Here is a 72,089-nt window from a genome sequence, read left to right as displayed (position 1 = left end):
GCATCAGGTGGCCAGACTAAACCAGGAGCGAAATATCACTTCCCTCAGTGTTCATTGTGAGTCATTTACCTCATCATAAACATTTTGGATAATTCAGCATCCGTCATGATAAGATAATGATTGAAAATGCTCTCAATACATTTGAAAAGAGAGCACCACATGTTTTATCATTGGTGTTAACATTATATTTGAAATTTGAATTTAAACAAATCTTTGGGAACCTCTAATTTTCTTTGAATAATAGGTTTCCTTGCTGCTTCGTACAGAGTTTTGCATAAGATCCATTATCCATTATACAGATCCATTATTCACTAAATATAAGATTTTAAAAATTAAAGATTTGTATTTTTTTCAACTTGGACAGTTTATGTTTAATTTCAACACAAATGTACTTCCCTGTATATTCAATTCAATGTTTACAAGGAACCAATTTTTCCATAATTATCCCACCAGACAATCTTCTGAGTTTCATCTACCCCTTCTGAGAACATTATTGGCTCAGAATACATTTATATACACAGGCCCTAGATTCTGGAATTCATTAAGTTGTGAAATAAAAAAAAAATCTCCTTCTTTGTATTCCTTTAAGCGTAAGTTGAAATCCTTTCTGTTAAACTCTCTCTGATGTTCGTTTTTATTAACCAAGTCCCAACAACCACATGGTTCATCATCCAACCATCAATCAATTAATCTCTGAACTCATTAATTCATGAAATAGCCATCATATTCTTTACACGGCTGTATGCAACCACCGGCTGTTCAAAGCATCTCTTTAATTCCCTCTTCAATTCCCTCTTTCGTTTCTTTGATCAGCGTGTAGGCATTCTCTTTCTTCCTTCCTTCCTTCCATTTTCCACCTTTCTGTCTAGTCGTGTCATATTTTTGTGCGTCTCCTGTTTTGTTTCCGTCTTGTTTGAATTATACTTGTGTTAAGCATATACAAATAAGTATTTCGTTAGAGTTTCTTGAGTGGTTCACAATCTACAAGCTTGCTTTTTAGTGGACCTCTCAGTTCTCCTTTTTTTTTCAACTGAAACATAGACTTGTATTATTTTGCGTATACATGCATATATATGTAACTTTATTATTGTATCATTTGATATCATTTCCAAGTTGTGTGTATTCGATTGTGATAATAACCTAATTCATACTGTGTTGTGTTCTGTTGGAAAAAGGAGAATGAAATAAAATGAAATGAAATGAAATGAAATGAAATAAGAAATAAAACAATTATCGTCAGTTTCAAATCGGCTCCTTATCACTTAATCTTGTACAGCAGGACATCCATGTATTTCCGACATCTTGTAATACTCGGAGAATATGCACCTTGTGCGATCGTTATACTTTAAGAAATTGCAAAATAAAATTTATCTCATAATTATGGAAAAACTAGGACTTATGAGTAATAAAGAAATATTCAATATTGGTTCCAAATGTTTGAACGGTTAAACTTGCAGCGAATTTAACGTCGCATGGATGATGAAACATTGAATATTTGTTTTACACAACACACGGTATGGGCCTGGTCTAGACCAAAATAGATCTAACGTTAAGGCTATATATGAAGAGGACTGACAGTTAGGCCTTGATCTGGATTTGCTCTAGGTCTTGTCTGTAGCGTAATCGAGTGCGCGTATAACCCTAACGATACACGAGTTCCGTGTGACCCGCATTTATCCAATTAAATGGCAATCATCTATACGTGTTGTAAAAAGATGGAACGACTAATTTATAGACAGCTAATCCCTTTTGCATGCAAATTTTTGAAGAAAAAAAATGAGAACACTTAGGTATAGAGGAAAAAAAAACTATTTGGAAACCTTGTCATTTTTGAACTCAAGAGGGTCTTTTTTGTTTAGTTGAATTGACAGTAAAGATTTGAATAATTTTTTCGTACTACGAAAAAAAAAAAATCTAAACTATACTAGTCTAGTTTTACAAACCTGCGTGATGAACTTAGTTGGACATATAGCTCATGTAAGTGGTGTGTGCTGTTATGTGCCATCGATAACAATGTAAGAGAAGCTAGTGAATTCTTCTTTTCTGACAGCTTTAACATGAATATATCATGTTCAAAATATAAGTATCATATTGTCACGACAGGGGATTAATGTATGCAGCTGTGCCTAGTACACGGAATACGTTACGGCGAGCGTTTGGTGCTTTATTTAAATTTCAACGGCTAACAACCTTGAAAGATCACAAAAAATATTAAAGCTTTGTGATATTCTTGTCACTCTGGTGGAATACATCATGTTCTGTGCTATTTGGGAAGGAGTGCAAAAGGGATAGACCATCTTTAATGTTTCTGTCTGTTGTTTCTTTGCAGTTCCTCCAAAGCAAAAGCCAGTAATCATTACAATTGACTTCTCAGAAGATAGTTCCGCCATGACCATTACGGTGAACTGCTCAATCGAGAATGCCGATCAACCAAACCCAAATATTGACACCTACTACATCTTTGAAAACAACACCGGAATCCCGCTACTGGTTTCATCATCATCAACCTTTGTCGGAGAAAGACCGGCTGTTGAAACGGAATACATCTGTGTTGCCGGAAACTACCTGGGGAACACTACTTCTGAAATAATCTTTGTTCCAGGTTGTTATATTAGATCATTCTTATGTGTATGTGTGTGCGTGGGAGGGGGGGGGGGGAGTAGAGGATAACCTGTAACATGGTACATACACACAAACACACACACTTCCCCTTCACACACACACACACACACACACACACACACACACACAACACACAAATCTATATCAAAACCCTGTTGAGCATTTTCTTTTCTCCTCAAAGGACAGTACAGACCCTATTTTTTGTTGGGGTAGGGGGACAAGTAATGAATAAACCCTTGTGTCTGACACATACCTCTTAATATTCTTTTTTCTGCGTGTGCGTCTTCACTGTGTAACTGCGTGGTATACTGTCTCACGCCGGGCCCCGTACTAATCAGTTTTATGAATCCATCATGAAATTATATTTCTGTTCTTGTTTAGTCGTCCATGATGCCTGTGACATAATAATCAAATTACCACAGTGACATTTGCAGTCTTGAATTTTGCATTATATGAATATTACATTGTTTTATTATATGATACATGATACTTGATAATAACATAATTGGTAAAGAGAAAATAAAACAGTACTCTCTGAAAACAACAATCCTGAAAATTCCATGAATGTTCATCGTTTATCTAATTTCCTTTTAATTTCAATCAATGAATTGCTAAGTTGCTACCATCACAACCTCATCAAACCGAGCAGAAGAAACCACAGCTGAAGTACAATCTACATCGCCAACAAGTAAATGCCAGTTTGCCTTTAATATATTATCTAGTGTAAATTATTCATGTAAAAGTTCACATCACCATACTTTAGATTTCATCCAAAACAACATAACTTTTTTGTGCCTTATTTCAAAATGTTATATTACAGCGGACTAAAAAGTATATTTGTAAACAAATATTTCTTTATTTTTCATAGCCATAAGAACCCCCTGTCCTTTAAGCAAGGCTCAATATGTTTGCTGTCTCGGTGGCCCGGTGCCATCAGGAATAGAGAATTATTTCAGAATCGATATATTTTGGGAACCCGATTGGGCCACCAAAACGTTTTGAGTGCCTACACTGCTTATTAAGGGAAGAAAAACCCATGTGCCAGAAACTGCATGCGTTTTAGCTATAGACGTAGAAAAAAAGGGGGGTTCCCTGGCTTACGGTCAAAGTCACAGTATTTCACTGCCAAATGCTGTCAACCTGTGAAGTGTTTTCTCACTACCAACGTCTACAACAAAATTGTATTACCAGAAGATATGCACATTTCTAGTAATCATGATTCCAATTCAATACCATCCTAGAAAAAAGAAAACAGTGTTGTGCCTCAATTTAATGCAATAATGTTAGTGTTTGAACTCACTTAGAGTACGTACAGTATTTGAAGCCCTTTTATATGTCTGTCAATTGTAGCAAAATTATATTATTTTATTTGTTTAATGCTTTCTGAAATCATTTATTCTAATATAATCTTCTTTCTAAAATCAGAGTCACAGTTAGTTACATCGGAGCCCTTTATTACGCATTTTTTTTTCAATGTAATATATTTTTTTAGTATCGTATTTTTTTTTAACCAGATTGAATGTTTCATAACTTATTTCGGTTATCTAATTCCATAACTTATTTCGGTTATCTAATTCCATTGTTCCCTCTAGAAAGAAAAAGTGTAACTGTCGAGCTTCATTTTAGGTATCAAAATACTACTATGCACGTATGTTAATTTCCAGATACTACAATTGCACCAACTTCTGCCACGGAAACCCCGGCTACAATTCTATCATCATCATCATCATCATCATCATCATCATCATTATCACATACAGGTATTTTGTTTCGACGTTGTTGTTTTTTTTTCCTATAGTATTACGTTATCTTAGAGGTCCGTGAACAATTTATATATGTTGCGTAGACTGTACACTATCATATAACGATATGATAAGACACTTGACATATTCATTTTCATGCCATAAGAGGCAAAATCTAAAGTGAGAGCGTAAAAATGTTGTCAAACGCACAAAGAAACTAACTCGTGCATTTTTCCCATGAATTAAGTGAATTAAAACATTTACTTGACAACCATGTATGTTTGTATGTGTGTGTGTTATTCTAATATCATAAATTAGTGTCCTTTTCTTCAACCATTACGATTCTTCAATCGATTGTTTCTTCCAGATATCACAACTGCCCAAATATCGGCCAAGGAAACTTCTGCTCCTATATTATCCTCATCATCAACAGGTATTTTTATATGTATTTCTGCTTTTTGACAAAGTTTTGGTTTCTTCTAAAGGCCGTTTTTGACGTGATGTTGAGGAAGATCGTTCTCATCACTCTGTTGAAGCTAATATGTCTCGAAAATCATTTGTAGTGTATAAACCACTTTATATTGACATTTGACATTTTATTTCATTACACATAAGATATAGAGCAATGTTGTGAAGGTGTGGCCAAGTTCACAAGAAATCTTTACCTGTGTCTTTGTTTTTAGAAAGTTTTATTAGTAAATTAACATGGTATGCCTATTAAACAATCGCAAGAGTGGGTGTGTGTGTTCGCCTTTGTCTGTGCATATAAGGGAATTACCCACCTTTACTTTTGAAATTACGTCACTTCGATCGTACATTTGCAGATTATACAACATCGAACGTGGAAATATCTGCTTCAATTTCCTCTGCATCGTCACCCCCAGCAACAACATCACTAGAAGGTATCTGTGTTTTTGTTCGTTTTCATATAGCGCTAGCGCCGGATTATGAGATGTTAAGATGCATTCTGTGGCAGAGCGTGAAAATCACACAGGCCATTGTTGGAGAAAAATAAACATTGTATATCCATCGGCTGTTAAAGCTGACCTGTATGCATTGTGTTATAATAGTTAATACTAGTTGTTACAAGAAAGACAGTTCACACTTTTGACCCTTAATAGTTCAAAAACTATATGAGCAATATGGCTGAACAAAAGTTATCTTGTAATTATGAAAAACTAGAAATTATGAATAAGATACGAATGTTTAATGTTACGCAAAAATGAGTTGGATAGAACAGTTAAACTTGCGCCGACTGTTTTATTCGAACCGTCGCACGTAATTATAAAACACTAAATATTATTTTGTTTTTCAGTTCATTTTCTTCTACTTTTCTTTTGAACATCCTAGCCACAGTAAGCTGTACCAGAGTCCATAAAGAAGCATTTTTTTTTTCATCATAATTATAACAACAATTATTTGTATTTGGTTTAGAATCTTATGTTATTGTTTCAGACTGAATGTTTCATAATTCATTCGGGTTATCATGTTTCAATGTCCGGCTACAAAGACAAGGTTTTGTTTGGAGCCTCGCTTCAGGTATAAAAATACTAGTACGCTGTTTGTTTATTTGCAGATACTACAACTGCGCCATCTTCTGCTTATGAAACCTCGGCCACTGTATCATTATCATCATCATTATCATTATCACGTACAGGTATTTCGTTTGTGAGGCTTTTCATATAATCACGCCATTTTACAGGTCTTTTTCGTTTTAAATCTGCATGTAATATGTGTGATATATATGCAGAAATTGTTTATAAGGTTGAAATTTGACATTTCATTGCGTAACAAGGAAAAGTTAAGGTAAGAGCGTAAAGATGTCGTGAAGCGCAGAAAAAAAGCTTACCTTTGCCTTTGTTTTCAGAGTAGTATCAAGTAAACTAACTGAAACCTGATAACCGAATGTATTTCTACATGTGTGTTTGCTTTTTTTTTGGTATTGTTTTCATAAATCACCCTCCTTTCCTTCAATCTTCACGTGTCATCAATCTTTTGTGTTGGGTTTCTTTTCTTCCAGACGTTTCAACCGCGCAAAATTCGGCCAAAGGAACCTCTGCTACTATATCATCATTATCATCACGAACAGGTATTTCCGCGTATTTCTGATTTTTTATGTAGTTGCAGAAGAAAACATGCATCACGCTGTTGAAGCTAATATGTCTCGAAACTCTTGACCTTTGACATTTCATTGGATTATAAGATAAGATATAGAGTAATAAATATGTCGTCAGGATCACAAAGAAATGTTCCCTCTGCTTTTGTTCCAGAATATTTTGCTAGTAAACTAAAACCTTCTACGTATTAAACAACGGATAATGTGTGTGTGTGTGCGTGTGTACGTGTGTGCGTGCGTGCTTGTCTGTGCCTATGTATTTTAGTGAATCGCCCACCTCTCCTTTAAAAATTAATGTTACTTTGATCGTATATTAATGTATGTTTACTTGCAGACAATACAATTGCACCAACGTCAAACATGAAAACATCGGCTTCCATTTCATCTTCATTACCACTAGCAACAACATCACGAGAAGGTATTTGTGTTTTTGCTTCTTTTCACAAAAGAATTACGTACTTGTTGAAGCCGATATCGAGATGAAAAATAGCAGAGCGTGCACATCACACATGCCTTGCTTTGGTGGAGAAAAATAACAGTTGTATTTCGATCAACATAGGCACCAACTACCACTGGAAGGAAAAGCAGTTTCCCTTTCCTTACATTCAACATCGTACTCTCCATAGCTGACAATTAGAAATTGTAGCCCTCCAGAGTTGGATTACTTTTCTCGTTTTTTTTTTTTTGGATACGCTCTGTATTTCATTTGACATTTCATTTGCCTATTAGGCGTGCTTATAACAGTGTGAAGATGTCTTTACTGCACCAGAGAATTTAACCAGTGCTGGGTCTTTTCCAAAGTGTTAATTGTAAACTCACACTGTACCTTACAACTTGTAGGTATGTGCATGCATGTGTGTGTGTATATGTATAATGTATGTGTTGGTTTCGTGAATTGTTCACTTCTCCTTCAGAATTATTACGATGCTTTAATCTTACGTTCTAATAGCTGGAGATAACACAATCGCGCCAAAATATGAAACGTCAGCAACAATGCCATCAACATCAAAAACAGGTAATCCCTTGTTTCAGCTTTCCATGCAGTTCTTATTTTTTTTTTCATCTGTCATTGAATGTCTTGAAAGAGCGTAGATATTAAACAAGAAGGTCTTTTGTGCTGAGGAAAATAGCACTATTTACAATGTACCGTTAGGAAGGTAATATTTCTCGAGGGTTGAATCAGTATCAGAAGTATGTGATGCAGTTAGTTCGTATTGAATGTTATCATCTTTTGTGTTTTCTTTTCCAGGGACCTTTTGATTTCATTTAAATTTCTCAACTAATATATTGTTCTGTGCATGTTTGCGATAGAGTGCGAAAGAAGTTCCTTGTCGGTAAAAAGGCTGTTTTTATTTTTCTTCCCGTAGTAGAGACCCCAACCTCCGTTCCTTCGATCATCTATTTGATTGTTATTGCTTTGAAAATGAGATGCAGAATCAAATTAAATGGGAACTTGAATCACCATTCACTAGGTTTACGCCAAATAATATTGTAGATATGAATATACGAATATTTATATATTATGTTATATTATATATTTGTGTATACCTGTAATTATAGAGTTCCTTATCTTATGGGTTATATATTCGTAAAAAAAAAACATTTAAAGCTTGCGAAATGAAAAGGCGGGTTCTTCTCCATCCCATTAAAGTGGATTTAACGTCTTTGAAAAGAACTCCTCGTATGTGTGTTTGTGCGAGGGGGTAGGTGTATGTGTGTGTGTTTATGTGTATGTATATTAATTACAGGGGGTTCGGATTTTTTTTTTTCAAGTCATGGGAGAATGGTACCCCATCCCCATTCCATCTCCTACAGTGCCCCCTGTATTTTCCTTATGATAATGAATTTCTCAGCGACTGTCACGCTGTTAATACTCAATGTGATGATGATCAGAACTCTCAGCAAGTACACTGCCAGGTTTATTTCAGGAGAGGTCGATAAAGGTTTATGGTAACCATGATGTCTTAGAAACATTCCCTTTATAAATATATGATCCCGAGTGTTTCTTTAGGATATCATTATCTAGTTCACGCTCTGTCAATTTCATTCAATATTTGCCAAGAACGAGAACAATGAATCTGAGGAGTTACCACCTATAAATAGAAAACAAAGAAATAGGAAACAAAGGCTCTATCGTCATTTTACATCTTGACGCCATAATTGTATTCATTGGTAGTCTTCACTGGCTGATCACAACCCCCCGTGGAGGTTTCCATAACAACCGATCGCTGAGACTACGAATATCCGTAATCTGTATCATCTCGACCCTTTAAAGAATCAGAAGCAGTACCAAACCCTACTCACAACCTTTATCAAAACTATTTAAATGTTATCTTTCTATGCAGCACAATACATTTCTGATTATATCTTGACTCAGCTTTTACAGGCTAGTCAACTACTGTGGTGTCATACTCAAACTTGAAAGTCGCATACTTTAGTGGACAATTTTCGTCAGGAACAGGTCAAATTTCGATGTACTTATTTTTAAGAATATAGTTAGGTATAGACTAAAACGTATTATAAACTTAAAACCTCCGATTAATCCACGAACATGCACAATCTTATATCACTTCGTCTTTTGTTTGAAGTGCAGTGAATGTAAACAAGATATGTATGGATAAATTAACAAATAAATCTATATTTTTTTATTATGAATGGTTAAATAAATAAATAAATGAATGAATGAATTCATAGATTAACAAATAACGAATATATTATTTGTGGTTATCCCTACAATGCCGATCTTTCCTTTATGATTAATCCACTACTATACACGCATGTTTTATAGGTGCTGATACCACAACCTTCCCTATGTCTACAAGGGATACCTCTGCAAGAACATCATCAATATTGCCAACAGGTATTTCTATGTTTCCTGTTTTCTGCACGTTACTACGTACCTTTGAATCTTTTTTTTAAAGGAAATTATATGTGACACTGCACCTCAAAGCAAACAAAAAGTTGACAGACATGAATTTTTACTTAAGACCATATTCTGAAAGAACAGACTTTAAGCTTTAAAATGATGTATAACTCAAATCAAATGGACTCTCCTAACCTATCTAAATATTGGAAAAAAAGCACAAACTCAGGAAAAGTGTGAACGGGGAAAAGAGGTTTTGAAGTACAGTGTCTATTCAAGCGCTTAATCTTTACCAAACCATGCTGGCTGTGCGATGAATGGGACAAAAAACAGGAAGTAAACCACCAGAGTGACAACAATGAAGGGATTATTAAATTAAACTGAAATTAAGCATGCCTCATTAACACATTCTGTCCACAATTAATGCCAACTTTCAAAGCAGTAGCAGTATCCTTTCAAAAGTTATTAGAGTTGAAAGTGAAGAGTGTGGATAAGGTTTTTCAGAAATGAAAAAGGGATTCTAAAGAAACACCTAGTCACACTATTCTACCAAAAATGCTCGAGATAAACTGCTAAAAAACACACTTTCCTGCCCGTTTTATGATACCAAATTTTACCATAATGTAGAAGAAGACCCGCTCTTTCAGAAAATATGAAAAAGTCAAGTTCGGCTAGGTTGACCCATTTCACTTATTTTCAGTCCTCACGCAAAATCAGTGTGTGCGACTTTATGTTCGTTTTGAGGTGCACGGTCACATATGTCTTGGAAGATCGATAGGTGTAAGTGGCGTTTCATTTGGTTTATGACGTTTATAAGGTAAATAATGATTGTCAAAGCCAAGCATGCCTCGAATCAGGGCGCACATTGCCCTCGGTGTGAGTTATTAGTGTCTGAATATCTGTAGATGAATGGCAATAACGCAACATCACCTTTTACCCTTTGTGTAAACTGAGAACCAAATTTCACATGTTACACCAAAGGGATCAAAAACTACTTGTATCTTGACTAGATTACTCTTTACTAATCTTACTTGTTAGTAATTTATCGTAGCATTCTGTTTAATAATCGTGTTTACAAATATGAGAATTTTAAGGAAAAAATTAAAATGCAAAATGGGCAAAGAAGAGCGACAAATAACCAGCATTTTAAGCTGATCTTTATTTGGATGCGTGTTCGAGTAAAATTTTGGAGCTTCATTACGAATTACAGGATAATAGATTCAGGAACACTTTATTCATCCTTTTGCTTTATTACTTTATGTTAAGTTGTTGCAGTATTTATTGTATTTTATCTCGTTGACAGGAATCCTGACACTGTGAACATAGCATGATCAAAAAACACACTTTCACACTCAAGTGATTTCTTACCGATGGTTCCATATATGAAACATATGGAACTAACAATGTCAGATGACATTACTAAAAAAAAAGATAAATAAATAGAATGGTAATTCTCCATCTCCAACCTACAATGAGTCGACTCTTCAATCTATACAAATACACTACTTCCAAAAGTATAGTCACATTCCCATTTTCAATTGTCCACTGTCATGATTGTGCTATGTTCAGGAATCCATGGTATTCATTCAGGTATGAATGTTTAAACTGCCACACATTCTCTTGCACATTACCACTACCATAGCATCTGCTGCCACATGGTCCATTTGAACTGCATGTTAAGTATACCGCTATGTCAACGGTCAAATGATATATTGTAAATCTGGTGAATGACTCAGTGAATATCTTATCTGGTTAAGGTTTGAAACACAGTGAATGATACTATTGAAATATACTTTATCAACAAATTGTGGAATCATTCCACCTGTACACTATTTTCAGTAGAAAAAAGGGTAACCACAATCGTGCTTTATAATGATCAACAGGAAATGTCGGTCTTAACGTAGGTAATGACAACATAGGGAATTGCTCTTGTATCATAAAGCAATCCGTTTCCGATATACCAATTTTTATTAAAAGTTCGGACGGGTCATTTTTGAAAGTACAGATTTAAGCCAAAAGTTAGAGTAAGGGCATACCATGAGCATTGGTACTTATCACTTACTGGGTTTTTTTTTTTGACCCGTTGAGGACGATTTGATTTTGCTACAACGCGCATTTCCCATAGTATATATTCGGGACTCGTCCAACATCTCGGCTATATTAAACTTTCATCTTGAGATCCATGTTCACTGGGAGTTTGTGCCAACGGGGCGACTTGCATATCTGAGCGACATTCAATGATATTTACTTGTGTGTGTGTGTGTGTTTCAGGATATACAGGAGAATTTTGTACGACAGGTGGGCGCAATATCCCGAAACATTACATTGTTTCCTTTTTTTTCTATTTATCCCTACGATAAACCAGATGGTTTTAACTTCTTATAAGTCCTGCTTACTCGAGTGGAATTTCAATTATTGTATTCAGTTCTCGCCATACCCATTATGTATTCGCCAGTAGCGAGAATAATGTAAGTTGTAACCACCTATCAAAAGAAAGAGGAAAATAATATCCAGGGTAAGAACATTATTGTTATAATTGTTCATGTAGTATCTACGCAGCTGTTCAAACACATCCCTCGCGTAGTTTACCGTGGGAGTCAATGTCGTAAACTCCATTCAGTAGGTGGATTATGTAGGGTAAAGGTTAAGTGAGGTTCCGTAGCTATAGTCCCGATATCATCAAGCTCTATCAGCTTGAATATCCGAGCTATATTAATAGTTCATATTTAGAAATGTCACGTTTCCGCTTGTGTGAGTGTGGGTTTGAGAATGTTCTCTTTTTTGTGGCCTATTCTTTTCTACTGCATCCTTTACTTATATATTTGTGTTTCTTCTTTTTTTAATGGTTTTTATGTAGGCGGGTATGGGCGAGGGATTTTATATCGATGTGTATGTGTGTCTTTTATTTCAGTAATCATGTGGGTGATAAATGTAACATTGTCGGATTACAGAAAAAAGAACACTTCAGGAAATCATTCTGTTTTTACTAAGCCATATTTTATTTATTTCAGAATCGTTAATGATAGAAATGCATTCCTGCAGAGTTGTAGAGAATATCCAAAGCTTTACTGTGATCTTTATTTTATGACATAGCTGCTGTCATTTTTCCTTGTAAATAGCCAGTACTAAAAACATGACCCCAAACAAACTGCCAATATTCGTGATAATTATCAAGCACCCATTCATAAGACTCATTCGAAATAAGCCCTACAAACGGGAAAAGGTGATATCTAAACATTGATTACATTCCAACATTTTGCCATTCAAGCATTACATTCGATCATTGCAAAATTTACACTTTAAAACTGTTAGAGTTGAACAATGTTGACAGCAGTGTGCTATGAGATATAACAGCCACGCTGTGTTCTTGTTAATGATGACGACAGCTATAACTTGTTACTATCACGTGTATCACTATTTAGTCATTGTCCTGCCGCTATTCATTCATTCTAGGTACGATGTATACCTCCACTGGCGTTATGGCAGCCGTGTCAGTCCTTGTCCTACTACTCGTTGTCTCCGTAATCATCAATATATTACAGTTCTGCAAACGAACGTCTAATAAAGGTTGGTTTTGCCAAAATGCTTGGATTTTTGTCGTTTCCCCCGACTCTGTAATCTTATCTAGAGCTCCACATCCAATGCGTTAATTTTTCTATGAAAAAGTACTGTCGAAAACAATTTCTTTTCACCCTAAAATCTCAATATTGATGCGAGACCAACATGACAGCGTAAACATAAATGTTCGCAAAAGTGCACCAAAAGGAATTAACTCAACAAGCACTCGGGCCTAGTCGATCGACCTAGATATGATATACACTGTGACAGAATAAAGTTTATTGAAATAGTATCATTTGATTATTCAACGAAAAGAAAATTTGACGCAGCATTCCGCCCAAATGTTCTTACATAGAATAAGTCATGAATACTCCAATATTTTCGGAATAATTGTGCCATCGGCATAACCCTTATTTTTCCTCTTTCCTGCTAGTATTCCAAGAAGCTGAGAATGTCAGGTAAGACATGGGAAAATGTTATTTTGTGCACATCGGTCTTTCCAAGTTGATTACTTGCTTGGTTGTTGTTGTTGTTGCTTTTTTCTCTTTTTTTTTCTACCATTTTTTCTGGCAAAATTTATGTGCGCCTGACGTAGTGTGCATGTATGTGACTGGAACAATGTTGTGAGCCTGAAGCATATATTTCTTGGAAGTATTAAGATTATTTATCTTCTCCTTATACTTCTTACCTCTGCCAAGGGAGGAGGTTATGTTTTCGTTACCATGGTAACCGTTGGTTCGTTGGTTCGTTCGTTCGTTCGTTCGTTTGTCCGTGTGCAAAATAACCCAAAAAAGTAGTTAACGGATTGAGATGAAACCTGCAGGAAAGGCTGAGAATGACACAAGTAACAAACGATAAATTTTTGGTAGTGATCCGAGAATTTGGGGGGAATTTATGAAGGATTTTGACATTTTGGCAGGAAGGGTCAATGAACTTGGGGGTTCAAGCTGCGCGTATTTGAGGTTTGCTTGCGCACTAAAGTGCGTGATCTAGTTTCTGCCAGGGCGAGGCGCGCCGTGCAGCTGAGGGTTTATGACGTAACAATGGCTTCTATATTGGGAAATCGGGCGACTTTCAGCACACAATAGCCGGGTTCACACGTACACCAATTAGCGGGATACAAATCTCGAGATTTGCATCGCGATCGTCATCCCGAGTTTTTTGCACGTGTGGACAGAAAAAACCCGAAAATTAGCGGGATAAGCATCGCGATGCTAATCCCAAGAAATCTTGCGCTGGTTCGCCAATTAGCGGGATAATTGGCCCCACGCTGGTACGTGTGAACGGTCGGGATTACAATCTCGAGTTTTTGCATCCCATCATGCAATGCGCACATCACAACAGCGAGGCCTCTGCGAAGAGGTCCTTAACCTCTTTGGAGCACAACAACAACAGCGCGCGAACCACACCACTGACGCGTAAAAGACAATGGACAAAGGTAAGTGCGCGCAGGCAGTGATAGAGAAGGGCGCTGTGTGACCCAGTTTGCAGGCTTTGCTGTTATCTCTATCGGCAATTAGCGGGATAATTCGGTACGTGTGGACGCTCGCCAAATTAGCGGGATACCGATCGCGATCGCCATCCCGCTAATTTGGTACGTGTGGACGCTCGCAAAAAAACTCGGGATGAGCATCGCGATCGTCATCCCGCTATTTTGTACGTGTGAACCCGGCTATTGCTATAAGTACGTATGAGCCGGGTTCACACGTACAAAATAGCGGGGTGACGATCGCGATGCACATCCCGAGTTTTTTTGCGAGCGTCCACACGTACCAAATTAGCGGGATAGCGATCGCGATCGGTATCCCGCTAATTTGGCGAGCGTCCACACGTACCGAATTATCCCGCTAATTGCCGATAGAGATAACAGCAAAGCCTGCAAACTGGGTCACGTAGCGCCCTTCTCTATAGCCGGGTTCACACGTACAAATTAGCGGGATGACGATCGCGATGCTCATTCCGAGTTTTTTTGCGAGCGTCCACACGTACCAAATTAGCGGGATAGCGATCGCGAACGGTATCCCGCTAATTTGGCGAGCGTCCACACGTACCAAATTATCCCGCTAATTTTCCGATAGAGATAACAGCAAAGCCTGCAAACTGGGTCACACCGCGCCCTTCTCTATCACTGCCTGCGCGCACTTACCTTTGTCCATTGTATTTTACGCGTCAGTTGTGTGGTTTGTGCGCTGTTGTTATTGTTCTCCAAAGAGGTGAAGGACCTCTCCGCAGAGGCCTCGCTGTTGTGATGTGCGCATTGCATGATGGGATGTAAAAACTCGAGATTCTAATCCCGACCGTTCACACGTACCAGCGCGGGGCCAATTATCCCGCTAATTGACGAACCAGCGCAAGATTTCTTGGGATTAGCATCGCGATGCTTATCCCGCTAATTTTCGGGTTTTTTCTGTCCACACGTGCAAAAAACTCGGGATGACAATCGCGATGCAAATCTCGAGATTTGTATCCCGCTAATTGGTGTACGTGTGAACCCGGCTAATCACTGCCTGCGCGCACTTACCTTTGTCCATTGTCTTTTACGCGTCAGTGGTGTGGTTCGCGCGCTGTTGTTGTTGTGCTCCAAAGAGGTTCTTCTTGCTTATGAGGCAGCAGCAGCTAAGTAATGCCCCTCAATTGTTGTAGCCAAGTTACAGTCCGTGGAGTAGGGTGTGTCAGGTCCATGTTGTCAGGAGGGCGGAGATCAGGGCACTCACTCAAGATGTGTTGAGCAGTCTGTTCTGGTGCACCACACTGGCAAGCTGCTGACGGGCGTAGCCCCCAACGATGCATGGCTGCATTGAAACACCCAACTCCCGTTCGAATCCGATTTAGAGACACCCACTCACTCCTTGGGAGGTTTGCTCCTGGGGGGACAGATGTATTGGGCGTGACAACGAGTTGGGCAGGTCGTTGGGTGTCTTCCCAGCTTGTTCTCCATGTCTGGCAGATGTTGAAGTCTGATCCTCTCAGCGTTGCTGCATGGCGGGAGAAAGGGCGGCGAGACTTCAGTCGCTGATGCCGCTGACCCAGAGTTACAGAGCCCTCAACTACGTCGTGGAGGAGGTCGTCCGGGTTGCTGGAGGCCTTGGTTACCAGCCTATGTGTGTGATGTTCTCGGCGCATGGGGGCAGGAGCGATGCCTGAAAGAACAGGTAGGAATTCTGTTGGTGTAGGCCGGAGACATCCTGTTATTAATCTCATGGTGTCATTCAGAACTGAGTCAAGTTTCTTGGTGTGAGAGCTCCTACACCACGCAGGGCAGGCGTATTCCGCGGCACTGTATACCAGTGCTAGCGCACTAGTGCGGAGAGTAGTTGCACTGGCACCCCATTTTGAGCCTGCAAGTCGGTGAAGGAGGTTGTTCCTTGAAGACACTTTTGCACTTATGGCCTTGAGTTGTTCCTTGTAGGCCAGCTGCCTATCCAACTTCACTCCAAGGTAGGTTGGTGTAGCATTGTATGGAAGAGGTGTTCCATCAAGAATGACACTGAGTTGCCGATTAGCCTCCTTGGTGTTCAGGTGGAAGGCTGTTACCGTTGTCTTGGACATGCTAATCTTGAGTCTCCAGATCCTGAAGTACTTCGCGATTTGCGACATATCTGCAGTGAGGGTATTCTCTACATTTGACCAGGCTCTGTCAGAGTGAAGAAGGGCAAGGTCATCTGCATAGCCATACTGTCGTGAGGTTGTGAAGGGGGTGTCACTGATGTATATGTTGAAGAGCAAGGGGGATAGTACAGAGCCTTGAGGAACTCCATTCCGCTGTTGGCGTGGTCTGCTGGACTGTCCATCACTAGTCTTCAGAACGAACCTCCTGTTGGCTAGAATGTTGCAGAGGAACCTCACCATGTGGCGATGAGGGATTGTCTTTAATAATTTCAGAGTCAGACCCTGGTGCCACACAGTGTCGTAGGCTGCAGTGAGGTCGACAAAGATGGCGCCAGCTTTGTGATTCTTCTCAAAGCCGTCTTCGATGTCATTGGTCAGCTTGACAATTTGGTGGACTGTACTCCGACCATGGCGGAAGCCCGCTTGTTCGTCTGGTAATTGTGGGTCAACCACAGGTTATATCCTCGCCAGAAGGAGACGTTCCAGAAGCTTGTAAGGGACACAGAGAAGGGAGATTGGTCTGTAGCTCTTGGAGTCATCAACTGGTTTGTTTGGTTTTGGGAGAGCAATTACAGTGGCTTTTCTCCATATCTTAGGGATGACTTGGTTGGTGAACCAGCAAGAATAGAAATCTGTTAACCACTTCTGACATTTGACCCCGCAATGAATAAGGAATTCCGGTGGGATGTTGTCCGGACCTTGGGCCTTTCCACTCCTAAATAGGGCTAAAGCATTAGCTAACTCCTCCTGAGAGAAGGGGGCCGACAACCATCCATCCACTCCCGGGGCCTGCCATAGGTTGGTAGTCTCCTGTTTCACAGATCGAGTGTGGGCCTTGTCACAGTCCTTGAATCGCCCATTGCTAACAAGTTGTTCCGCGATGGAGTTGGCTGACACAGGACATGTTCTAGGTTTGGTACTGTTTCCAGTGAGGCGTTTGAGAGTCTTCCAAGCAACTCTGCTAGAGTGAGTGAAGTCTATCCCTTGCACGGTTTCTTCCCAACGTTTACGACGCTTCCTGTCTAGACAATCAGTCAGTTCTGAGGCGAAGAGAAAAAACCTCTTTGCATCCTCTTTGTATCCTCTTTGTATCCTTCACCTCTTTGTATCCAAAGAGGTGAAGGACCTCTTCGCAGAGGCCTCGCTGTTGTGATGTGCGCATTGCATGATTGGATGTAAAAACTCGAGATTCTAATCCCGACCGTTCACACGTACCAGCGCGGGGCCAATTATCCCGCTAATTGACGAACCAGCGCAAGATTTCTTGGGATTAGCATCGCGATGCTTATCCCGCTAATTTTCGGGTTTTTTTTTCTGTCCACACGTGCAAAAACTCGGGATGACGATCGCGATGCAAATCTCGAGATTTGTATCTCGCTAATTGGTGTACGTGTGAACCCGGCTATTGATTGAAATCACTGATTATCTCTGTGGAAGAACAAGATCAATGGTGAAAATGAGCTGCATACTTGGCGGAGGTCTGCGCTCTCAGAGTGCTTTTCTAGTTAACATTTTTTCCCCCTAAGGATGCACTTTCTTTCTGTTTTCTTTTTTTTTTTGGGGGGGGGATGACAACTTTTTTTTGAAAAGGAATATCTCTATATGTATATATATGTTTATATATATATATATATATATATATATATGAAGGGTTTCTTTGCAAAAACCGATAAGTCCATTTTTGAAGATTTTGAAGTACGATCTCTGTCAAAAAGTACAAAATAATACCTTTTTGAATGATATATTGGTCACTACATATAAAGGTATATTTTTGAAGTTATGGCCAAAAGAAGCAAAACATTTCTTATTATTCTCTTTATTTTTCTTGAACTTCAATCGCAAATATGTCAATTTAGCAAATATGGACTTATCGGTTGTTTGCAAACATATATATATATATATATATATATATATATGTATATAATGTTTATACTGCTGCCTTTATCACAGAATTGCAACACCACAAGTGAACGAGAATAGCGACCATGAGGTTAAAGACTGCTGGAATGGAGGCAGACTGTCACTCTCTCAAGAAATTTGTGAGTTTGGATCGTCCATTCAATATTCGTTTTAATTGAATCTTATTTCATTTAGTATGCATCCTTTTATCTGATCGTTGTAAGTGGCTGCTTTTGTTTGCCGATATATATATATATATATATATATATATATACAATGTATTTATATTTCTTTTCATCTATCAAGGTTAAAAACAATCTCTTCAAAATGGTTATTTGGTGATCCTGCATCTTAAAAACAACAAAAATGTCGATAGACCTGGATTTTAGATAAAACAAGAAGAAGAAGAAAAAACAAACAGACCGTCATCGTAAGGATAATGTACATTGTTGTATATCTCAATACTAATGAATATTGCTAACCGTTCTAAATAATGAAGAGAACGTACGCACTCTGGAAAAAAAAACAAATGACAACTGTGAAAAGAGGCTCTGTTGTTTTCTGGTCCATTAAAGCATGTCAAGTGCCAAGCTGTGCTGTGTACAATCAATGAAAAAAAGATATAAAAGTTCCAAATAAACACAGTGAATGGGTTACAAATTATGCTGAAATTGTGCTCACTCTAATATCATATTTCACAAATGGCTGATAGCAAATTTTAAACCGGTAGCATCTTCCTTTTCAAAAGTTGTTAGAGTTGAAAGTTAAACATGAAAAGAAGCTTCAAATTAGAATAAGCTAATCACATTATTGTACGACAAATTCGTCAAAATTCAAGTATATTTTATAGCTACATGTTTCTACTATAAAAACATGCAGAAAACAGAATTTTAAGGTAAATTACATTGTCTCTCATTTTGCCTTACATTACAGGTGACCATGGCTTTTGGGAAATGAGGTCGGAAAGCAGGTGCGATTTCATTGTGATTAAAGATGTTCGAAACGAGAGAGGAAACACCTGAAACACCTCGCAAGGGAGCACAAAATCACATCACGGAAATGCAAATTATCATACTTGAAAAAAATAAAAAAAAAACATTTAACACTATATGTTCAGTTACCCATTTGATAACATTGATTTCCTTGAGGAAAAAGAACGACCAAGTACCATTCAAGATTCCTGGAGTAGCAGCATTATTTTTTTCTTACAAATGAGAAAAGGGGGCCTTTGTTGAATGGAAAAAAAATACAATTGTATTTAGCAGAGTAGAACATTAATAAGAACAGATGTTTTATGCAAATGTAAAAACAAATAAGTATCTGAAAAACAAATCGCGTGAAAACCGTCTTCCACATGAAGGCATTGTCTGCTTTGTTATTGTTTTTTTTTTAATGCAGGGACATGTATGTATATGTATGTATATACACTAGTATATATATATATATATATATATATATATATATATATATATGTATATATATTGTTATGCTTTTATGTATATACCGCTACATTGACAGGATGACAACACCACAAGTGCAAGAGGACAGCGAACATGAGCTGAAAGAACTTGGGACGGGAGGTAATTTACCAAGCGCTCTTGAAATTTGTGACTTCAGATCCTTCGTTTGATTTTAATTCCATCAGCTTTAATTATAGCCATGTTTGTTTGTTTGATTATCTTTTACTAAGGTGTTTTTACCTGCATGGAAATGTATGGCCTTATCTGGTATCCTTATTTACTTGTTATCATCAGCTATTATGAAACCAAATTTCAAGCAAAAGACATGGTCATCTATTATTTCATTTCCATTGTGTTGAGCTTCTCGTCGGCTTAATTGTAGCTGTCATTTCCCCTGATACGCTCCGATAGTCTGAATAACCAAAATCCTCAATATTAGTCCATTAAGTCATCGGCCGTAATCTGGCAGAACTCCCTAAGTCGATTTTGGTCGATTTTCAGGTTTTGAGTGTTTTGTGTGTTTTTTCTCATGCTCTTTCAAGTGGGCCAAAAAATAAGTTGTGAATCGGTACAGAAAGTTATTTTTAGAAAGTGATTTTGGCAAAATTCCTGAGGAGAGAGGGCGATTAATCTGGCAGAACTGCGTAAGTCGAGATTCGAAATGAATTTTCCGATGTTAATCAGGCAGAACTGCGTAAGTCGACTTACGACAACGCTTGGACCAAGGTGTTCCTGCATCCCGCACGGACATGGTATATCTTAACACGCGCGTGCGTGACCTTGGTAGTGACGAACGCGCTGCGCGTTCAGGCTAGCAGTGCCTGCGCCTAGCTAGCTAGCTAGACACGTCGTACGGCTACGTGTATTGTACACGACGACAGTCACGCTAAAGCAATAACCCTCGTTACTCTTAGGGGAAATTGCCACTTTCTTTCCCTTCATAGACTGGCAGGCTTCAAAACAGGTCAATATGCGGTATGCCTTACTATTAAGTTTTGCTACAATCTAGTGTTTTTTAAGCCTAGAGCATTTCTAGATCTAACAAACGTTATAGTTTGCATCTTGTCTGACATCACGCTCCAGTCAACTTTAGGCCTACTTAGTACTGCTGCAGCACTTGTCCATTGTTAGTGTACGTGAAATCAATGTACTGTGCGGTAGCGTAGGTCACGCGAACAACAATATCTGTAATCCATTGACCATAGCTCCTCATTTTATTTTTCATTGTAATAAGCGGTTAGTGGGCTTGGATCTATGGGATTGATCTCGAGAAGTTTAATGAATATCTAGGATACCGTCCATAACGATGGCATTTTCGATCCAATCCTACAGACGTCAGAAATTGACCAATACTAACACTTAAATTACAGTTTACTTTTTAATACCGGTACCGTACCGGTACTCCCAGTAGAGTTGTGCAGTAGGGGCCTACTACTAGTAGCATGTTAGACTACTGGGGCCTACCGTTACTTAACTTAGGCTGAATCGCCGGTTATTCTGTCTTTACTCAGTTTTCTATTTTTCTAGATTTGATTTGGCCAGACATTCTTGAAGTCTGTAATATGAAGAATCTAGAATCTACAGGTTAAACGCTAAATTATAAACATTTAGCCCTAGAAATAGACCTGAAACTTAAATTTAGATCTGTGTTCTATACATTACTACTAGTACTACTACTAGACATTATATGTTATAGACTTTATACACTTACCGTTAGTCATTATAGATAGGCAGGTTAGGCTTTACGTTGTTCTTAGATCTACTGTAACATTAGTACCTTCTAGGCCTAGATCCCCAATAAACAGTCTAGCTGTAACGCTAGATTTAGCCCCTACCTGGATATAGAGTCTAGCGTTAGATCTAGAGTCTAGACTAGAAAATCTAGAAACTAATTTTCATTGATCTACTAGTCTGTTATAATGACGCCCCAAAATAGACGTCTGGATGTTACATAGACCTAGACAATCGAGTAGACGGAGTTCGAGAGTTCTCGTACGTTTTTAATAGGCCTGCGTAGATAGTAACGGTTAGAACACTACTACCCTAACGTTTAATAGTACTGTAGCGACAATAAGGCCTACAGTAGGAGTCGACATAAACGAGAACTAGGGTCTATTTTTTTATTTTCTAATAAAGCTGTAAATAAACTTTTAGTCAGGCCTAGCTCCTAGTATTTTTTAGTTTAAATAGAGTTTAGGCCTTCAGCCAAAAGGGTCTAGGCTTACTCTTACTTTGGGCATAGAGTAGGAATACTAGGATAATGATGAGATCAGTAGGCCTATCGTATGCAGATTCCTACGCACCGCTCTACTACTCTCTAGACGTCTAGTGTATCGTTAGGCCTGAATAGACTACGGTCTAGACGGTCTACAGTGTAGTTCTTGTAGTCTTGATGAACAATATAGCTTAACATCTAGAATCTAGTCTAATATTATTATTAATCCAAATGCAATGCTTCACGAGATCGACAATAACCCAAGCAGCAGCCAGGCTTTTGATGTAGCAGTACTTCTTGTGCCGCTAAATAATACTGAAACATGAACACAGACTGACAACATTTGGGGAAAGCAAGTTATTTTCCTCATACAAATGAATGGATAAAATGAAATTAAATGTGAATCAATAATGATGACTTTATACAATACAAATATTTCAAAAAAAAAATTGTACTCAATCTAAAATATTCATTGTTTTGACACTGCATCCGCTGAATAGTAAGAGGGTGGATGGTAAAATACGATAGATAACCCGCAGAAAATAGACCGAGATACGTAGTTCTGGTTGATAAACCACGTGTTTATCAGCCAGAACTGCGTATCTCTAGGAGATACGCAGTTCTGGCTGATAAGCACGTGGTTGACGACGAAAAGAGATACGTAGTTCTGCCTGATGAAACACGTGCTTATCAGGCAGAACTGCGTATCTCCTAGAGATACGCAGTTCTGCCTGAAAAACCCCCCGCATGGCCAAAAACTTACGCAGTTCTGGCTGATCAACCCGGGCACGTGACCAGAGATACGCAGTTCTGCCAGATTACGATCGCAAAAATTTGGCGACGATTAATCTGGCAGAACTGCGTAAGTTTTTTAAATTGGTAATTTTTGCTACTTAAAAAGGTCAAATTGTCATTTTTTTGCTGGAAATAAATTCTTTAGACCAATTATGACCGAGAAAAGAGGAAAAATGCAACTCATCGTATCTCAGTTTAGAAAGGTGTAACATTGAATCTTTAAACCCGATTTCTGGCGTAATGTGTTAAAGGAGATACGCAGTTCTGCCAGATTACGGCCGTCATGTTTATCTATCAGTTACTGCTGATAGTTGTTTATTACATTGTCAAATGTTTTTTTTTGTGATTTTTTTCTTGTTTCAATAACACTGCTTGAAGAAAAAAGACATTTTTTATGCTGTGCATACTTAATGCATAAAAACAGTTTCGACGATTTCTTCCTTTTTTGTCTTTAACATAAGACATGACTTGTCTAAATCATGCCTCTTTAATTTTGAAAATTTAAAAACATTTCCAGGAATATTACCCCATATTTTTGGTTTTTTTATATATTCTGTTTGAGTCAAATGGATTTGAATCAGTATGTATTCGTTTTGTTACCAAGAAAACAGCAAATAATTATGAGAATCAGTTTTCATTCTCTGTTCGTTAAAAATCTTATACATATTCGTTTGACACTGATATGTCGTGCATATTTTGCATAGGCATTCGTTGATAAAAGTTCCGTATATGATACATCAAAATAAGAAACAACGCATAAGTAACAATTCACTCATAATTTCTACCTACATACTTCTTATATGAAAATATGTAAAAATCAGTCCGGCAAGGTCATTTTTTTTTCTGTTTCATTGTCCTACTTTACAGATGGCTATCAGTTCCTGGAAATGAAGCCGGAAAGCAGGTGCAATTTCATTTTCACCCAAGATATTTAAAGTGATACTGGAAAACAGCCTGCCAGGGAGCACATTATCACAACACAGAAAGCGAATGATCATATTGGAGAAACCATCGGCCAGTTACATTCTACATTGATAAAAAAAAATACTGAAAATGTTAGGTTAATGCGTAAAACAGACCGCTCATTGATTGTGATGAAATTACATTCAACAGGCTGGAGCGTTTCAAATCTAAAACATCATGATTTGTTCAAAAGTAAGACGAAAAAAAGAAATAAGTGTCTGAAAAACAAATAGAACGAATATCGTCTTACACATGAACGTATCATTAAACAAGTGAAAATTAAATTTTCATGACTTAAATGCAGCTAGCCCCGCAATTCAAATTTACTGGATCTGTCTTTTCTGGAATATGGTTATATGGTGGCCTGCTTTCATACCAGCTAAACTTTTTAATTTCTATCCTTTCAGAGATAAAATCCGAGTAAAATGAATGTCGATTATAAATGCGATCATCGTGCATTTCATTTTCAAAATGAAATGTATATTTAGTAAAACCAGTATGTGACCATGCGTCTCAATCCAACAAAAAGTCACGCACCCTGTTTTACACAGGGACTCAAGTTAGATGAACTGGGTCAACATAGTCGATCTTGCTTTCGTTTAGGGAAAGTGCAATTTTTCCGTATAGGTAATTTTTCGGTTTTGGATTATAAAACCAATTGAAAAACGTTGTTGCTTTCTCATTTTTTGAAAGAATATTTCCTTTTCTGTAGTTGTTGCGTTGCTTGATTTAATTAGATTGCCTTAGATGGAGCTCCCTTTTATTTTCTTAAAACCTTTATAAAGTCTTCTGCTTCAACTGTAATACCTTTTTTAAAGGATGGTGCCACTACATTGAAAGTTGGCGTCAGTCGTAAATCAAAAATACTTAATAGTTGTGCAAGATTGCAGCCTTATCTGATTGTTCCTCCAATGTAGTTGGTACAGAGATTTAATTACATTTTTCCCCACTCATTACACAGAGCACAGCTTTGTGAAATTAAGCACTTACAAACCTCTCAACTGCAAAGCCTGTAGAAAAAAAGCACACACTTTTCCATAATGTATACTTTCTGCACATTACTGTTCGAATAGGCTAGGAAAGTCCATTTGTGTGGAAATAAACATCATTAAAAAGTATAAAAGTATGTTTTTTTTTTTTTTTTTTTTAGAATCTGCTCTTTGAATTGAAATCTATGTCTGGCGACCCTATTTGGTAGTGATTTGTTATGCCGAGACTTACATGTTTATTTCTCTGCTGTGTCTTTTTTTTATACGCCTTCTCTATTTACAGAATGGCAACACCACAACTGATCAAAGACATCGAACATGAGGTGACAGAACGTGAGATGGACGCTTTAGTGCCACATGCTCGTGAAATCTGTGAGTTTTGTTGGTCCACTCAATTTTCATTTTCTTTGAATGTTTATCTTTTCATCCGATTGCCAGTAAATTATATAAGATGTCTTTTTTTTTGGGGGGGGGGGGAGGGGGTCTATTAAAGTGAATCACGACTAAGAAAATATTTTTAGAAGGATTCTCTTTATTATCAAGCCGTATCTATACATTATTTGGTTTGTCGATGCTAATGATGATAATGGTGTGCAGACTTAATGAAATCAAACAGTTGTACCTAAGACTTCTCTAACATAAAACACTGTATAACATTGAGAAATACCAGTTTAGTAGTGACAAGATCCAAACATCGTCAAGAATATTCCCCAGGCTTTGCTGCATTGGTATTTACGTAAATTTCGTTTGAGTGAAATAGATCTTATTCAGTAGCACTATGATTATTATTTTTTAAGTCAAGACAAGGGCTAATTATTATCAGAATCAGTTGTCTAACTCTTCAAATGTTATAACATATGTCAATTTGACACTGATATTTTATTCGTACTCTGTATAGCCATATGTAGATCATAGGGATGTAAATGATCAGAATATGAATCAATAACTAACAATTCACGCAATATATTGTACACCTTTATGATTCTTAAGTGGAAATATACATAAATCAGCGTTGTAAGTTCTGGTTTATCTGGTTTTCCTTTACAGATGACCATTGCAACTGGGAGACGGTGCCGGAAATAAGGTGCGATTTTATTGTGACTGAAGATGTTTAAAAAGATGGTGGAAAACACCTTGCGAGGGAATGCATGATAAATTCGCAGAAACTCGATGTGATTATGATTATTATAGATAACAACCCACTGACCACCATATTTTCAGTCTTGTACTTGTCCTTCTATAGAAAAAAAAAATCAATACCAGGATCATGGCGTAACAATCAGTTTTAACAAAAGCCCAGAAAATGCATACGATATGCCATAATTGATTGTGATGTATATATATATATATATATATATATATATATATATATATATCATATATGTAACCCTGCATCACAAAACAAACAGAAAGTCGCCAGACATGAAATTTCAATTAAGAGCCTATTCTGAAAGAGCGGAATTTAAACTTTAAAATGATGTATAACTCAAACCAAATGGACTTTCCTAACCTATCTTAATATGTGACCCTGCACCTCAAAACAAACAAAAAGTCGCCAGACATGAATTTTTAATTAAGACCATATTCTGAAAGAGCAGACTTTAAGCTTTAAAATGATGTATAACTCAAATCAAATGGACTCTCCTAACCTATCTAAATATTGGAAAGAAAGCACAAACTCAGGAAAAGTGTGAACTGAGAAAAGAGGCTCTGAAGTGCAGTGTCTATTCAAGCGCTTAATCTTTACCAAACCGTGCTGGCTGTGCGATGAATGGGACAAAAAACAGGAAGTAAACCACCAGAGTAACAACAATGAAGAGATTATCAGATTAAACTAAAATTAACCATGCCTCATTAACATATTCTGTCCATAATTAATGCCAACTTTCAAAGCAGTAGCACTATCTTTTCAAAAGTTATTAGAGTTGAAAGTGAAGAGTGGGAACAAGGTTTTTCAGAAATGAAAAAGGGATTCTAAAGACACACCTAATCACACTATTCTACCAAAAATGTTCGAGTGAAACTGCTAAAAAAACACACTTCCTGCCCGTTTTATGATACCAAATTTTAGCATAATGTAAAATAAGACTCGCTCTTTCAGAAAATATGAAAAAGTCAAGTTCGGCTAGGTTGACCCATTTCACTTATTTTCAGTCCTCACGCAAAATCAGTGTGTGTGACTTTATGTTCGTTTTGAGGTGCACGGTCACATATTGGAAAGAAGGCATACACTCAGGAAAAGTGTGAACTGAGAAAAGAGGCTTTGAACTACAGTGTCTATTCAAGCACATACAAGTGTAATCTTTACCAAGTCGCACTGGCTCTGCGATGACAAAAAACAGGATGTAAACCAGCAGAGTACTAACAATGAAGAGATTATCAGATTAAACTGAAATTAAGCATGCCTTATTAACACATTTTGTCCTTAATTAATGCCATCTTTCAAAGCAGTAGCATCATCTTTTCAAAAGTTATAGGAGTTGTAACTAAACTAAATAACTACAAATTCATGTCTGGCGACTTTTTGTTTGTTTTATGGTGCAGGGTCACATATAAGAGGTTGGGGCGTTTCTAATAATGTGCGATTAATTCAAAAGTCGGAATAAAATAAGAATCCGAGAAAGAAACAACAGAAAAATAGTCCTATATAAACGCGGATTAAAGAAAATAGAAACCTAATGACTTTAAGGCTTTATGTGCCAGGGTGTAAACTCCCAGAGATTATTTGCCACATTATTCTGAGACTGCAACATAGTCTTTCTTCGAGTAACATTCTGATTTTCAAATCCATAATTATAAATATTATATATTTTTCCTACCCTGGACATGTAACTAAATGAGCAAAGTTTTAAAGAAACTTGTATTGCTTATACGTTTTGCTGTACATTGTGTAAAGGCAATGAAGAAAAAAAAAACATTGTATGTACAACTTATGTCTACGATGTGCAGTCGTGCAAGCTGGCCTATTTGACCATTTTCATTGACGGATCCTGTTCATTCAGAAAGACATTCATTGTTCCTTAATGTGATGCTGAAAACGTGCAATTTGTCATTGTTGTCTTGGTTCTCAGTCATGCATCACATTTGTCACCTTACTTAGGTATCAATAGAAAGAAGAACCGTTCTTCTTTCCTCAATACCAACATTGCACACTGGATTGCTGACAATTATGAAATGATTGCCCTCCAAAGTTGGATTACTTTTTTTTATTGTATTGATCTGCAATAAATAATGTTTAACGAGTCCACAAACTGCGTTGTCAGGGTAACGGCATATTACGGCGATTGATCGGGAAAATATTAGGAATCAAAAACGTTCCTCATTTGTCAAGTAAAATGCTGACGAAGCTCAGCACACATATAAGTGTCGGGGTGAGATGTGCAAGACATTTGTTTCATGTGTTGGAAGCTGCATTGCCGCGGTGACAATTTATTATGAATTATGTAAACGGCATATTATGGCAATGAATTATAAAAATATTGCAGATCGGAGAATTTCCTCATTTTTTTTTTCAAGTAAAATATCACGATCCTTAATACACTGTACAAACTAATTGGTGTCATGATGAAGACATTTTTCTAATGTGTTGGAAGCTCGGTTTTCATAGATAATAAGATAACAGGAAAATAAAATAATGAGGGAAAATATCCGTAAGAATACGTTCTCATTTTTCGTTAAAACAATGCTTATGCAATTCAGCAAACATACTGTTTTTTTTTTAAATCGAGAGGAGTAGGATACACGTTTCGAATGTGTGATAAATAGCGTTGCCACATGAATGACATTTTTGTATTTCTTGCCCTCCCGTTTTCCCAGCCACATTACTAGATCAGCCGCGACATTGGCCTGCACCCTGTATTATACTTATCGTGAAGTCCATATCGCGCGTTTACATAGTTTATGTACAAAATGTACAACATGCGTAACACAGCTACTATGGAGGCAGACATCTTGAAACCACCTGACACATATACGACGTGTTGATTGGTTAAAGTGGACTTATCGGGTTTTTTCAAACAAAGGAGGATGGCGTTTTGAAGGGCTTTGCAATAAAACATTGATTTCATAATGACATAGTTTCAATTATATTGCGTTTTGTTACAAATTGATCTCATCTTCAGTTTCGATCTACTTTTACGTAAATCACAGTATAATTAATGTTTAAATTTCCATGAAAAAAAGAAATGGACTTATGCATTTTAGCGAACAAACTCTATACATGTATTTGCTTCCTATTTTATACTCCTACATTTACAGGGTGGCAACGCCACAAGTAAACGAGAACAACGAGCATGTGGTGGTTGAACATGAGTTGGACGCTATGGTGCAAAATGCTCATGAAATTAGTGAGTTTAATTGGTCCATTTCATTTTCATTTTCATTTTCATTGAACATTTGTCTCTTCTTTTGATTTTTGATTGCCCGTAAATGGTTGCTCTTGTTTACCACCCCCTTTTTTTCCGGGGGGGGGGGGGGGGGTTGGTACAGCATACCCATCTTCAATACGGATTTTTTTCCTCCGTTCCTTAGCGTGTACTTCTTATTTCATCTTTTATTCTTTTATTTGCAGAACTTGTTGTGATTCAACGCTCTTTTTCATCGCGTTTATACCTGTATGGAAATGTATTGCCTTACCTGATAACCCTATTTACTTCATCAGATTGGGTCCGTTTTCAAAACAGATGCTAATATATTTGTTTTCCATTGCTTTCAGTTTCTTTACAAATTTTACGTAACTATCACCTATTACGCATCTAAGCCCTCATTTTAGTTCATTGACTTTATGCAGAAAGGATTTGTGTGTCATTTTTGTGCTGTATGTTTTATCGTATTTTCGTCATTTTATTGTCACTCTTTAAAAGAAGTAAAATGAAAAGGTATGGTTTTTTTAATGACTTATTTATCTATTTGTGTCGGTTGCAGAGTTTTCAAACTTTGTAATTACTGGATTCCTAACTGATTCGTTAATTCACAAGCAGAGCTCACAAGACTATACAGGTTCCTAATTCCCAAATAGGAAAAAGAAAATCTGATGTTGGAAAGACCTAATAAATGAAACTGTTTCCGAGAAGATCTCTTTCTCTCCCCCCCCCAAAAAAAAAAACAAATGGATTCCCAACTGATTCGCTATTGGACGAACACACCCGAGAAGACTATCAGGATCCTAATTTTCAAATTGGCAACTGCTTGTTTTATTATTGTTATTATCATTATTATTATTATGATTATAATTATTGTTATTTTTTATGTTGGAAAAAGTTAACGAATTTAACTATTTTCCCGAAGTTCTCTCCATCCAAGACAGAAACCACCCCCCCCCCCAAAAAAAAAAGAATAGATAGAAAAATAAAAAAAAAAATAATAATAAAGCAAGTTATAATAAAATGCCATCTTTATGTTAACGAAGCGAAAACATATCCAGGAATAGGTATGTAAATGATACACCAGAATAATAAACGACAGCTAACAATTCACGAAACATTTTAAGCCAAATGATATGTAAGTTAAGATATGCATAAATCAGTGCTGACAGTTCTGGTTTATAGTCTGCTTCGTTGCCTTACTTTACAGATGACTGTGGCTGCTTGGAAGTGATGCCGGTAAGGAGGTGCGAATCCATTTCGTTTGAAGATGTCTAAAAAGAAAGTGGAAAACACCTTGAAAGGGAGCGCATAATCATGTCACGGAAATGCGACGTGATAATATTGGAGCTAAGTAACAACACCCCATCGGCCACCATATTTCCAGTCACCCACGTGATGGTGTATTCATCTCCTAATGAAAAAAAAAAAGAAGAAAATACCTTTTCGCGCTAACTCAATTTTCAAATATCCTTCCATTGTGAGAAATAGAGTTTGAATATCGTGAGAGTACTGATTAGTGAATACTTTTTTTTTTACTTATTAGATTTAACAACAGTTAACAACACAATTATTCACACCCATCAGAATTATTAGCTTTGAGCAGATTTCTTACAAGTAAAGGATAGAGTGATGGTGATTAGGTGTAAACTTTCCACTTGCATTTGTCATATGTAAATTGACATTAATTTCAGTTTCATCTCATTTGCATAACTATAGAAATGTTGAGATTAAACATCAAATCACCACCACTCAATCCTTCACTTGTAAGAAATCTGCTCAAAACTAAACATTTGCCAGGTGCATGAATAATTTGAAGAGTTTGTTCGCAAAAGCCGATAAGTCCATATTTGCCAAATGGAGATATTTGCGATTAAAGGTTAGGAAAAAAAAAACGATAATAATAAGAAAACATTTGCTTCTTTTGACCATTACTTTAAAAATGTACAATTATGATTATATAGTGACCAATATGTCATTTAAAAGGTATTATTTTGTACTTTATGACAGAGACCGTACCTCAAAATCTTCAAAAATGGACTTACCGGTTTTTGCGGACAGACTCTTCATTTTGTTGTTAACCGTATTTGTATATATATATATATATATATATATATATATATATATACATGTATATTCAATGTGTGTGTGCGCGCGCGCGTGTGTGTGTTCTTGAAGACATACATGTAGATAGCAAAATTGGCTAAGCGCCATTCTTAAAATAGGTCCACCATCAAATAGAAAAAAAAAACACAAACATAATCCCTTTCTACTGATACTTATAAAGTCACTCGTAAAATAACAAGAAATGTTATGGAAATTGTAATTAAAATGCCCCATTCTTCCCTTTTGATTTCTAAGTAGATTCAATCTCAAATATTCCTACTTGACATAAATGTAGATCAAACTCATTCATATATGATATGTAAATATGTATACATCTGTTTACATATATGTATATATTTTCAGGATTTGAATGTAAAAAAATAAAAAAATCATCTTTTGAAGTGATATAATAGTCTGCAGAATATCAAAAATTTCCACTGAAATTGAGCTCATATCAAAGCAAATATATATATATCTATTTTTTTAGATATTATAGAAATTATAACGTGTATTTATTAAATATCAACTTTTCATGAGATTTAGCTGAACATCTCAGATTAATGAAAGACATATAAATATATATATATATATATGCTGATTTCATTTAAGCTTTTCATATTGTGTATGCATTATATCAAGTACAGGTTTGTTGGCAGATTAAGAAGATATAATTGCTGATAGCCGATGTATATATTTGACTGACATTGAAGTTAATTGACACTATCCTTTTCCCGAGGCCTGTTCGATGATTTTATTGGGGTGATTTATGTCTTATTATATTCCATTTGGATTTTGTGATTTATCTTTGTTTGATTATGTTTGTGGCGATTTTACAGCTGTCTTTTTATCTGACGATTTGCAAACTGCTGTGTATTGTGTCTCATTTGCGAACATACCTGACAAATTATATTTGTGCTCTTCCTCACGTTTTGTTTGTTTTGAATGTGCAGGCTCATTATGTGATATCATCTTCCTTATTATTTCATATTGGGGACAACGTTTGCTTGTGTTATATAGTTTCCAGTTCTTGCATACGTCACTGAAATCAATGGGACTATAGGATCCTGTCACAAACAAGTATATCCATGTATAAAGATGTCTACTCAATTCTGTACTCAAGTTCCACGTAACATAAAAACAAAAGAGGACGATGTGCATTTTATATACGTCTATGCACTCACATGCTGCAGTCGCCTCTCCTTAGAGATGGCATACAGCGGTTTTTTTTTTTTCAAGATTCAAGACCCAGTTGTGTTTTTACAGGCTCTTGCCTTTTCAGAGCGCATATTTACAACCACCTTGAATTCCGCCCAATTACATGTCACAGGTTTATTTTGAAAAGAAGCACTGCTAAACACACCTTTCCAGAAAGAGGAGTAGTATTAAACTCATTGTTTAACTGCAACAGAATCAAAGAATGTTTTGACAGTTTCCCGGCTGTAACCATTGATGCTTACCTCACCAAAGTTCCACACCAAGGGATTCTATGCTCATAATACTAAATCGGTTATTGGTGTAAAAATATTCAGGGAAAAAGGATCTTCATCTTTTTTCGCAATTATCATTACCCAATCTCTTCTGTTATGTTGGAGGTTTACAAATGATTGCGCATGTAATTCAGTCAAGTATTTTCGTGTGTGTGCGTTTTCTTTCTATAGTGATGATATTTGTAGCAACCAATGTGGCTTTAGAAAACATCTTACCCTTATGCATACACACACAAAAAAAAAAAAAATGTGTCAAAAAAATTGTGTTTTAATCGTTGGTAATTGATATGTAATCACAATTCGTACTATTGTGTCGCTCATGGTCTGCCAATCAAATACAAAAATTAAAAATAAAAGGGTTTCGTAGAGCAGATCGCGGGTTTTATGAACAAATTCGATCTTAAAAAAGATACTATTTCTTATCACAGTGTTGGTAAAATAATCATAGTAATACAATTCTTAGTTTATCAATGAATGTGTTATACCGGTATCACAAGCGACAAAGATATGTTCTTGTTTCATTCCTTATTGTATTTGAAGTATTTTTTTTTCTGTATATATAATGTCATGTTGTATCAAAAGTATAACGCTGCAAAACGCTACAATTCTACTGTTTGTCGTGAAGATATTATATTCAAGAGTTAACTGTCGAAGGAAATAAATTTGAAAATCTAAAGCATTTTTTTTTTTGTACGCAATCTTTTGTTCTGCAATGACATGTTATAATTATGACAATGGTTACAGCAGATGCAACTTTGGAAAAGAAAAATTTAATACTGGGGAAAAACAAACGTGAAATAAATCGGTAATAGTGGTGACGGTGGTAAATCGACGTTATGAGAGAACATCTGACCTTGGTGTAAAATAGAGCACAGTAATTGATATCAGTTTGCATGGTGACTCTAATGGAATATATCAAACTTGGTGGAGTTATCTATTATTAGTCTGTCACACAATACAAGAGTAGATGTGCATATATTTCATAATATATGTTACGTATGCTCCATAATTCCCTTCGGAATCCTGATAACGTCGACAATTGAACAACAGAGCACTGCGTTTGTCAATTGCGACACCAGATGGACACATGGCAATTACTACTACCGATTTTGTTATTGTTTTTGTTGTTTTGTTTTGTTTCGTGTGTTAACCAATCTAGTTTGGACTATAGATGTGCAGGTGCTGAGTTCACTTCTAAAGGAAATAGACTATAAAGGGACATTGTATTCCCTGTTTTAATTACATTGGGATATACCTGCCGACTAGTCAAGATTTAATTTTCCCCCAATGAAAAACTCTAGCTTGTCCAGCCCTGTCATTCAATCAATGTGAGCTTTTATAACTAGAAGGGCACACACTTCAGTATTTAGACTCAAGCGGCATAAATTTCTGCCTTTGGCTTAGTCGCAGGCCCAAACAGTGGGATATCGTCCTTCGCACTTGATCCTGGGATGATCAAGCTCTTGATGGCCGCGCGAAACTTGGGATAACGTGCCGCGTAGATAAGTGGATTCGCACAGGAATTTATAAACGTCAGTAGAGTAAGAGCATCATGGATTGGACTGAACAGGAATGGTAGAAGCTCTCCCCTCAATGTGGATATAAGCAGGGAGAGCTGGTTGGGCCCGATGGTGAGAATGTAAATCACAACTATGATAAAGGTCAACTTGACAACGCTATTGCGCGCCTCCACATGAAAAGACCGCTTTGCCTGACGATGCGCTACGGCTCTAGCCATCTGCCCTGGCTCTCGGCGTGACTGCCGATTCAGTGACACTGCAGTGATGATTTGGGTGACGATCATAACGAAAGCGGGGATAAAGAGGCGTAAGAAACAGATGTACACGGGAGTTGCTATCAATACAACCGGAGATTTCCTTGACATTTTGCACTTATTATCGGACACTTCATACGCCTCGACTGAGAATAACGCCGAGGGAATTGAGAAAAGCCAGACCGTTAACAAGAACAAACGTACGTTTCTCCGGGTAAGGACTCGTTTGAAATGCAGAGGGTAAACCACTGCGATTAGGCGTTCCGCAGACATTCCTGTCAAAATGTATGCCGAGGAGTGAGCACACACCCACATTAGATAGTTGGTAAAAATCACCTTGCAGTAGAGCGCTCCTAGAACAGTCCGAGGTACGTAGATTGCTGTTGGTGTTGGTATCATGAAGACCGAGGTGCTTAGATCAGCCACTGCCAGGGCCCCGACGAACGTGTCGATGGAATTCGATATAGTTCTGTGTTGGGCCAAAGCAATGACAACCAAGCCGTTGCCGACGATGCCAAGGCCGGAGAAGAAAAACTGCAAACCGACCGCCACTGACCATCCGTATTGCCATGTCCATCCCTCCTGAACATTGGTGTCTTGGTTAGCCCCAGTTGAGATGAATTTGTTATCATGTCTGTTCTCTTCGACCATGTATATAAGTTTAATAGATGTGTCTTCAGTTTTCATATAGACTGAGCCTGCGTCATTTTCCCCTAACTTACCGTTGGGCCAATTGAGGTAGGAATCCTCCGCCGTTGCCACCACCGAGGGATATGGTGAATCAGTCTCATGGCGCGCTCGAATGGTAAATATCAGGAGAAAGTTGGTTATGACGCTTAGTCCTCTTCGCACCATTATTCTGTGTAATGTCCACACGCTGTAAGGGGAAAACGAAGAAGAATATTACATCTCCTTTGAATGCACAGGGTATTTGTTTCTTTCTTGATAAGTTGATAGATTTATAAATTTATCAGTAACAACGAATTTCATTAACAATTGAGACATTATTTTTAATCACAATATTGGATTTTTAAGGGGCCCTGAAATCCAAATGCAGGTTGATTTGTGATGATTTATGATACCTCAACATCTCTTTTGCGGTGAAACATATATCTAGAAACATTCCACATATTCTTTAAACATTTTTTTTTCTTCTATCGTTCTTCAGATTACTTGGGAACGTTAAAAAAAAACCCTTCCAAACCTCATCTGTCAATCATTGCTAAAGTGCTGAAATGTTTAACAAAAAACTTGGAATGCACCTTCCCCTCGACTCAGCATAACTTGCATGATCCCTCGCCATGTCTTTTGCCAGTCACACAGAGCTTTAGCTTTAGATTACGCGAAAACGCAACCTACAACAACAAAAAATAAATAAATAAAAAGCCTACCATATGATATTGTGTCTCATTTAGCTCTCCCCGTCGGGAATTGAGCGGACGTTAAAATAACACAGAACGCGGAAGTGCGAAGTGCGACTTTGTGCATGTTCAGAACAGTCCCCCCCCCCCCCCCGAACGTTCTCGTCGCGAGACTCTCTAGTTCCTGTTATTATAAAGCGGCGCTGCCTTGAGCCACAGAACTCTATTATGGAAAAGGCGTCACAACTACAACTAAGTTGCATAAGAAGGGGCAGTTTCTTCATAAAAGGCCAGCGACAGGCCAGTGTTGTAATCATGTCTTTGACGATAAATAAAACAAAACAAAATAAAACAAAGGGGTGTTGACATATTATACATCAGGTCCATGGTCCTATTCTGGATATATGGCAGGTAATGACAATTTTACAAGGACTAACAGTGAACAAAAATTACATTCCCCCGTGTAATACACATATTACATTCTCTTACATTTCTGACTGTTGAAGTGTTAATCCAACTGTACTGTTTACATTTTTTCTTTGTAAATATTACATGAATTTGAGTGGTTAAGTGTCAATAACCAATAAATCATCTCGCTATTTTTTTTCAGAATACACAATTTATCACTTTTATAACTGATCAAATGAAATTCCAAAGAGTTATTACATTTAATATTGCGAGATACATGTATTTCCAAATATTTGAGTGTTACTCCAGTTATGCTTAATTTTATGATCAAGTGCAAAATGTCGATCCAGTAATTTATTTTACATATTACTATTTTTTATATTTTTTATAGAAAATGTATTTCTTATAAATTTCATCTTATTTATTTTCACTTGATAAAACATGCATACATCAAAATGTTACAATGGTATGACAAGTATAACATGACAATGTGACAAAAACAAACTAACACAAACAACCAAAGATATCAAGTGAAGGGGTTAGTGAGAAGGTAATGGGCCTTATTTAAAACTAACCCCGGAAAAGTAAATGCAGCGTCATGTCTCTTCTTTCTATAATACATACACTCACACATACACACGCATGCATACACTGACAAAAAACATACACCAGCACATTAACAATACACAAGATGCCATTTTCACAAACACTCCCCTAACATGCCAATTTCTTAAAAATTCTGAAAATGATATCAATAACTTCCAGAATACCTTTCAAGTAAAAAACGCTTGAAAACTTTCTTAAAACTTGTCACTGTTTTCTTACATTTCACATCAGAGTGGATAGAATTCCAGATTTGAGGGCCTTGAAAAAATATTGACTTTTTGTAAGAGGATGTTCGAAAAATTTCTACAATTTCTTTTGCCATAATTATGATTATCTCTGTTTAGTTTGAAATAACCAAGTAATGATACAGGTTAAATATCATTATAACATAAGAACATTATACTGCACTACGATACTAAGTGTCTTACATACTTACGTCATAATATGTAAGTGATGGAAGTCCCCCATTCTGTTCTTTTCTTGCATAGAATATGGTGAATGATAAAACTACTGTATATCTATAAATGTTTTGTTAGAGCGTAGTGGAACTGTGTTTGGATTGACATGTTTTTAGTAGGCCTTCCGGTCGTTGTTTGTTCTCAAGTGTTATCTGCCACTCGATGGCAAGAAAGGAAGGTTTATAGTCATTGCGTTTTATTTCAGTCAGTGATACTTTGTATTTCATTACACATAGTCACACAGAATGCAAAACAGTTAGGGCCTACATGCATTGTTTAAAACAAGCAAATACATGGCGTGAAAGATAAGTGTTCGTTTGCCAATTGGCACAGAATACCCTATAGATCTGTAAGTAATGTCCACAGCTTACTCGATAACAGTTATGGGAGATATTCGTAGTTCAAAAGTTTTGATAATCGAAATCGTTACTCTGAAAATGAGAAAAAAAAAAAGGTTTATAAGATTGGAACATTTGTGGCGTTATTCCAAAGTTCGTAATAAAAAAAAATGAAAAAAAAAAAAGATTTAAGACAAGAACGTCTGTGGCGTCATTCCGAGGTTTGTAAGTCAAAACAAACCTCGGGAATAACGTCTAAGATAAATCATTTTAGTATCACCTCATGACTGGTTGATTCTAAATCTTACCTGTGTTTTCCAGGTCTTCCTCTTCAGTCAAGCAGTTCTTGACGCACTTTAGATGCAAAGGTTGGGAAGAGTTATACCGATGAACAACACCGACTGACAACGAACTCCATCAATCTTACTGGCGTTTTGGATGAGATGACTAATGATCTTAAGCGACGCCTTTGCGCATGCGCGATATTGAGAGAATGTACAGACAAGGAAACGTGTAAACCTCGTCATGAATAATAATTCAGCTTGCTCTAGGAGGACTCTTAGAAGATCACGAAGAGACTGTTTGCAATATCCCCCAGTACTATCATTGGTGTATCCTTCTGATAGCAAAAGCAATTCAAAGCGTGCAATCATCCTTAAAGTTTGAATAGAATGTGAATGCTAAGGACTGGACCAGGAATTGCGCGCGCAGTGATTGGCAAATTCCAAAGTAACTCACTTGATATTGTTGTAATTGTTATTGTTGTTATGCGAAGTTTTCATTTCTTCGCAATTTTTCATCTCTTCCGGAAAGACTACCTTACCCTCCTTGTGTATATCCCTCTCTATTATGTTGTTCTTTCTATTAAACCTCCTCCCCCTTTGAGTCTGTTAAACTTGGCGTTAATGTGTGCACCCTGCATCTACGGTATTAACACAGGTTCACGTTGTAAACTTAACATTTTCCAGTCTACGTCCTTCGCCTTTTTACCCACAATGTTGTAGCTCTCTCTCTGTCTCCCTCTCTCTTTGTCTCTCTACACCCACTCACACTCTCCCCGTCGTTCTATTCAGTCCAATCATCTGAAGAATCTACCTTCTACTGTGAGCCTAGCTGGGACAAATGGACAGCCACTCTTTTTCTTTTTTTCGTGGAAGAGCCTTTACTGCATCGTTGTTATGAAGAGGAAAAAAGAAAACTCTTCCCTCTAGAAACATGACAAACACAGCAATTGTAATACTATATTGTTGACAATTCCAACTACCCTCCTCTTCCGGCTCTCAAATGTTTTCTTGCAAATATAGAGAAGAAGCACTTAGCATGCTTAAGGAGAAAGTGCCTCGGTATCTCAGAAATCGATACAGAGTATGCCAGACAATAATGAAAATATCATGCATTACCTGTCAATTCAAGTGCCTGGAATGCATCCTTCGTTACAAAAGAAAAAAAAAAGTACGCCTCATTTGTGCACTTAAGACTCGGTTGACAATTGATTATTTTTAAAACGTATCTCTTGGTTTCCTGTTTTGTATTCAATTTACCCACTTCAAAACTCGATAAAGTTTGAATTTCTCTTCTATTTCCTTTATGAAATACAGCCTATGTGTATTTTTCTCTCTCTCTCTCCCGCCCACTTTCTGCCTTTTGTACACAAAATGTATATGTATATGTATATATGAGAGTTTGTTCGCAAAAACCAATAAGTCCATATACGTGCCAAATAATAATAATAATAATTAGCATTTTTACCGCGCTAAATACATGGTTTCTAAGCGCTTAACATATATCATGATCATATAGAAACATAATCTTACATATCATTCAACATAACTGCAAACTCTACAAAAATTTACATACTCTGGCAATAATCAAATACTGAAATTATCATACTTAATACACACAAACATAGGGAAAAAAAGAAGGTAACATACAGAAATATGAGATCATTGGAAATTCAAATTATATTGACTTCATTAAATGTGTCTTCAGGAGGGTCTTAAACGTATCTAGCGAGGGTGAAGATCTGATGTGCAGGGGGAGCTTGTTCCATAATTGGGCGCAGCGACGGCGAAAGCACGACTTCCACAGCGGGTACGTGGTGTGGGTCCAGGGCTAAGTTGGAGATGGATTGAGCGGGAGGATCGCAGGACACGGGATGAATTCTTGGGAAGTAATAGTTCAGAGATGTATCCAGGGGCTAAACCATGCTTGGCTTTGTAGGTAAGGTGAGTATTTCTACATAATTGTATTCTTTGAACCATGGGGAGCCAGTGAAGGGAGCGAAGGATAAGAGTGATGTGGTCGGATTTCTTAGTGCGAGAGATGAGACGAGCTATGTTCTGGATTCTTTGCAGAGGGAGGGGGGGGGGCAATATGGACATTTATAAGGAAGGTTGACATACAGAGAATTACAATAGTTGAGGTCAGTGGTGACAAAGGCATGGACAAGACGCTCCTGCCGTGTTGGCTTGATCCAAGAAGCGTCTAAGTTTCCCAATTTTGCATATGCCGAACGCGGCTGAGCGGCACGTGTTGTTTATATGCCTCTGTAGATGGAGTTTGTGGTCTACGACGACCCCGAGATCTCGAACTGATTCTGATGGGGAGATAGCATGTCCAAAACAGTTGTTGGGAAAGGGCGTTGATTGGTGAAACTGAGATTAGACGTGCAGGATTTCAGTCTTTGTCTCGTTGAGTTTGAGTTGGTTCCGACTTGACCACAATTTGACCGCGGTAACACACTCAGACAATCTCTCCAGACGTTCCTTATGTTTATTATGCTGAAGGACTACGTAGGCCTACAGCTGCGTGTCGTCCGCATACATGACGTGGTTGACCCTTTGATGGGATTTGATGACCTCAGCAAGAGGATCAGTGTACAGGATATATTCCAACGGTCACATGACCGAGCCCTGGGGTACACCGGCCTGTACAGAGAACGGGGGAGAAAATGAACCATTCACTTTTACAATTTGCGTCCATCCTACGAGGTACGTCTTCAACACCTGCAGGGCCAGCTCATTGATGCCGTATGTCCCAACTAGATTTGCTCGTACATTCTAAGTTTCTGTCACGGTTTGATGTGCAAAAGTCATGCATTTACAGTAATGTAGCAACTGGTCATTCAAAGGAAAAATTGAAAATAGAGATGTTATACAATTTATATCAAAACAAAGCTTGGTATTCCTCTTTAACTTTGTCTACTATTATGCCCATCCAGAAACTTGTAGAAGTTATACAAATTGGAAAAACATAATTCGTTCTCAAAGCATGACTACCTTCGTGTCTCAGAATAACGTGGCACACAGGGGGTTTCCACCATGGCACATAAAGAGTTAAATTGAAATTAAGCATGCCTCATTAACATATTCTGTCCGTAATTAATGATAACTTTCAAAGCAGTAGCACTATCCTTTCAAAAGTTATTAGAGTTGAAAGTGAAGAGTGTGGACAAGGTTTTTCAGAAATGAAAAAGGGATTCAAAGACACACCTAATCACACTATTCTACCAAAAATGTTCGAGATAAACTGCTAAAAAACACACTTTCCTGCCCTTTTTATGATACCAAATTTTAGCATAATGTAAAAGAAGACCCGCTCTTTCAGAAAATATGAAAAAGTCAAGTTCGGCTAGGTTGACCCATTTTACTTATTTTCAGTGCTCACGCAAAATCAGTGTGTGCAACTTCATGTTCGTTTTGAGGTGCACGGTCACGTCAATATATATATATATATATATATATATATATATGTGTGTGTGTGTGTGTGTGTGTGTGTGTGATGTGTGTGTAATGTGTGTGTAATGTTGTTGCAATTTAATTGTGACTGTGGCATGGGATAAAGGTGAGAAAAACGTATGTTTAGTTGTATATTTATCAATAATTCATGCTCATTGTAATACGGCATATTAATGTGACTGTGGATCATGAATTTGCACATAGACTACAAAAATGGTGAAATAGGTCGACCCTGTTAATTTGAAGTGTCTGATATTGTTAATAAAGATCAGTTCTATGTACTTATCAGGTTTTTTTTTATATAATGGTACGAAAAAGAAATTACTTTCTTTTTACTTTTTTTTTTAACTTCTAAGCTTTAGGCTGTTTTGTTTGTTTGTTTTTTCATTTCTATTTCACATAGGTTCCTAGATTCATGTCGGAGCCTTTAAAATGTGGTTTTGCATGTCATTAGCTTTCCAAAGGGTGATGGTTGTTCATTGAAAAAAAAAATGGTATTAATCACAAATAGGATTCACTCCGTGATCAAGCATAATTCTATCACATTGTTCAGGGTAATTGTTATAGTCCCTACATTACAGGTTTTGTTTTCTGTTCTTTGTTCACACTGTTTCACAGGACATATCGGTAAGCATATGAATAGGCCCTTGTCATGTAAGCTCCTCCTTTCTCCGTGCACACTTTTCCAGAGAGAAGGCCCTATATAGTTTCTACTCATTCTTGTGATGAGTTAGGAAAGCCCTATTTGATTGAAATATTTAACCACTTTAAATATAAACTTGCGCTTCGTTACATTTAGTTGTGTGTGTATGTGTGAGTGTGCATATGTCTGTGTTTGTTTGGGTTTTTTTTCTTCAAGCACTTCACATTATTCTTTGGAGTATTTTGGGGGAGGGTTAGGGTTGTGTATGTGCATGTTTTATTTGGGGGTGTGATGCAGGAGTACGTACGACAATGCTCTATTTTTTGATATGCTGGAATTATTCAAATTTTCCCCATGAGATCTGGGAAAAGTTGACATGTCAACGTAGTAAGCCTTATTTCATGTACCTTTAAACGTAATTTCTATTTTCTCCCTTTTTGTCGTCTTTTCTACAGACCAGACTCCATGCACACACAATTCTCATTTTTACACCCACCAAACGGAAAGTATATACATGGCTTGAAACTAGCATGTGTCTACGTAACTCTTTCATTTTGAACATAATAAAAATAACCTCCCTGATTTGGCAAGGACACTTTTGTATTGCAAAAATAAGGGGAAATATTGAAAAAAAATATATATAATCCAGAACCTATTTGATATGAAAAGTTCCTTTCCAAGAGGTCTTTTAGAGTATTTCAGGGTATGGATCGAGCGCATGATGCAGCTCTCCTCTGTGCTCGTCATTCAGCATTGATCTTGAGTGATTTATTGACCTGGTCTTTGTTTAAAGTTGTACCATCCTGAAGAACTAAGCTCAGAGATTCTGCAGGACTTATTATATAATAATAATAATAATACATACATACAATTTCTATAGCGCCGTTCTCCACTTTGATTAAATGCTCAAGGCGCTTTACAATTGTACATCAAAGCAAACAGATTGAAAATACAAGTACATCACAGTAATAGAAGAAGATGAAGAAGCAGAAAAAAAAAGACATGAAAGTCTGTCTTCAAAAGACACTGGTCTTCAAAATGCACTGCTAAACAGATAGGATTTTAAATTACTCCTGAAAGATGTTATAGAGCTTGAGTCTTTCAGCTCACGAGGAAGTGAATTCCACAGTGTTGGTCCAGCGTGAGCGAAAGCTCGTTCTCCACAAGATTTCCTAGAAAACGGAATATGTAAGAGACCTGAAGTTGAGACTCGAAGAGTTCGTGAAGGTTAGAGGACATATTAGAGGACATATCTGCATTAAATGGAAGAGAATTTTGAAGAAATTTTATTTGTGAACCACGTCAGTTTCTTTGAGTTTGTGTTGGAGCCATGTTTAGCTGCAGAACCTGCAACAACTCCTTCAGTACCTGGCCATGCATTGTTTGGACCTACAACACCAGCACCTGTGGAATAAAAGCATCAGTCTGGTCTTCTGACAATGAGTCCTATTCATCCTGTTTTGGTTGCTACCCTTGGCATTTTAGCCTTGCTGAATGTGGGAGGGGAATGTGCTAATTTCCCATCCTTGCATCACATTGTGCAGCAGCCATTCACAAGGAAACAGTTTCTTCAAAGAAGAATTGCCTACTATGTGAACGGGTCAGCGACCTTCCAATGTCAGCTGCTGAGGGATGGTGATGTACACCCTAACCCAGGTCCTGATGAGCGTGAATTCAACAGGGAATCAACATGCAAATCATTATGTGTTTGATTATATATGTGATAGTAAGGCAGATTTGTATGCTTTCCCAGAAACTTGGCTCACCGATAAAGATTCGGCTATTAATGGTGATGTTGTTCCTACCGGTTATAAATTCAGTCATAGGCCTAGAACAGGCCGTCGGGGAGGTGGTACAGCATTGATGTATAGAGATTGTTTGCACGTTAAGAAAGTAGATGACGGTGAAAAACAATCATTCGAATTCAGTGTGTATAATATCACTATCAACTCTTTTCAGTTTAGATTTATCAATTTGTACAGACCACCTTATTCTGAACAACACCGAATTTCATTTGGAGTTTTCTTGCATGAGTTCAGTGAGTTTCTGCAACCACACCTCTTTTGTAAAATCCCTCTTATAGTAGCAGGTGATTTCAATGTTCATGTTGATGTGAAAGATAATTTGGATGCGATAGCTCTCCGAGAATTGCTTGAGTCTGTTAGCTGTATACAGCATGTAGATGTCAGTACTCATACTCGTGGTCATACTTTAGATCTTATCATCAGTAGAAGTTCAGATGACATAGTTGTTGGAAAGCCTTGGGCTGATTCATTGGTTTCCGATCATATGTCAGTCATGTGTCATTTGAGAACACAAAAACCATCAGTAAAAGTAAAGAAAGTTATGTGTCGTAAAATTGCATCAATTGATTTTGACACTTTTCAGAATGATTTGAGAGCAAGCGATCTCAGTACTTGCATGTGTGATGATTTAGATGAATTGGTCTCATTATATGAAAACTCTTTGACATCTGTTCTTGACAAACATGCACCACTTGTAACAAAATATGTGAGTGAGAGGCCCAAAACACCTTGGTTCAATGAAGATATTCGGCAAATGAAACGAAAGAGACGTAAAGCAGAAAAGAAGTGGATGAAGAGCCACAACAAGTGTGATCATGATGATTATAAGAGTATACGGAATATGACCTTGTCTTTAATGAATCGTGCTAGACAAGATTATTATAATGAATGTATAACTGAGAATGCTGCTGATCAGAAAAAGTTGTTTCATATTGCAAAGTCTTTGTTAAATATGAAGAAGTCCATAGTTGATTTACCACAACACATTGATACTGAAAATTTTGTAAATGAGTTGGGTATGTATTTTGAGCAGAAAGTAGTGAAAATGTGTGAAGACATTCAGTCAAAAAGAGCAGATGGATTCCCCAACCAATCTTCTTATTCAGAAGTTCAAAATAAGTTGTCACAGTTTTCTCCGTTATGTGCACATGATGTGCAAAAGTTGGTTCTGAAGTTAAACAAGAAGACATGTATATTGGATCCAATACCCACAAAGCTGGTTGTAAGGAACATTGATATTTTATTGCCAGTTCTTACAAAAATTATCAACCTTTCTCTGACAAGTGGACACTTTCACAGGAATTGGAAGTTGGCTATAGTTAGACCATTATTGAAAAAGCCCGGTGCAGATTTACAGTTTTCAAATTGTAAACCTGTTAGTAATTTGCAATATGTGTCCAAACTGGTTGAAGCAGCAGTAGCAGGTCAAATTCAGCAACATCTTGTAACCAATGATTTACTACCACCGATGCAGTCAGCATATAGACAAAACCACAGCACAGAAACAGCCCTATTAAAGGTGAAGAATGATTTGCTGTTAGCAATGAATAAGCAACAGGTGGTATTTTTAGTTCTACTGGACATGAGTGCAGCTTTTGATTTAATTAGACACGACATTCTTGTGAATATTCTCCAAACACATTTTGGAATAACTGACAGAGCATTGTCATGGTTTGAGTCCTATTTGAATGATAGGAGACAGATGGTTCAGGTCGATTCCAGTATGTCCAAGGAGTTTGATGTACCCTGGGGTGTGCCCCAAGGCTCCTGCCTGGGTCCCCTTCTTTTTACTTTGTATGCTAGTAGGTTGTTCCATGAAATCCAACACAAATTCCCAGAAGTAATGTGTCATACCTATGCGGATGATACACAGCTGTACATATCTTTTTCACCTACTGCAGCAGATGAGAATTATACTGTGTCCATTATAGAGCGATGTATTGTGCATCTTCACAAATGGTTATTATCCAACAATCTTCTACTCAATGATAAGAAAACCGAATTTGTAATATGTGGCACTCAACAGCAAGTTTCAAAATTACGCACTGAAAGCCTGAAAGTGATTGATGTTGATATTTATCCTGTTGATTCTGCACGGAATCTGGGAGTGTGGTTTGATTCACGCCTAGCTTTTGACAGACATATCTCTGAAGTATGTAAAAATTCATTTTATCATTTGTTTAATATTGCACATATTCGGAAGCATTTGGCACGGGAAAGTACTGAAAAAAATCATCAATGCGTTTGTCACAAGCAGATTGGATTATTGTAACAGTTTATTTTATGGCTTACCTGATAATCAGTTAGGTAAACTACAAAGGGTGCAAAATGCATGTGCTAGATTAGTTTGTAATTCTCCTCGTTTTTCTCATTGTCGTCCATTACTACGAACATTACATTGGTTGCCTGTAAAGCAGAGAATCATATTTAAAACTCTGCTATTTGTATATAGAGCCATTCATGGTGCAGCACCAGTGTACATACAGGAACTTGTAGAGTTAAAAACATCACTTCAAACATTTTATCATCTTCGGAGTTCACGGGATCAAACATTATTGAAATATCCATCGGGGAAATCAAAAGTTACTCTTGGTGACAGGGCATTTTTGTACGCTGCACCAAAATTATGGAATAATCTCCCTTTGTTTGTAAGACAAGCAGTCACAATTAATGAGTTTAAGGCCAGGTTAAAAAGTCATCTCTTGAAGTAGTGTATTTTCTGTTTGAATTTCTTGTATGCATGTCATTTTGTAATGCGCAGTAGAGTATATTATTATAGTAGCTGCGCAATATAAATGTCCTTTTATTATTATTATTAGAGTGGATAAAAACCTGGCTTCGAAGTGTTTTCTCCAGTAACATACACTTAAAAACGTGAATTATATGTTTTATTTTAATTGTGAAAAGTTTCTGTGATCCGGGATGATTTGTTAGCCCTTTATATTCTTATCCAGCTTAGACATTTTTTTTCTACAAAGATAAAGCACTCACAACATAAAATGTAGGGTCATATCTGGGAAGCAATACAGCTGGAAAAGCTTGAGCAAAGTCTTCGTCTTGGTTCAAAGGGTTAAGCATCGCACTCGTGTTTGGTGTGTGTGCACGTATGTATGTACGTGTGTGTATTATTCTGGGGGATATTTTGTTGTTGTTATTTTGGGTTTTGGGTGCTTGCTCTTTAATGGATCCCCTTGTGTGGGGGGGATTTCGGTGTTGATGTTGTCGCTGTTGTTGTTGTTGTTGTTGTTGTTGTTGAAAATATTTCGGGTTTGGGGATGTTTGCTTTTTAATGCATCCCCCTGGATTTAGCACCCTTTGGACCAAAACAGAAAGAATTAGCACTTTTGAGAACAAGCGTCACTTCGGATTGTCTGATTTTACCATTTTCTCACAATATTGTCTTGACATTTGCTCCTTCAACAATAAATCGTTCCGAAGAAATATCTGTACGCTATTGTCAAACATAAACTCTACCAGATAACATTTACCTGAATCCTTATCATTACACCAAACCTAACCTTACGCCCTGTCACAACACTAACCCTATTCCTATATCCATGGAGAAATTAAGAGCAGTTATCTCAGGAACAAAATAAAATACCGTGTCACTATTTTCAACACTCTTTATAGGAGCCTACGGGACTTCTAAATATGAATAAATTCCTGTAGAAAAAGGCCAACCTGTCATTGCAAAGCATTTACCTTGATATCGTATTCAAAGTTTGTGCAGGAAGTACATTATGTTAATATAACATATTTGACTATTTCTGTTTGCCGTATCGTGCCGGTATAACAATATTATCAATAGAAATATCTTTTTTTAATCAGATCGTTTGTATTTCCATTTGTTTCAAAGGCAGGTTTAAACAAGCATTTGAAAGCAAACACACAAAGAATAAGCATAAAATACATCAAGATTAACAACTCTTTACACGAATACCAAACGACTAACAACGCTCATCTGACAAAGTTCATCTGAAAGATCGTTTATGGGGGATGCATTGAACAGAGATCTGAATGGTTCTCCTTTATGTCATGACGAGAACGGATGCTTCAGGATTCATTCATCAAAGTCCTATCATCGAGGTCTCAACAAGCAGTGACAATCATCTTAACTTCTGCAGAGTGAAAGAGAAACAATATTTAATGGACAGCACGGTACACTGGCTGACTGGTGATAAGCAGTGTGGGTGGTGGTGATGGTGGTGGTGGTGGTGGTGGTGGTGTGTGTGTGTGTGTGTTTGTTTGTTTTTGTTTGTTCTTTTTTTTTTGGGGGGGGGGGAATTGCTGGTCGATGCGAATGGTTTCTTCCTCCTTCCCACCCTTCCCTCGCATTGGCGAAAAGAATTTTCTGCGAAAATAAGATTGGATATCATGGGTCTTTTTTTTTCTTCTTCTTCTATTATTATTGGCGGCCATGTTTTTTTTTTTGTTGTTTTTTTTCCTCCGGAGCCAAATGTGTTCCCGGCCAAGAAACCCTACCTCCCCCCCCCCCCCCTTCCTCAGCCCTTGTCAAGGAAGAGTTCGGGAAAGCGTTACAATATGTTGCCTACGAATGTATCATTGTTAAAGGCAAAGCAATCGAAACTTTGACGTGCTCTCTAAAAAAAATCGAGTGAAAGTTTTCACTCTAAAAAGAGTGAATACAAAAAAGAGTGAATTTCGAGTGAAATTGGAGTGAATTTTGAGTGAAAATGCTCATTTTCAATCATTTTGGAGTGACGTCAGGGATCACTCGAAGATTTTGGAGTGATCCCTGACGTCACTCCAAAATGAGTGAAAATGAGCATTTTCACTCAAAATTCACTCCAATTTCACTCGAAATTCACTCTTTTTTGTATTCACTCTTTTTAGAGTGAAAACTTTCACTCGATTTTTTTTAGAGAGTGGGCGGAGTGTTTCGGTATGTCGAAATTGCTTTCAAACCACATTGTCATGAAGATATATAATTTAGACCGAGAGACTGTGTGGTTACATTGCTTGGAAAAGATGCCCGTAATCGGTGACTCCAATTGATCCGGGGATGTGAGCGTATACCATCATGCTGGTTACACGATAAATTCATAATTGGCTAACGACGAGCATACGAGAACACGCACGATGGCTGGAGCTAAGTACCTGGTATTTACCGTCCTCCTTCTAGGTTAGTATACATTATTTTCCTCAAAATGTTGTTTTCAGATGTCTCTTACGTACTTTTTTTTTCTATTATTCTGAACATATGAATTGAACAATGTATTTTCTAATCAGAATATTCTGTGACAAACAACCTTCAAATTATTTGACATTGATTTTCATAAACTAGTTTTTGACGATGGATGAAAATGGATGATCATTTTCAAGAGAAATCAAAAGGAAGAAATGAAGAGAAACATGTGAAATTACAAAATCATCTGTGCTATTTCCTTGTTTAACAGCAAGGATTCAAATAGGAAATGATAAAAAAACAAACCCTAAAATGCTGATTGTAAGAAATGGAAACAGCTGTTTTGGTTTTTGTCTGTGCATGTGTGTGTGTGTGTGTGTGTGTATGTGAGCGTGTATTTGAGTGTGTTTCTGATAATTTGTGAAATTCTTACTCATGATTGATCCCGTACTGATGAATCACATTCGAAACTTTTATCAAGATCACGTCCCTCTTTGCTGCTCCTAAAGATATTAATTATAGCCAATTATTTTATTTACTGAAATCCATTCCATCTTCCCATAATAGATTTCACATTTCCTAAGAAGTATTCTATATTCAAAATTACTTAAACATCTGCGCTTTACTTCCAAGAACAACTTTTTACGTTTTCATTATTCATATAAAAAAGTCTTGAGAATGTTCTAGCGATCTACACAAGAATCTTGTTTTGAGGATTGCTCAGTTTTTAAGATTGTTTGTTTGTTTGTTTGGGTTTTTTGTGAGAAAACCACTTATTCATAGGGTACTGTACACAAATTATGGAATATGAATATTTTTGACGGTATATCATGTTAACGAAGGTAATGAATGAAAAACAAAAATGTCAGATTAGGAATTATTGTGTTCAGTGACTGAGTTGTCTTTTCCTACTCCCACTCTCATGAAAACATCTCTGGTAATAATTCAAGAATCCCATTTTGGCTCACACATCAGTAAAAAAGAAATCCACTCTCTTTTTGTATTTATTTGATAAGACAGATTTAAATGTGACCGTACACCACAAAACAAACAAAATATCGCTAACAGTAATTTTGTGTGAGGACTGAAAATAGGTGAAATGGTTCAAACTAACCTGGCCAATCTTGGGTTTTTATGTTTTTTGAAAGAGCAGGTATTTTTCTATGTTATGTTAAAGTTTGGGATCATAAAACAAACAGGAACTTGCGTTTTCAGCATTTTTTCATAAACACTTTTTATTGGAATAGTGAAATTAGTAGTTTCTCATAGAAACCTCTTCCCATTTCTCATACACCTTGTCCATACACTTCACTTTCAACTCCAATAACATATGAGAAAATACTGCTTGTGCATTAAAAGTTAGTATTAATCATGTCAAGAATGTGCTAATGAAGCAAGCTTAATTTCAACTTAATTTGATAATTCCTTCATTCTTGTTGCTCCCGTGTTCAACATCCTGATTTTTGTTCATCCTACAGCTAGCATAGCTTGGTAAAGAGTAATCGCTTTCGTAATACACCCTGTACTTCACAGCCTGTTTTCTCAGCTCACATTTTCCAGAGTGTGTCCTTTCTTTTCAATATTTATTTGGGAGACTCCATTTACATTGAGTTATGCATCATTTTAAATCTTAGAGTCTGCTCTTTCAGAATCTACTCTTAACTAAAAATTCATGTCTGGCGACTTTTTGTTTGTCTTGTGATGCAGGGTCACAAATGAAATTTCCTGCTGAACAGTGCAAAAATTATCAAAACCGGATAAGAAATAAAGAAGCTATGACATTCTGAAATTCAAAAAAAGAAAAAAATTTCGGAAAACAATTCTTGACAAGTCGGTATAATTTATTCAAATCAGCAGTTGGATCATGCTCTCATTTTTTGTTAATTTTTGTCATGTCTAAAAATGAAAAAAAAAATACATAATTCAGTCGCATAAATATATACACACACTCTGGAAAAGTGTGAACCGAGAAAACATGCTGTGAAGTACATGGTCTATCTGTCTATTTTAAGCGCCTAATCTCTACGAAACCGTGCTGGCTGTGCGATGAATGGGCCAAAAAACAGGATGTAAACCACTGGAACAACAACAATGAATGGATTATCAGATTGTAATGAAATTGAGCATATTCTATAAACACATTCTGTCCATGATAAAAGCCAACTTTCAATGCAATAGCCTTATCCCTTCAAAAGTTACAAGGCTTGAAAGTGAAGAGCGTGCAAAGGGTTATCAAGAAATGAAAAGGGGCCTCTAAGACATACTTGATCTCACTACTCTTAAAAAAAAAGGTTGTAGGAAAACTACTGAATATGCACTTTCCCACAAATTTTATTTTCCCTTGATTGAGAATACTGTAGAAGGATAGTTCTTTAATAATATATATATATATAAATATATATATATATATATATATATATATATATATGTGACCGTGCACCTCAAAACGAACATAAAGTCGCACACACTGATTTTGTGTGAGGACTGAAAATAAGTGAAATGGATCAACCTAGCCGAACTTGACTTTTTCATATTTTCTGAAAGAGCGGGTCTTCTTTTACATTATGCTAAAATTTGGTATCATAAAACGGGCAGGAAAGTGTGTTTTTTTAGCAGCTTATCTCGAACATTTTTGGTAGAATAGTGTGATTAGGTGTGTCTTTAGAATCCCTTTTTCATTTCTGAAAAACCTTGCCACACTCTTCACTTTCAACTCTACATAACTTTTGAAAGGATAGTGCTACTGCTTTTAACGTTGGCATTAATTATGGACAGATTGTGTTTATGAGGCCTGCTTAATTTCATTTTAATCTAATAATCCCTTCATTGTTGTTACTCTGGTGGTTAACTTCCTGTTTTTTGTCCCATTCATCGCACAGCCAGCACAGTTTGGTAAAGATTAAGCGCTTGAATAGACACTGTACTTCAGAGCCTCTTTCCTCAGTTCACACTTTTCCTGAGTTTGTGCTTTATTTCCAATATTTAGATAGGTTATGAGAGTCCATTTGATTTGAATTATACATCATTTTAAAGCTTAAAGTCTGCTCTTTCAGAATATGGTCTTAACTAAAAATTCATGTCTGGCGACTTTTTGTTTGTTTTGAGGTGCAGGGTCACATATATGACAAATTAAATATTGACCTGAGTGACCCATTTCACCTTTTTGAGTCCTTACGTAAAATCAAGGGTGCGACTTTTCGTTCGTTTTGTGTATGTGTCACATATATATATATATATATAACTTGCCATAAAAACCACCCAAAATAAGGAAAGAATAAATATTACATTTGATATATATTTGTATGGAAATATGTTTTTTACCTGTGTCACTTGAAACTAACTTTTTTTTTATTTTAAGAATATTACATGTATAACATACCTGAAAATCATAATATCATTTAGTCGCCCTTTTGAATAGTCATTCAGCAAGGTCATGAAAATTAATGATTGCTGACAACAAGAAAACTGAAATTTCAAAATGTCATGTTTTACTAAGTTCGTGTCCGATTTTTGCAATTTTTTGAACGTTCTATAGGGATTTTTTTTTTAGAAGTAGTAGTAGTACTTTGTTTATTTTCGGGGTTGATTACCTCAATAAGACAGTGTGGATCTGATATATGGAAGGCTCTTCTTAATCATCTGAAGCACTCTACATCTTTATGAGAAGCAGAGATAAATAGTCGAAAGCACATACTTATGTCAGTTGTTAATAACCTTATCCATATTTGAAACTTGAGACGATTTATTACACGTGTGATTAATTAATCTCTTCTACCTGACACGTCTAATCTTAAAACAATGATAACATTTGAAGACGACCGTTTCAGCGGCAAGAGTAGTGATTATCTCTCTATGTGCCACGCTCGCATGCCAGTCTCAGTCGACGGTTGGCCATGTTCGCATATTCTGCTCAAATAAACAAACCAACCCTCCAAAACTGATCGATACATCACCAAATGCCACAGTGTAATAAAAGCGTTTCTCGCAATTCGATTTGCGGATAAATTCTGAGTTTCTTTCGCCGGTTTGTCTGCAAGACCTTTGCTTTTAAAAATTATCTAGTTAGTGGTCATTTGCAAGGAAAAGAAAAAGCATTGATGAGTCATGAAATATACGTACACCAAAGCAAAGCTTGGCATTCTCTACAACTTTGCTCATTACATGTAAAGGGTAACATAAATTTGTAAAAGTTACATAGATTTTGACAAACAACATTTCTACAAATTGAAAATGTCATGATCTCATAAGAGAAACAACAAAACGATCTTTCGAAATATTAGATGTGAGCGACTTTTTGCACATTTCTTATACTTATATTGCATATCCCGAAACTGTTTTTTTTTTTGACATTTCCTGTCATTTATGATCTCTTTTCATTACTCACTGATTTTCAGAAGTACAACATTTCCTTCACATATTCACTTCTGCATGTGTCCCCTTGAAATTTTAGCCCCCTCACATATTTTTTTTTCTTGACAGTTTCTTCCGCAGGGAGAAATGAAACCCTAACGTAATTGCTTAGAATATCAAACTTATGTTTGTTTGTTTGTTTTTTTTATTGAAAAATGGAAAAAGAAAACCGATTCTCTTTTTCTTAACAGCCAATATAGGTTTTTCAACATTCTGTTTCACAAATCTACACACATTTGTTTCTTAAGTTTTAGCATGCTCACTGGTAGCGTCTAGTATGCATTTATTACTATTACAGCCTCCGGGCAGGGAAAATGCATGCCTGCTATGGGTGTCTTTCTTCCATTTGTAATAGCTCTTTCATATCTGAAGTAGGGCAAATTCTGCATTGCAAAATAACCTTAGCGTCTGTAGAATTGAGTAAAAAAAACAACAACAAGAAAAATCGAACATCGATTACTTTTCAGGAATTTGTGATGGTGGATCATAATTCAACAATACTGTTTGGTAATTCATATTCTTTATGGCTCCTTTTTTTTTTTTTGCTGTTGTTATAGTATTTCTTGCTATTTTTCTGCTTTCTATGAAGACCTGATCTGTATTTTAATAAGTTTGTCATTCATATTTTTTTTCTTCATTTCCATTTGTCGAAGCAAAATTGCAAATGTATCATTTGTGATCCTGCACTACAGACAGGACAGGAATTCTACTTTAATATAGGCAGACTCTAAGCTTTAAAATGGTGTATAACTCAATTCAAATGGATTCTCCTAACCGATACAATGTTGGAAAGAAAACACACTCTCTGGAAAGTGTGAACTGAGAAAAGAGGCTCTGGAGTACAGGTTCTACTCAAGTGTTTTGAAAATCTTAACTAAGCCGTGCTACCTGTGCCATGAATGGGACAAAAACATGATTGTTATCCACTGTAGCACCAACTATGGAAGGATTTTCAGATAAAGCTGAAATTGCGCATGGTCTATTACCACATTCTGACCGTAATAGATGTCAACTTTCAGAGCAGTAGCATCATCCTTTCAAAAGTTACTAGAGTTGAAACTGAAGAAGGTGCAAAGGATTTTCAAGTAATGAAAGGGGTCTGTAAGAGAAACCTGATCACAATACTCTTCCAGAAATAAAAGGAATTGTAAAAAAACTGTTGAAAAAACCCATTATCCAATTCAAATGATGATCTCACACTTAATAATGTAGAAGAAGAAAAGATGTTTCAGAAAATATGGACAACTCGTAATTGACTCGGTTGACCCATTTTACCTTTCTTGAGTCCTTGCGTAAAATCAAGGGACCTTTTGTTTGTTTTGTGATGCACGGTCACATATTGATTTGTAAAGCATTGGATTCATGGTCGGTTAAGCTGCCTTTGTATACCAGATTGGAGGTGATAACAAGCTCTGAAATTAACACAAATTAGCAAATACAAGACCGGACCAATCTGTGAATTTCCAAGTTTTTCAAAGAATTGAAATATCTAAACACCCGGGGTGCAATAATGATCACTACTGAACATCAATGTATCCTGCTCGTATTAGCAACAGTGTTCAAGGAAAACTTAACAATAATTCATGAACATTATGCCGCCGGTGTCAAAGGAAGCGGAAAGAGAATTTTCCTTTCTACATTTATACATCTGTACAAGATTATTTCGATGTATTCAGCTCTTGATTTTTCTACGTTCACGCCAACACAACCACACTCACCCTATCCTTAATCCTTAATTTTTATGTACTTTCCATACATATAAAAATTGTTATTTTGTATTAAAAAAACTCTTATCTTCTTGTAACTTATAAGCTTTATATATGTATTTTTTTTTAGGAAAGACGTGTCGCGTATTAATCAAAGAAACAGTGATCCCTAATGATTCATCTTAAAAATGTGCCGTAGACTTTCAAAACGCATGCATACAGTGGAATCTGTTTATATTACTGTAGTAAATATCACTTTTTAATTCAACAGAATCTTTGGTGTTCTGATATGTCATTTTTCTTTTCGTTTTGGACAGGTGATATATAAAATTCGATATATGTAATCAAATTTCCGTATGGTGAGAAAATGCTAGTGGAGAAATAAAAGAAAAAGGAACGAGCGTCGCAGGTACATCTTGCTAAAAGATTGACATGTCTGTATCTGATACAGCATTTGATGGATTGATGATTGTGTTTAATAGGACATGCCGTGAGTTATACATGTTTGAAACACCACTGGCATGCATCTGTAGTTGGTTTACGCCAGAATGCCGTGACAGGAGGAGGTAAGCAAGGTACAATGTTACAACTTACTAACATGAAAAAAAAAACCTGAACTGGTATTGTCAAATGTATGATTTCTATTTGTGTGTGTGAGAGAAAGAGAGAGAGAGAGAGAGAGTGTGTGTGTGTGTGTGTATGTGTGTGTGTGTGTGTTTTACTGTGTTTTAGTAAGAGAGAAGAAAATCTAAATGCTTTCTTTTATTTCGGCGTTTAAGTAGTGAAAATATTTTTTTAGGCAAAGACGAACTGCCCTTGGGCTTTACAACAATTTCAAGTCATTGATCTCATGTTTCCTTTGTAGGCGCTTACTGGCCCAAGACCATTGTTTGTACCTGTACTGGCAGGGAAGACGACGTTTGTGCTGTCAGCGGCACTGATGTTGTGCTGCCGTTCACGTTCTCTCCTTTCGGATCCCCGACCTTCCAGTCTATTCTCTATCAAGTGGTGATAAGACGAAGCGAGGAGTTCCGCGATGAGCCAGTGCTTTCTTGGCCTTGCATCAACAAGGACGTGTCTTGCCGAGTGTCCCACCTGGAAGGACGATACCAGCTGGATATTGATCCCGCTGCTGGTGCAAACTTGACCATCTACGGAGTCGAACTCGGTGACGAGCTGTCATACAGATGTGACTTTTCATTTACTAATAGGCCTGGTGATTCACTATGTCGTCATCTTCGTGTGCAAGGTATCGTTTCCTTTACAACTCAGTTCATGTATAGACCGGGTCGAGGGGCGAGGGGTTGCCGTTGTTGTTTTGCAATTTTTTCACCTTTTTGTTTTTTTCTACTCCTAGATACGGCTAATATATATATATATATATATATATATATATATAATGTATATATATACATGTTTGTATAATACAAATATATATATATGTATATATATATATCTATATATTTACATACATTTATTTATATATATATATATATATATGTGTGTGTGTGTGTGTGTGTATGTGTGCGTATGTGATTTTATTGAAAGTCTCCCCCAAGAGGCCAATGAGAATTTCAGTGACAGTAATCATGAAGCCATTTGTCGAGAACCGAATATGCAGTCACTGCCAGTGGTCCTGTTATATAGAAGGAGAGCACACACGACTAAATTATAGAATGCAGACGTTCTTTACTATTGACTGCAGTGGGATTTCTTGTACGTAGTGATAATGTGTGATACTCATGTGATGACAAGAAAATCACATTTTAATTGCTCTAGTGTCACGTTTTTTTTTCTTGTGTGTGTGTGTGTGTGTGTGTGTGTGCGTGTGTGTGTGTGTGTGTGTGTGTGATCATAAAACCATAATTTTCTTTGTGTATATTAGATAAAGGACAATTTCCGGTATGCATGTAGCTGATGCATGTAGAAGATGATGATGATAATGAAAAAAAAAGAAGAAAGTAGAATAACGTTAATGTTTTATTGATATATCAATTTATTTTATACTGGTGTAGAAGACACAGAATAAGTAATTCAGCAATTCACAACCCTATATGTGACCCTGCACCTCAAAACAAACAAAAAGTCGCCAACATGAATTATTAGTTAAGATCATATTCTGAAAAAGCAGACTTTAAGCTTTAAAATGATGTATAACTCAAATCAAATGGACTTTCCTAACCTATCTAAACATCGGAAAGAAAGCACAAACTCAGGAAAAGTGTGAACTGAGAAAAGAGGCTCTGACGTACAGTGTCTATTCAAGCGCTTAATCTTTACCAAACCGTGCTGGCTGTGCGATGAATGGGACAAAAGAACAGGAAGTAAACCACCAGAGTAACAACAATGAAGAGATTATCAGATTAAATTGAAATTAGGCATGCCTCATTCACACATTCTGTCTATAATCAATGCCAACTTTCAAAGCAGTAGCACTATCCTTTCAAAAGTTATTAGAATTGAAAGTGAAGAGTGTTGACAAGGTTCTTCAGAAATGAAAAAGGGATTCTAAAGACACACCTAATCACACTATTCTACCAAAAATGTTCAAGATAAACTGCTAAAAAAACACACTTTCCTGCCCGTTTTATGATACCAAATTTAAGCATAATGTAAAAGAGAATACCCGCTTTTTCAGTAATATGAGAAATTCAAGTTCGGCTAGGTTGACCAATTTCACTTATTTTCAGTCCTCACGCAAAATCAGTGTGTGCGACTTTATGTACGTTTTGAGGCTGGTGCACGGTCACATACGTATACATATTGCTTACTAATATCTTTAAACCTGAACATGGAATATCTGGTTTTTTTTTCCTTTTTGTTTTTTTTTTCCGAGGGAGGACTTCTGTGAGCATACATGTATCTCCAAGTACACACAAGCACACACAAACACACACACACACACACACACACACAAACGAACACATGATATGTATATTATCAGGGAGGTCACCTCCCTGATATTCTATATGTATATGCCTATAATCATAATTGTACATCTTATTTTGCCACATCCTTCAGCGTGGCAGTTAGAGTTGTCTAATCCTCGAGCCGTTTCATCTTTATAGTAAATTCGTTTTCATATAAAGTCCCACCCAGACATCTCGAGATCTACGACGGAAACGGGAGGCTGTTGGAAGAAAACGTCACTGTTCGAGAAGGAGACGATTTGGTTGTCAGGTGTATCGCCCGTGGAGCTAAACCTGCTGCATCCATTGCATGGTACCTCGACGATAACATGGTTACGGGCGACCTCATCAATATAACCAGTAACTCCCAGGATGCACGTTTGAATGACACGAGTTCTCGGCTGGTCATTCCTGCCTTGGGGACACAAAACAATCTGCAGAAGATAATCTGCAAAGCCACGATCGAACCTGACGTCACAACAGAAGTCAACGTAACAGTGCACGTTTGGAGTGAGTGTTTTTCTCCTTGATAGCAGATTGTTAACGTTTCGAGAAGAACGTGACACGAATGATATTCCTTTCGTATTTCTTCGTTACGCAGAAAACTCAACTGTAATATGACATGAAAGGATATTTTGTGATATTAAGGATGTAGAACGCGTTGAAATTTCACTTTCAGTCTAAAGAAAATGTAAAAGAGCACTAAATGTCGTCCTAACCAAGCTTGATTGTTCTGTCATGAGTCGTAAGACTAAAGATATAATAGCACTGCCTTATGAAAAAAGAAAGAGAGTCTTTATCCAGTCCCATTCTGGCTTTAAGCAGACAGTCATAACGTAGGTCAAACAAACTTTTGAATTAAAGGTCAACCTGACAGACGAGCTTGGCTGGAGGGTCTAGATGATGTGGATCCGTCTACCACCGAGCGAAAATTTCGTTGTGGCATTCAAGGGGGCTATCCGAGTCCGCAGATCACATGGTTCATTGGTAATCGAAACGTCACAATGAACTCGTCTACCAACCACGCCTCCTTAGCATCCGGGCATTTCAAAACCAGCAGCGAACTAAGTTTGACGCTGACGCTTCAGGACAACGGAAGGACACTGAGGTGCGTCATCAAGCATGTGGCTCTTGATGAATCGCTATCACAAGAAGGAGTCTTGCGCGTCTGTGAGTATTATCATTTTTTTTACTGTTCTTTGAATGAAACTGAAGTTGATGCCAGAATTACAAAACCTTCTTTTGATTAAACAAGATGTATATAAATGGTTTCTCAACTTTCGATATCAGCTGTAAACAAATTTCGATTCGAATGGCGGTAAACAGGGAAGGATATTATTTGAAGTATATGATTGATGATACTTTGGCACACGTATTTGATTTTTGCTTGGCAAATGGAAGAAACACTTGATTTTTAGATAGATTTCCGAAACATGTCCAAATAACATGAATAACAAAACATTCATTTGTATTATTCGAAGAGAGCAATAGAACATCGAGGTAATGCATAATTATTTGAATAATACAAGAATCCGTTTCATAATTATGGTTCCCTGTGATGATCCTTATGAATTAAGTGCTTTGTTGTACATTTTTGTGTGAATTTATGTTTCTGCGTCTGTGCGTGTGTAAGGACCTGCATACATTTCTATCTACGCGCATCGTATGTAATACCTCTCTCTTTCAATTTATCCCTCACTACTCGGTCACTCAGGTGCTAAAGTTGACGTTCATGTTGCAATATCTAAAATCGACACATCGTCGGTGATTTTGCAGTCAGACATTAAACCACGAGTAGGTTCGGAAGCAATACACTGCGACCTGAAAACCTGCAATGTCAACTCAAGTAAGTAACCTTTTCAAATATTTTTGAGTGTACTGCACAATCGTATGTCCGCGTTCGTGTTCTCAAAGGCGAAACTACGTGAATCAAACCATACTTTACCGTACCATATCGTACTATATTGTATCATACCATGCCAGTTGTGGATAACTCTTAGTAGAAATAATTCATTCCTCGAATACCTAACCTATGTGCATTTCTTTCATAATTTCATTATAAAATTCATGCACCTTAATAAGACCATATCTATGATTATAATTTCTACATAAATTTTATCAATTTCATTGACAGGAAATGTTACCGTTTTGAACCAGTGCATCACCACTCCTGTGTACGACATTGGGCTTGACAATCATTACCAAGTGCCCGACCTGGAGCCGTCTACAAGGTACTCCGTGCGGCTATCCTGCCGTTACGGATGTGGCGAAACATCCAAAGAGATACAGATTACAACATTGCATTTGGAGAGCAACGTCGAGAACAGTAAGTTCACCTCTCTTATTACACACACAAAATCCGTGTCAGTTTTATGTCATTATGCTTAGTTTCATTTCATTTCATGTCATGTCATGTCATGTCATGTCATGTCATGTCATGTCATGTCATTTCATTCATTTCATTTCATTTCACTTCACTTCATTTCGTATTGTTTATTTACTATTTTCAGCAAACCGCACGGTTTGAATAATACAACACTTATCTTTGCTCATCATCACCTTTGGTCCCTTTCACGCACGCACACACACACACACACACACTCTCTCTCTCTCTTACAGACACATAGACACACAGACACACACACACAGACACACACACACACACACGTTTATATTTACATAAACAGACACCAACAACTAATACTCACGACACACCCAGTACCTACACATGAATTGAAAACATGGTTAATCTGTCAGGTAAATGCAATAAATACGCCTTCAGTATATGACTCCGTTGTTTATTCCTCTGAAATGGAAAATGATATTTTGAATATCTCATTAAAAAAATCGCTGAATAATTTACAAGTTCATGTAATACTCTCGTCAATCGAACATCTTGTATGTAGCAAAGAAAGACAACCTATAAAAGTAATATGATGTGCACTCTATAGACAGACATTTTTTTGGAGTAATAGTACATATTTCATTATTGTCTGATTCGCATAGACTATGCCTATAAGCAAAATTATTGCGGATAAGTGGACTTTGTGTTTCTACAGGTCAATATCATCGCAGCACAATGGACATCTCATAGCACTGCACACCCTCTGCACTGATGTTCACTTTGGGAGTGGCGACATTTCTATATAGTGCAATTTATTGTAGTTTACTTTAAGCTGTAAGTTTACCTAGGGCTTACTCCCTATACGACAGACAAGCTCTGTCCTTAAATATAGTCCCCAACATTTTTTTTTTTTTACAATTATTTGTTTCTTGTTCAAAATATTGTTTAAAGTGTTCTCTTTATTAAAGTGTTCCTTTTTGACCTAACTAATAGACTGTCATACTGTAAGCCTACTTACAATATTCAATTGTATTACAAATCAAGAGTTTGTTCGCAAAAACCGATAAGACCATATTTGCCTAATGGAGATATTTGCGATTAAAGGTCAAGAAAAATAAAGAGAATAATAAGAAAAAAATTGCTTCTTTTGACGATAACTTAAAAAAGATGTACCTTTATATGTGGTGACCAATATATCATTCAAAAAGTATTATTTTGTACTTTATGACAGAGATCGTACTTCAAAAGCTTCAAAAATGGACTTATCTGTTTTTGCCAACAATCTCCTCATATGTACTTGTCTTTAAAAATTATTCACACAGCTATCTGACATTTTGATAAGATTTTTTTTTAATTCCCCTGAAAGATATAAGACTGAAAATAATCGAACGACTACGAAGTGCTTAGTTACATCTGGGAGCCCTGAAGACCGCAAATGGAATGATAACCCCGCAACATACGCGCAAATGGTGGACGCCGCGTAACCTTGAAGAGACAAATAAGAAATGAATAATGCAACCTGTTCATCTGAAAATGATGCGTATTCTCCTGGAAAGTAAATTGCAAGAAACTTACGAAATGATTCATGTGCTTGCCGATACACCGCATGTGTGTTCTGAGACCTAGATGCCCCCATTAGGTCCGACAACTCCTGTTGAAGATCGACCATAGATGGCTCGGGGGAGGCGTCGGGTGCATGTCTGAGTCCGGTGCGATTTGCCTGAAACGCTCGTTCTGAAAACGAGAAAGAGCATCAGCGATATTATTTTGCGCGCCTGGAACATAGCAGGCCTTAAATCGTATGTTATAGCAAAGGCAAGCGACTACCAGCTCCCTCAGTAGTTGCATAATCAAAGGGCATTTGGATGTCTGTGAGTTTATTACTGCAACCACGGCCTGGTTATCCGACCAAAACAACACTCGCTTGTTAGCTAAGTGAGATGCCCACAAATGTATTCCAACAACAATGGGGAAGAATTCCAGAAAGGCAATAGAATATCTAGGAGTGCCGACACCTTCCGGCCATCTGCCTTGTGTCCACTTGCCGTTGAAGTAGGCACCAAATCCAATGCCCCCAGATGCGTCTGTATGAAAGTGCAATTCTTCGCTGCTCCATGTATGCGACGCCGGGAAGAGAACATTGCCATTAAAACTAGACAAAAATTGTTGCCATGCCTTTAGGTCTTCCCTGGCCCCCAAGGAAAGACGAATTTTATGGTACTGTTCCCGCACACTTGAAGCCAAATCGATTAGCCGTCTCAAGAAGGCTCGACCAGGTGCAACCGCCCTACAAATTGAGGCTGCCAACTACCGATTGCAATGTTCGCCGCGTCACCTTCTCCTTTTACTAAGAATGATACCGATCTTTTCTAATAGGGAGGACACCTTATCTTGAGGCACTCTCACCTGACCGATTACCGAGTCTATCTCTAAGCCTAAGAAGGTGATGGTTGTCACTGGCCCCTCCGTCTTCTCCTGGGCAATAGGTACTCCAAGGCGTTCACACGTGGCCTGAAAACTATACATAAGGTGCCTACATTCAATGGCAGACTTCCCCACGAAGAAGAAATCGTCCAGATAGTGCAACATGTCTCCTGAACCTGCGACCTCCTTACAACAATATTCAAGAAAGGCGCTGAACTTTTCAAAGGTTGAACAAGCAATCGAACAGCCCATGGGTATGCACCTGTCATAGTAAAACTTGCCATCAATGCACATCCCTAACAAATCAAAATCCTCGGGATGGACAGGCAACAGGCGAAAGGCTGATTTCACATCAGCCTTTCCCATGCATGCGCCAATGCCCACCCCTTGAACCAGCGCAATGGCGTCATCGAACGTAGCATACATAACCGAGCAATCATTTGGGTCTATTTGCCTATTTACAGAATTGTTCCTTGGCGCTGAGAGGTGCTGAATCATTCGATACTCGCCCGGGGTTTTCTTAGGGACCAATCCCACAGGTGAACACCGAAAATTCTGAAATGGCGGAGTTTCGAAAGGCCCTACGATGCGGCCCAACGCAATCTCTTTTTGCAGTTTATTATACAATACACCTTTAAGTTCATACGCAGATTTCAAGTTTCTGGACCTAACTGTAACTCTTCGCCCTCTATACCCAATACGAAAGCCGTGCTGAAAACCTTCCCATAAAAACTGAGCATCCTGCGCGTTTGGGTAACGCGCAAGAAATGGGGCCAAACGATCAGACTTAACTGGTGTTGGTGCTCGGGTTCTTGTTCCCGCCTCGGCCCCGAGGACACCGTGCGCTACCATGCGAGCTTCGGCCACATCTTTCGCATGCATGGGTGAAACTGCACGGCTGTCTATTACACTGCCCGTTATTGAAACTATAGCAGTATCTTGGGCCGCTTGCTCGCACATTGTATCCAAGCCCAGCACCAATTCTGCCCCTTGCGAAATTTCCTCCGCGACCAGCGTTCCAAAAGGCACGAAAATTCGCCCCGCGATTGCCCCCAGTTCCGATCGTAGCAGCGCGAGAGCTCGGTTGCACGAACGGTGCCACCGCCGTCATTAGCCAGAGCTCACTGTCCACCCTGGCCCATGACCGGGTGGGTTCATGTTGTTGGCGTAGGCGGAATTGTGTGTCATATGTCCGCCATCCATAGCCCCCAAACCTAGCAGCAGTACGCACAATATCCATGTGCTTAAAGAGCTCACGGGCCCTAAGTACGTGCTTTTCGGCGTAAATGGACGCAAAAACCAAAAAGGCAGTCGTCCATTGCTCAATGGAAGTGATGCGCGGGGCCCTGCGCTGTGGCTGCAGCTGCATGGTACCCGAGCCAGACACCGCTAATACCATGACCGATCATCCCCTTGGGGTGCATTTTTTAACAAACACCCCAACTCAAGGTATTCACCCCTCCAATTTTTTTCCTTAAGCGATAAAGGGACAGTAGAGCCCAACTCATCCCTTGCCATTGCCGATAGTGAGGGGGTATCATGCTCCCGCACAACTTCATCCACAGCCATGTCATTCGCTTCATTCACCCCACTACAAACTACGGGCCAAGAGGCTTGCACACTTTCTAACTCACCGCCCATAGCTGTCTCTGATGATGCAGCGCCCCTCGGCAGTGCAGCAGGTGAACTTGCTGCCCCTGAAGTGGAAGTTAATCTAGCTGAGCTTGTCCCCATCAGACCGCCACCAGTAGCTTCCCCGGAAGGCCCGGCCACTGCAGGGCCCCTGGTCTGCCTCTCATCACCCGCATCCGGTTTGTTGGAATGTGCCCCTTCTGCCCGCCCCGTCGCCGATGCCGACCTTCTATTTCTAGGCCTACCCCGAGCTGACGGCCGCCGGGCTCTGATGGCTGGGTCCAGCTCCAGGGCTCGCCCCGCCCCAGACTCCGACCTCGCACGTTTCCCCTTCTGCTTGGGCATTCCGAACTTGAATGAAATGGCTACGATTGAAATAGCCGTGCAGAACCACGAACTTCTAAATGAATGAAATCTCTATGCAGAACCACGAACTTGAATGAATGAAATAGCTATGCAGAATCACGAGCTACACCAATGACCCGATCTCCATGAAAACCAAGTGCAGAATGAAGGGAGTACCTGGTATGCATTCCGTTCCCACGCCCGACCGCTACGTGGGAACCGTAACTCGAGAGCGCGCAAACCCGAATCTAATTTTGGACATAACCGCAAAGCGGTCCCTTTGAAATCAACAAAATTGTAATACATTGTATGTGCGCGCTATTTACGCCTCGCCGAGGCTGGCCACCTGTCGGCGGCCCCAATGAAGTAAATGGTTAGCTGCCGTCTGTAAACCCATTTTAACAACTTATGGCTGTTAAAGGGAATTATATGTGTTGGTTTCGTGAAGTGTTCACTTCTCCTTCAGAATTATTGCGCTGCTTTGATATTACGCGCCAAAATATGAAACGTCAGCTACAATGCCTTCAACATCAAGAACAGGACTGGTATTCCCTTGTTTTAGCTTTCCATGCAGTTCTTAATTCAGACCTTTTTTTTTTTTCATCTGTCATTGAATGTCTTGAAAGAGCGTACATAGTACATATTAAACAAGAAGGTCTTTTGTGCTGAGGAAAAATAACCATAGCGCTATTTACAGTGTACCGTTAGGAAGGTGATATTTCTCGAGGGTTGAATCATGTCAGTATCATAAGTAGGTGAGGCAGTTATTTCTTTTTGAATGTTATTATCTTTTGTGTTTTCTTTTTCCAAGGACCATTTGATTTCATTCAAAATTCTGAACCAATATATTGTTTTGTGCATGTTGGCGATAGAGTGCGAAAGAAGTTCCTTGTCGATAAAAAGGCTGTTCTTATTTTTCTTCCCGTAGTAGAGATCCCCACCTCCGTTCCTTCGATCATTTATCTGATTTTCATTGCTTTGAAAATGAGATGCAGAATCAAATTAAATGGGAATTTGAATCACCATTCACTAGGTTTATTCCAAATGATATAGTAGGCCAGCCAAGACGATTTTTTTTTTTTACTTTGGACGGCAAAATTTGTTAATGCTAAGTTTCCCAGCTGAAAGTCTTGCAAAAATACTGAAGTTTAGCGTACGGCCGGATGTCAAGCGCGTTTTTGCCGAAAAATGCCTTTTTTAGCCCAAAAATTGAAAGAATGTAAAAAAATCACGATTTTTATTTTTTATCGAAATAAGTAATGGTTGATAAGTAACTTTCAAACTAGAAATGTGTTATCTTCCATTTCAAGTTTAGAACCTGACTAATATACATTTGAATGTAGAATATATTACACGCACATATATGGCGCAATGAAACATAAAACCGTGATTTACTCAAAATTGTACTTTGTAAAATCTACCAATATTTCAAAGTTTTTTTAAGCTACCTAAATCAATCTATTCAAAAGTTTTTATTTTCTCGAAATATAATACATGTCCTGATGTCTTATGCAGCAAAGAAATTATATGATAAGGCGAAAGATAACTCGTTTTATGTTATCCTAAATGGGACGATGTATTTTTTCTGGACGCGCATTTTGGATGAAAAATCGAGTGTATAGCGTAGGCCCATATATATTGTACATGCTATAGTGATTGTAGGTATTTATCTTACATAATCGGCGAAGTCAATGGACAGGTTGGATAGCTGACTGCAAAAACCCTTTGTGGCACCTTGATATGACTGAAATGCGCTTATTTGCCAAAAAAAAAATACAAAGAGGGGTGGTCAGTAGTGTTGTTACCATGGCAACTGATCATTATTAGGTCACTTCCTGAAAATTTCAAATATTCATGATTGTAAAACGTGCAAGTGTTAAAACGTGTTTTGTGTGTGTGTGTGTGTGTGTGTGTGTGAAAAATGTATCCATCTGACAAATCTATGTTTAACAATGAAACCTAAGACTTATATATATAAATTGTTTACTGTGTTTGGAAATGGTTGTCATGGAAACCGTGATAACAAATCACGTTTTACTGGGAAAAATTACGATACCAAATCTCCCATCATGCATACTCACCCCTCCCCCCCCCCCCCCCCCGAGAGTGCTTGGGAATTCATGGTTATCAATACAATGCTATAGTTTGCATTCTCAGACCCTGAAACGCAGCCCTGCAAGGGATAGGCACGAAATCACTTTTCCTTTTATAATGTTCTAAGGCGAGGTGTTTGCATTTTATTTTGATCTATCCTCCCGCAGAAGACTTACTAAATGTTTCTTTTATGATGGTTGATTGTTTACATGAACGTTGTTTGGAACGCACACTTATTCGGCGACATCAGAATGTTATGTATCCCAGATATTTGTGTGAAAAAGTAAGGCAAATACATGTATCACCCTCACAAAAGAAAACAAGAAGTAAAAAGGAAGTAGAATTGAAATGCGTACAATGCAAAGAGCCTCATTTCCCCTTCCCATCATTAAGTCGGTTAAATCTTCGATTCTATAGTGCAGACTATATGTGACACTGCACCTCAAAACAAACAAAAAGTCGCCAGACATGATTTTTTTAGTTAAGGCCATATTCTGAAAGAGCAGACTTTAAGCTTTAAAATGATGTATAACTCAAATCAAATGGACTCTCCTAAATATTGGAAAGAAAGCACAAACTCAGGAAAAAAGTGAACTGAGAAAAGAGGCTCTGAAGTACAGTGTCTATTCAAGCGCTTAATCTCTACCAAACCGTGCTGGCTGTGCGATGAATGGGACAAAAAACAGGAAGTAAACCACTAGAGTAACAACAATGAAGGGATTATTAGACTAAACTGAAATTAAGCATGCCTCATTAGCACATTCTGTCCATAATTAATGCCAATTTTCAAAGCAGTAGCACTATCCTTTCAAAAGTTGTTAGAGTTGAAAGTGAAGAGTGTGGACAAGATTTTTCAGATGTGAAAAAGGGATTCTAAAGACACACCTAATAACACTATTTTACCAAAAATGTTCGAGATAAACTGCTAAAAAAAACACTTTCCTGCCCGTTTTATGATGCCAAATTTTAGTATAATGTAAAAGAAGACCCGCTCTTTCAGAAAATATGAAAAAGTCAAGTTCGGCTAGGTTGACCCATTTTACTTATTTTCAGTCCTCACGCAAAATCAGTGTGTGCGACTTTATGTGCGTTTTGAGGTGCACGGTCACATATATATCCTTGGCCAAGTTCTATGTCCTTAGAGCAGACATGTAAGTACAACAAATTGTTTGTTTGCAATTCGATTTTTTTTTGCTATATTATCACATCTTTGTGAAAAAAAAAATCATTTTAGTTATCACCAACACTCTAAATTCCCAGTCAACCAACAAAACGTACTACATAATGTGCACACGCCCGCAACCACCGTCTCACACAGCGTTCACGGACTATATCAACACAAAATAAAATAAAGTAAACAGTAAACGAGGCAATTTCTCTTTTTTAAAATGATTTGCCATGAGCGTACATTTACTAGAATAGCAGATCTTGACATCTATGTTGCTGGTTACCAAAATGCTGATAAAAATACCATACACAGTAAGAACATGCTTGAATTCTGCGAAATATAAATAATTATTTGTTTTCAACAGTATTTCGTTTGGAAAGGTAAAGAACCTCAGTCTCGATTTGTGGATATCTATAAACAAAAACAAAAATTCCATCTGAAAGCAATCTTCTTAAATGATTAAAAGCATTAAAAAAGAATGAGTCCTCAGTGAAAATGTTTATCATGAACAAGTCTCTGTGACATACATCCAAAGACTTTGAAAATCAACAAATACAAATTGCGCTGACTACATTAACTGCATTAATAAACTCATTTTTTTTTTTAATGTGACATATACAATGTACTATGTGTCCACCATCACAAAGGTTACACCAGCTGGATTTTTTTTTTTAATTTAGGTAATATTTCAATATCTCTATCTTTTTCACAGTTTGTGGTTACATATCTTAGCTAATTATGACTGTGTGCTGTTGCATTGAACTTTCGTCACTGTACAACTGAATTAGAATGATGACTGCCAATTTTTTTTAATTCTACTTTTAGTCTGATATTATTTTTGTGTTCTGCAGACCAGTGTGATAAGATATCTGTACTGAGTATTCGTCTCTCAGTGAAGAAAAAAAGAAATCACCTCTCCAACACGCGTGGGTAATGCTTCCCTCTAATACTTTCCCTTATTCCAAGTACCAGAATACATTGCTGGGGCCCTGAATAGCTATCATATATTACAGTATTACCAACATCATGACAATTATGGCACATGTGAAAAAAAAAAAAAACTGGCTAAACATACATCTTGACCTGATCATATTCTTTTCACTACTTCTTGTACTTGGTGTTTGGATTGAAACCTACTACTTATGTCTTTTATATCTTAAACTCGAAAAAACACGCTCTCAACTGTTCCTTTGTGAAGTTTTCTCTTTTTAAGCACTTCAACTTGCAGTTTTTTCTTTTTTTTCTGACCAACATGTCTTATAATTTCCTCCATCTGATGAAGAAAGGCAAAGTTCACTTCCCTTTTGTTGACCCCCCCCCCCCATAAAAACAAAAACAAAAGACATTCCATTCTGACAGGATTAAAATGTTGGCGTTTGGGCTCCAAAGGAAATAACAGATCAATTTCCATGAACTACTAGTATGCGGCTTGTAACTGTTAGTCTCGAAGGCATGGTATAGTTTTGGTTGAGATGGAGATTCAGACTTTAACTTTTTGCAAGCAAATTAAAAACAACTTATGAAATATGAAAGAACATCAAATTCTTAGAGTAATTTGAAGTTTGTTTGATTAGAGTTGTTGGTTTTGAAACGGCCGAGAAATTTTTAAATAAGTGACGCAGAATGATAATAATCAAATGTGGGCGCCACACTTTTATTAGGACCTCTTTGTTTTTGTACATCTCAGCCTTTTCAAAACCAATTTTTAGCAAATAAATTTGGAATTCCTCTTGGTATTGTTTACTCTTTGATATTTCATAACAGGGTTCTCATTATTTCACAAAATCTCCATCTCAGCCCCCATCTCAACCAAAAGTAGACTATCCCTCATCCCTATAATGCTGCAATCAAAATTGGAAGACGATCTATATCAAATCATATTGTAAATTCTGTTTGCCAAGTAGTGTTGTGCACATTTTGATATCAGGCCTTGTTTTACTTCACCACTAAAGAAAAAAAGAACACAAAAGATTAGAAAAGAAGCATTTAATCTGGATTAGTAGAAATTCCTAATATATACACAAGTCTTTCATATGTACAGCTGTATTCAACTTCTATAATAGTCCTGAAAGCACGTTGTGATTACATTTGAGAAGTTTAGATGGATTCATTCCACATGTAAGTTCAGGTTCTAATGACATCCTTCATACGGAATCTGGATGCCGACCGAATAGCCTGGCAGGGTTGTTTCTGGAGAGAGAGAGAGAGAGAGAGAGAGAAAGAATGGTGTATCTGTCTTTACTTGATGAGAAAAGTGACATGGGCATTTTAATCTTTGGTGAAGACACAGTGACATATACGCTAAAGATATACGGTTACTTGATTTCCTCCATATGTAGTGTGTCCTTAAAACGGTAAAGTATATTTTTATACAGTAGATCCTAATTGTAGCAATTTAACCGTGAGTACAAAACGAAATATAAAATGTAGGAAATTTTCATGATCCAAATATCCAATTCTTTCCATCAAGCTTTTTATTCCATTCAGAAGAATTTCAAGGTAGTGCTTGCCTGATACTGCAACTGGATACATTCAACACTTTCGTGCACATAATAACCCTGTGACCTTTCACATAACTAATCAAAGTCAAATTGATTAGAGGTTATGGTAACTTTGCCATCCAAAGGTAAATACAATACCATGGTAGCAATGCTCGACAGTCAATAGAAATCTGGGTTTCCATGTAATTTACAATCAGCAGCAAAGTCACAACAGAAACTAAAATGCTAAAAGGCCCAGGTAATTATCTCTTCTGTATAAAACCAAATTTGAAGATGATCTGCTGAGTACAAGTTAAGTTATTGCAAGATGAGAATAGGACAGATGTGCCACGGTGGGAATGGATGACTGCAACAACATAAAGACTCCTGCAACCCCCTTTTGACAGAGGCTCAAAAAAAAATAATAATCAGCGTTAATTCATGTGAATCTTGGTTGTTGGAGTGATTGACTACATGCATATGCAGTACTGCATTCATTTACAATATAGCAAAACATGCATTAATTTTCTGCACAATGAACGATCGACAGTCAAAAATTTGGTGAAGATGTCAAAGGGTTGACAAAATATTCCAACCTATTTTGGGTTTACATTTTACATGCATTAATGCTTACCTCCCGTATTTTTTTCGAAATAGAGTACAGAATGCACAGATTAGAAGTTGGTACTCAGGACATCTGTCTCTTTCTTTTTCTCTCTTGTCCGTAGTTGGCTGTGGTTTGCAGGGTCCATTTTGTCCACTTTGTGCTAATTCTGTTCGAAAATATGATTAATGAAAACTTAAATAAATTATCATTTTTATGAGTGAAACAGGATACATGTACTTATATTGCAACCAAAAACAAACACATTCATCATGAAAGAGAATTAATCATCATGATCTCATGAATCCCTTAGTATGAGATTTTGGATCTTCAGGTCACTGTCAACATTAATTTGTATTACATGTAATACATTAATCATGTCATTGTTATTATCATCTTTGATGCTCTAAAGCCATATCTTACTGAAAATGAATTATATAGGATGGAAGTCATTTTGACACCTGTAATTCCTGTACACAAATACTTGATTGTATCATGCTCTCATTTGTATGTGGATTAGGATATGATTTCCTTGCATAAATCGGTTTGAATTCATGAGATAATATTCAAATCGTTGACACTTACTTGTGAGCTGGAAAGGGCATTAACATCGCAGTCAAGACATCTTTCTATCTCCCCCTCACTCTAGTGGATGTGATCTCAAACTCAGCATGTCCATTTGTTGCTGACACCTTGATAAAAAAAAAGAACAATACATCACAGCATATATTACCCTTACGTCATACTTAACGCAACATAATATTGGAAAGTAAATTGATTTGAGACTACAGACGTATTTTCATCTGTGCAAACATTAAACACTTGTGCCACCGCCATTTCCAATTGACACGGTTGAGAAATATTCCATTACATATAATATCTTACTTGATTACATTTATGTTTGATTTTTAT

The 72,089-nt window shown here is 37.3% G+C and overlaps 2 protein-coding genes across 2 annotated transcripts; one reads left to right on the top strand and one right to left on the bottom strand.

The window, feature by feature from the left end:
* Positions 1 to 34,157: 34,157 nt before the first annotated feature.
* LOC139708293 (allatostatin-A receptor-like) lies at positions 34,158 to 35,414 on the bottom strand. The gene has a single exon (XM_071620258.1). The coding sequence runs from the start codon at positions 35,412 to 35,414 to the stop codon at positions 34,158 to 34,160; it is 1,257 nt and encodes a 418-aa protein (XP_071476359.1).
* Positions 35,415 to 56,403: 20,989 nt separating this feature from the next.
* On the top strand, positions 56,404 to 61,760 carry LOC139708291 (cell adhesion molecule 1-like). Its single transcript, XM_071620257.1, has 6 exons — positions 56,404 to 56,426; positions 58,277 to 58,596; positions 58,951 to 59,256; positions 59,801 to 59,932; positions 60,221 to 60,412; positions 61,753 to 61,760. The coding sequence occupies exons 1-6, from the start codon at positions 56,404 to 56,406 to the stop codon at positions 61,758 to 61,760; spliced, it is 981 nt and encodes a 326-aa protein (XP_071476358.1).
* The last annotated feature ends 10,329 nt before the right edge of the window (positions 61,761 to 72,089 follow it).

The sequence above is a fragment of the Diadema antillarum genome, unplaced genomic scaffold (genome assembly GCF_040938485.1).
Source record: "Diadema antillarum isolate AM-2024a unplaced genomic scaffold, OU_Dant_1.0 seq00001324_RagTag, whole genome shotgun sequence".
NCBI lineage: Eukaryota > Metazoa > Echinodermata > Echinoidea > Diadematoida > Diadematidae > Diadema > Diadema antillarum.
This window is presented reverse-complemented; position numbering and strand designations above follow the sequence as displayed.

Bases quoted from the DNA above. Each gene is read 5' to 3' on its own strand.
- LOC139708293 (XM_071620258.1), bottom strand. From the start codon at position 35,414: ATGGTGCGAAGAGGACTAAGCGTCATAACCAACTTTCTCCTGATATTT.
- LOC139708291 (XM_071620257.1), top strand. From the start codon at position 56,404: ATGTCGTCATCTTCGTGTGCAAG. The intron at 56,427-58,276 runs GTATCGTTTCCT...AGTCCCACCCAG, and splicing joins TCGTCATCTTCGTGTGCAAG to ACATCTCGAGATCTACGACG. The intron at 58,597-58,950 runs GTGAGTGTTTTT...TTTGAATTAAAG, and splicing joins CGTAACAGTGCACGTTTGGA to GTCAACCTGACAGACGAGCT.